The 71,584-nt window shown below is 43.2% G+C and overlaps 2 protein-coding genes and 1 pseudogene across 2 annotated transcripts in view; all 3 read left to right on the top strand.

Annotated features, from left to right (window-relative positions):
• The first annotated feature begins 5,272 nt into the window (after positions 1 to 5,272).
• Positions 5,273 to 21,588, top strand: LOC139310085 (zinc finger protein RFP-like; annotated as a pseudogene).
• Positions 21,589 to 31,495: 9,907 nt separating this feature from the next.
• LOC139312088 (E3 ubiquitin-protein ligase TRIM39-like) lies at positions 31,496 to 53,724 on the top strand. Its single transcript, XM_070936611.1, has 7 exons — positions 31,496 to 31,920; positions 34,173 to 34,268; positions 34,845 to 35,075; positions 37,457 to 37,479; positions 47,918 to 48,036; positions 49,185 to 49,217; positions 53,113 to 53,724. Exons 1-7 carry the CDS (start codon positions 31,507 to 31,509, stop codon positions 53,625 to 53,627), a joined length of 1,431 nt encoding a protein of 476 aa, XP_070792712.1. The 5' UTR covers positions 31,496 to 31,506; the 3' UTR covers positions 53,628 to 53,724.
• A 5,191-nt stretch (positions 53,725 to 58,915) lies between these two features.
• LOC139309331 (E3 ubiquitin-protein ligase TRIM39-like) overlaps positions 58,916 to 71,584 on the top strand; it is a 13,800-nt gene continuing 1,131 nt past the window's right edge. The window contains 7 exon segments of the mRNA XM_070933388.1: positions 58,916 to 59,186; positions 59,189 to 59,307; positions 61,332 to 61,427; positions 62,008 to 62,238; positions 63,767 to 63,789; positions 69,640 to 69,758; positions 70,572 to 70,604. Coding sequence (XP_070789489.1) covers positions 58,916 to 59,186; positions 59,189 to 59,307; positions 61,332 to 61,427; positions 62,008 to 62,238; positions 63,767 to 63,789; positions 69,640 to 69,758; positions 70,572 to 70,604 — 892 coding nt within the window.

The following is a 71,584-nucleotide window of genomic DNA, read 5'->3' as shown; positions in this document are numbered from 1 at the left end:
GGAAGGAAGGAAGGAAGGAAGGAAGGAAGGAAGGGCCGGTGGAGTCAGAGTTCTCCTTGCCCTCTTGATATGGCTGCTGGTCCACACTGGTTCCTCACTCAGGCACCTCTACTGGCCTGGATCATGTAGTATGGTGGTCAGTCTCTCAGCAGGCAAGTCAAGTGATGAGATGGTATTCATGTGGCTGGTAGGCCCCCCCTCTTCCCCTCCCTCCCTCCCCCCCTCCCCTCTCTTGAATTGCCTGCTGGCATCTCCTTCCACCCCCTCTGCTCCTTCATGGATTCCTCTGCCTGCCCCACAGAAGCCTCTCCTATCCTATCCCCCCTTTGCTCCCTCAGGCTTGCCCCACAGAAGCCTCTCCTCTCCTCCCTATTTCCATCACTCCCTCTCCTTTCCCTCCTTAAGCCTCCTTTCCTATCCTCTCAGGCCTCCTTTTCCCCAGGAATCCCTTCCTATCCTATCACAGGACTGTTGTGGGGAAAATAGGAGGAGGAAGATGTGTTGGATATGTTTGCCACCTTGAGTTATTAGTAGGAAAAATAAAGGCAGGATACAAAATTAACTTTGATATGGTGACCTTGAATGCTAACAGCAGCTCTCTGGAACATCTCAAAGCATCTAAACAGCTGAAGATTGAGAAGCTGCTGTTGGCAAAGGAGCAAATGAGTAATCCAAACATACCTAATACAGGTTGTCCTTGATTTACAACCAATGGAGCCCCAAATTTCTGCTGCCAAGTGAGACTGCTGTTAATTGAGCGTTGCCCCATTTTAAGTGCATCATGGCAGAAGAAAGGAATGAAAAGAGGTTTTGGCAGGAAAGAGGAGGAGAGCAGGGGATAGAGAGAGAGAGAGAGGGTGAGAGGGATAGATGAGTCTCTTTGGGGGGGGGAGAAGGAAAGTGGGGCCTCCAGGCTCATCTGGCCTCCACCCCACCAAGTGAGGGGGGGTGAAGCGACGCATGAATATAGGTTGAGCAAAGGGGGAGAAAAGTGAGGGAATGGAGAAATGAGTGTGGGGAAAGGTAGAGAAAAATGTGTATTGAAAGCCTGAGGAGGAAGGAGAAAGAGATGGAGAGAAAGGGAGGCAGGCAGGGGAATCAAGGGAGGAGCAGAGGCAGTGGCAGGAGAGAGAGAGAGAGAGAGAGAGCAGAGAGAGAAAGAAGGGCTGACCGACATCTGGCCACCATCCCACCGTGTGACTCGCCAGCTGAGAGGAGACTGCAGAAGAGACTACCTGGAAGGAGAAGACAGCAGAGTCCAGCTGAGCAGGGCAAGTGGAGGTGTTGTAGAGATGTTTTGTGGAGATGAGGAATTAAGAAAACATCCCAATTAGGGCAGACAGAATCAGTTTAATTATTTTATTGCAATAAAAGGATCAGATAGGTATTGATACCTCAAGATCTGAACCCAGTTATGATGATGAGACTCCAGTTTTATACAGTTTCAAACAAAGGATCCTTTGAAGTTAGCAGTTCATATGGTCCTATACATTTATCAATTTTAATTGACATTACAGAGTTTCTTTGCAAAACAGTCATAATTCTTTTTGTAGATTACTGAAGCATATCTGTTATCTTTTGTTGAAATAACAAAGTGGACATCCCTGTCACTTTAACCTCAAGGTGTAAATCACGTAGACTGTTCTTATCTGTGACAACTGAGAGGCCTTGAAGTAAGCATCCTGTGTTCTGAATATAATTACAAGCTATTTCTCTCTTACAATATTAAGAACAAAGAGGGGCCCTTCAGTGACTATCTAACTGGATTCGTGTTTTTATTTATTTTATTTTATTTTATTTGTTACCTGTCCCACCATAGAGGGGCCTGAGCAAAGGGACCAGAGTGGAGTGGCAGCCACAAGGAATGGAGGGTAGCAGGGGAAGGCGCCTGGATGGCTGGAAAAGAGGGCAAGGGGAACCCGGACTCCAGGGAAACGGGGGGTAGCGTTATATCACCATCTTTCCTGTCACAGTTGTTAAGTGAAGCACTGCAAATTTCCGTGGTCCGTGGAGAAACCTTCGTGCTTTTGCCGTTGCGCCCTGTTGGAGGAGCTGCTCCGGGAGGACCAATGGGCCAGTCCTGGGAGGGCGACTCCTACAGCTCTGCATACGGGAGCGGCCGTGGCGGGGCTGGGAATCTCTGCACCCACTTTGCAGGTGGGGCAATTGGCAAAAGGCGCGCAGCCTCTCCGTCCGGGAGGGAATCCTGGCGCTGGGGCCGCGGCGGGGGAGGGGGCGGCGCAAAGGGGCCGAAGCAGCGACGGCGATGGCTGGAAGCTGCGGGAGCGAAGCGCTACGTGCACCTGCGCGGCATCCGCCTTCCGCCTCGGGAGATTTGCGCCAGCCGGGGGGGCAACGCAGCCCTCGTCTCCTGCTGCTTGGGACGCGGAGCGGTAAACGGCGCCTGGTCCGGGGAGCAGCCGGATTTTGCTCTCCATTGCAGACGCCAGATCGGCCCCCCGCAAGCTCTCGTCTCTCGAGGAGCCCGGCCGAAGTTTCCCACACCGCTTCAGCGAGCGCTCCTCGAGAGAGAGAGAATGAGACAGAGAGAGAGAGAATGAGAGAGAATGAGAGAGAATGAGAGACAGAGAGAGAGAGATGTGTGTGTGTGTGAGAGAGAGAGAATCAGAGAGAGAGAGTCAGAATGAGAGAGTGTGTGGGGAAGAGGGAGAGAGAGAGAGATGTGAGAGAGAGAAAGAGAGAAGGGGGAGAGAGGATGAGAGAGAATCAGAATGAGAGAGAATGAGAGACAGAGAAAGAAACAGAGAACGAAAGAGAATTAAAGAGAATCAGAGAGAGAGACAGAAGAATCAGAGAGAGAAAATCAGAATGAGAGAATCAGAATGAGAGAGAGAGAGAGAATGAGAGCGAATCAGAATGAAAGAGAGAATCAAAGAGAATCAGAGAGAGAATGAAAGAGGGGGGGAGGGAGAGAAAGAGAGATGTGAGAGGGGGGGGAGAGAGAGAGAGTGAGAGAGAAAGAGAGAGGAGGGAGACTGCCTGCAGCTCCTCCAACAGGAGGCACCAGCAATAATACTAAGATTTCTCCAGGGACCACCAAAAGTTTCTGGTGGGCCACCACCTGATGTGCATTACAATGCCTTCTGCTTTGCCTTTCCACCTGTAAACAAGCTAGGGGTCTCCCAGTACAGGGGTGTTGATGTTGGGTGAATCTTGGAAAATTAAATTGTTTTCAGATTCAAAGGGGGGGGTGAATGATGGGCCGTCTGCTAAAATAAAGCCAGGTCTTGCACCCACTTGAAAGTAAATCAGGAACCCTGTAATTGTGGAGTCTGTCTGGCAAGAACAAAGACTGCTAATCCACAGGAAATATGCATGTGTAAACCTTGTAACAATTCTGGGTAGTTAGAAAGCTTATAAAAGTAACTAGAGTTAGGCAACTTGCAGACCTCAGCTAAAAGTTAGGAATAGAGATGGCCTGCAGCAAATCAAAGGGGTATTAGATAACTCCTGGGGCATTCATTAGCCAAGGTTTAGGAATAGGGACAGCTAGAGACCAATAGAACAAATTGTAGAATTATTACTAAAATGTTTATTAGATGATATTTCTTACTATCCCGCCTTGTCCTGCCTTCTTCTTTAGTGAAAATGTATAAAGCTTTCTTCATCCCTTGTTCTGGGCTCTCTTGGCATTTTGGCCAGGAGCCCTTTTCCTTGGGGTACCCCAATAAAAAGCAATCAAAACCTGCACCTCGTGTCTGGCATTCTTCATTGGCCTCAGCACCAGGCTCAGACCCCAATTGGGGACAACAATTAGTTAGGAACAGAATTGTTACCTAAGAGTGTCCATTAGTGTAAAAAAAAGGATGCTACAGCAAGATATAGAGAAATGTTTTCAGTGATTTTACTAGTAAGAATACGGACTTAAAAAATTAGATAGGATTTTGCTATACAGTACTTCCCTTTAATACACTAGATGATAAAATGTTAAACTTCCTAGGTTGAAGGTTATCCTGCAACATAAACATGGGATATCAAAAAGAGATTTAGATGTGAATGTTATGGAAATTAGGTCTCTATAGTTTCCAGCCCTAAGTCTGTTTAGTAGTACTATAGTAGCCTCAGTCATATTAGTGATCCCTCCCTCCCTCCCTCCCTCCCTCCCTTCCTTCCCCTCCCTCCCTCCCTCCCTCCCAACAGAGAAGGGTTTTCACCTGGTGCCAAAATGAGGCCACTGTGGGTGCCAACTGAGGGTCTCTGGGGAGGACATTCCATAAATGAGGTGCCACCTCTGAAATGGCAAGATAAAGGAAGGGGCTTGGGAGTGTCCATGTCCCCTTGGGGAGCCCATTGTGACTAAGGAAGCCTCCCCCAAAAGCCTTTGAACAAAGGGCCTATAACATGTTCTCCACCCACCAGATTCCCTCCCCCTTTAAGGTTGGCCTGAGACTCCTAATGGCTCTTTCTATCCATCTTTTGCCTTAAGGGAGCTCATTGGTCAAACTTGAAGATTTCCATCCAGCAAATGATCCCATTCCAAATTCTACATATTCCACATTCCACAAGGTAGTCTTTGCCCAATTTTAGAGCTTTTCCTCATCCATTTCCTGGTTGGCTGGCTGGGAAAGGGACAGTCCAGGCAGGTCTTCCTCTGCCAGATATTCATATTAGAAGTTAGGGAAAGGATTATAATTTCTACATTCTCCTTTATCTGTGAGACATCCTATCGATTGCAGCATTGGCTTTGGGGTTTTATCAAGGGTTTCTCCCAGTTTCTGCCATGCCAACTTTACTCCATTCCGTTTCTGTCCCATAAATAGTTTGTTCTTTCTATTTTTTAAAAAGCATTTCCCCCTTTAACAAGTGGCTGGCTGAATAATAATTGGTGGTGAATCAGCCCCATGGATGTTTCTTTCTCCCCAGGATTTTTCAATATCTTTCCCTCTAGCAGGATACTTGGATCAGTAACTGATTGGGGTCCGTCCCAAGAATATTTGCTCCTTCCCAGATTTTAAAAAAGATTTTATCCCAGGATTTTAAAAAGCAGCACTTTTTCGTGCGGCTGTTGATAAAAATAGGATCACCAATATGATCGCCAATGTCCGATGAGGCATATGAAGGAGGGCCAATAATAATTGATCGGGGGTCCGTCCTGTGAATGTTTGCTTCTCTCCAATGTGTTGTTTTTAAACACTTTTTTCCCTTTAAGAAGCCAGCGAGGCTGACCGCAAGAGCAACAACAATTCATTTCGGTTTCCCGTCTGGGCACAGCCCAAAGGCGGTCACCTGATTTGGAGGAAAAGAAACGAAACTTAACTTTCTTTTTCTTTGTCCTGGCGGAGGAAGTGGCGATGTCGGCCGAAGCGTCCTTTCCCGTTTTGCTGGAAGAACTCACCTGCTCCATCTGCCTGGACTTTTTCCAGGACCCCGTGCTCATCCCGGAGTGCGGCCACAACTTCTGCCGGGGCTGCCTGACCCGCAGTTGGGGGACGTCGGAATTGGAGGCTTCCTGCCCCCAATGCAGGCAGACCTTCACGCCCCGCAGCCTCCTCCCCATCAGGCACCTGGCGCGGATGGTGGAAGTGGCCAGGCAATGCGGCGGTCCTAGGGATGAGGAAGGAGGGAGCCTCTGCCCGAAGCACCGGGAGCCCCTCAAGTTCTTCTGTAAGGACCACCAGACCCTCATCTGCGTGGTCTGCGACCGATCCAAAGAGCACAGGGGCCACTCGGTTATCCCTGCGGAGGAGGCTTTCCCGGAATACCAGGTAGGAATCAGCCAGGAGGAATCGCTGCGGAGGGGCATCCAGATCCTTGGTCTTCCTGGCAATCCTTGGACCAATTTACTTTTTCTGTTGTCCACAAACTGGGTTTAGCCTGGCGCAGATGCGAATTAGAATCAGACTGGAGAGGCCTTTCAAGGGACTTTTAATGACCTACTTCAGCAAAAGGGTCTCAGCAGCTAAAGGAGCCAAGACCCCTGAACGATGTAAAAATTCAAAATATAGGGTTAAGATTAAGGTTCCTTGACAGGAGTTTTTTTTTATTTGATCCTGGCCTACTTTATTCACATTCCTCATACATTGCCTATTTGTGCTAATTAGCTTTCTTATCAAAAGAGCTGTTTGTTTTATTATTATAATAAGCAAGAAGTTTCCAAAGTTGATGTCTATGTGTTAACCCATTGGTTCCTGGTCTTATTACACTCCTCTGCAACTTTCTGCCTCGGCCATTCCTTCAACAAACTTCCCTAATTCCAACCTGAGACCTTCACCTCCTGCTTTATCCTCTGTGGCTGCAATTTTTTTGAAGACAGATTTACCATAGTCTTTGATTTACAACTATTCGTTTAGTGACCTCCTTACAAGCAAAGTCAATTGGGAAGCCAGAATCGCTTCACAACTGTGTTACTAAAAGTGAACAACTGCAGTGATTCACTTAACAACTCTAGCAAGACCTTGGAAATTTAAAAACAGAACAGGATTAAAAAAAACAAGGAATAAAAATTGACTGGTGGCCATATTTGCAAATTAGGACAAAATATAAAAAAGACAGGGAACAATATGGTATACACAGAGAACAATTGGAATTGGATAAGATATTATTAGGACCAGGAGAAAAAATGATCACAAAAATGTATAATTATCTGTTAAAATTTAAAATGGAAGAAGAAACCGTGAAGGAAACAATGATGAGCTGGGCAAGAAATTTTGGCTATAACATTCATTTGGCTCAATGGGATAAATTATGGGAGAGAAACTATAAACTAACAATGTCAGCTGCTTACAAGGAGAATCTTTATAAGATGTTTTACCGATGGCACCTGCCACAAGCGAGATTGGCAAGGATGTTCTCAAAACAGGTCCCCGGATTGTTGGAGGTACGGCCATAGCCAAGGGACCTTCTACCACATGTGGTGGACCTGCCCTAAGATTAGGAAATTTTGGTGGAAGATAAAAAAATGGCTGGAAGAGATAACTGGGTGGAGGATAGAAAAAAAACTATTCCTCCTCAGTATTTAAGAAAAGAAAATGGAAAAAAATTACAATATATCACATTATACATACTAACTGCGTGTAGACTTGCCATAGCACAAAATTGGAAACAACCGGATATCCCCCCAGACCAATTTATAATTTTAAAAAATTATGACTGCGCAGAAATGGACAGATTATCTATGGAAATTAAAAAAAGGGAAGACCCCAAGGACTATTTAATTTGGAATAGATGGTATTCCTGGCTGGAGAGTAAATCTAAAATATAAGCGATATTTTGTTACGAAACCGAATTGTGAATAGAAGATACTGTAACTTAGATAAGGATGTAAGTTAAGACAGATAGAAGTAGAATTTGTATATGGAAGTTAATTAGGATAGAGATACTGATATAGAAAAGCTGTTACTAGTGCTTAGGTTTTGATGTGTTTGTTTTTGTTGTATGTTATAGTTTTTTATTTTTTGTTCTTTTCTATTTTTTGTACTGTATATTTTAATGTTTGAAAATTTAATAAATATTATTTTTTTAAAAAAAACAACTGCAGCAAGAACATCACTTAACTGTCTTGCTTAGCAAGGGAAATTGCCTGTAGGGCAAAATAGGCTCCCTTTGCCAGCTCCCTTTCCACATTTGCTCTAGAACGAAATTATCATTCTTCCAAAGTCTTGAGTGCAGACCCCGAAAAACACTCCTGCTGGATCAGGCCAAACGTTCATTTCTCAGTGATGCTTCTGGATGACTGCAACCAGGAGACTCAGTTAGCTCACTTTAATGCCATTACAGGTAGTCCTCGACTTAAAACCATTCGTTTAGTGACTGTTCAAAGTTACGACGACAATAAAAAAAGTGACATAATGTTTTTCACCCTTATGATCATTGCAGCATTCTGTGGTCACATGATCAAAATTTGGACGCTTGCCAACTGCCCTGTATTTGACGCTTACATATATCTTCTAACTGGGTCTTCCCTCCGATGTAATTCTTTACGGAAAAGAAACTCAAAACTTGTATTTTTCAGATCAAGGTGGAGGATTGCCTGAAGGCTCAGAAGGAGGAGAAAGAAAAAATAGCTACATACAAAGGAGACACAGAGCAAACAGTGCAGGAGATGCTTGTAAGTATTGATCCAAGGATGAAGAGCTTCTGAGCTAATAGGAAGGAAAACACCGTCTGCCATCCTCGATATTAGGCAGCCTGTCTTTTAGTACAAATTCTGACTTAAATGAAATTCAAGTTAAAGATGGTGTTAGGGCACAGAACTTGGTCTTAACCTGGGGACTAAGGTGTCACCATTGGCTGAATGAGTCACAGTTGGGTTAAGTGCCCCTATCCCACGAGCCATCTTTTATACAATGGGTTTGTTTTGTTTAATAAATTAATGCAAACCGTATTTCATCCTATTGAAAAAATTGTGAACTCAAACATTTTTCTATCTCTTTTTTTGGAATCCCTGATTGCCAAGAAGATTTTCATGACAGGTCATTAAACTAGAGCTTTTTTTAAAAAAAAACCCGCTTTCCCCCCCTACTCTTTTTAATATCAAATGGGTTTTTTGTCTCCTTTGGATATTCTCCCACCTCACTTCTGGATTCTTCAAGGAATCTGTTTAATTATTATAACAATTAAAAGAAAAGAAAAAATAATTAAGTAAAACAATAAAAATAAAAATATGCCTTTTGCTTTTTCTCTTTCTTGTCCTAGGACCTCATCAAAGAAGTGAAAAAAAATGTAGTGGCTGAATTCAGAGAGCTACAACTCTGGTTAGAAGGACAGGAGAAGCTTCTGTTGACTCAAATGGAAGAAACGGAGAAGGATATTATGGCAAGAAAGGAGAAGGGTTTGGCCAAGCACATGGAGGAACTGGGCTCTCTTGACCATCTCATCCAGGAGATAGAAGAGAAGCTTCAGCAGCCAGCCAGCAAACTCTTACAGGTGAGGCAGGAAGTTGAGATCATAGAATCCTAGTGCTGGAAGGGTCCTTGGAGGTCTTCTGGTCCAATCTTCTACTCAAGGCAGGGGACCTTATAACCATCCCCCAAAATGGTTGTCCAAACTATTATTGGAATCCTCCAGTGATGGAGCACCCAAAACTCAGGGAGGCAGGCTGTTCCACTGATAAATATTTGTCACTGTCAGGAAATTCTTCCTTATTTTAGCTTGCATCTCCAGATGAGCTTCCACCCCTTTTCCCTATGAGAGCCCTTCAAGTGTTGGAAGATGGCGGTTGTGTCTCCCCTAAGCCTTTTCTTCCTTAGGCTAAGCATATCGAGTTCCCTTAGCCATTCATTGTATGGTTTGACTTCCTGGCCTCTTACCATCTTCATTGCTCCTCTCTGCATTCTTTAGCCCCTCCATAGAATACTCTTTCTGACTCTTTCCTTTTTTTTTCTTTCATAAATTTAATCAAAATTATAATAGTGAAAAGTACCAATGGAAATAAAGAAAATAGGGAAATGGAGAAGGAAAAGAGTGGGAAAGATGTGTAGGATAAAGGAAAAAGAAAAAAAAGTCTCTCAACTTTTTTTCTGCATAGTAAAATACAAAATAAAATTACAGCCTCAACGTTTTAATTTTGCATATTTAGTAATTATTAGCCATGTCTATAAAAACAGATTAGTCTAATAAGCAAAACCAAGCATCAAGAATTCATCTTTTTCTATGTCGAGCACAAAGTTTAGAAGCAGCTTCCAAGAAGCAGCAGTTCAGAAACAACAGGTTATATCGAATTAAAGCCGTCAATTTTTTCGTTTTTTCTAGCTCCACTTTTTCCATCCATTTTTCTCTTGTGGGGATTGATATATATGTTCATGTCTGCATGTAGGATTCTGGCTGCATTTGGTCAAGTTGAAAATCTTTTTTTCAACTCTTCATTTACTAAACTTTTTGACTCTTTCTATGGAAAGGAAACTGGAAGGTATGAAGACTACAGGTAGTCCTTGACATATCAGCACACTTGGGCTCGAAATTTCTGTTGCTGAGTGAAACAGTTGTTAAGTGAATTTTGCCCCATTTTACGACCTTTCTTGCCGCTGTTGTTAAGTGAATCTCTCCAGTGGTTAAGTTAATAACACGTTTGTTAAATGAATCCGGCTTCCGCATTGACTTTGCTTGTCAGAAGGTCACTAATGGTGATCACATGACCCCAGGACGCTGCAACTGTCATAAATATGAATCGGTTGCCAAGTGGCTGAATTTTGATCATGTGACCATGGGGATGCTGCAAGAGTCTTTTTAAAAAAAAAAAAAGTTTATAACACAGTGAAACAATACAAGACATACAACACTTATATACAAGACTCTTTTTACAGCTTTTTCATAGTGGTCCTTCCTTATTATTTACTATTTCCACAAATTTTACTTCATCTTATTCCAAATTACTATCTGTCCCCATCATTTCATTTACAATATATTTCTCTTTTTCATTTCAATCACTAAATTGTATTTTACCAATTTTCCCTATTATTTTTGGACATTTCTTTATCTCCCCCTTATTTTTCTTCTTCATTTTTCCTTTCCTCCAACCACTCATACCATCTATACCAAATTTTATAGTATTCTGTATCCTCTTTTTCTGCAAGAGCCTTAAGTGTGAAAAATGATCATAAAGAATTTTTTTCAGTGCCGTGGTAACTTTGAACGGTCACTAAATGAACTGTTTAGTCAAGGACTACCTGTAATGGCTAATATTAGGGATACATAATGTAATTCAGAAAAAGCAGGAATTCAAAGTTCTGGTCAATTGTCTATATATTCTTCACGATTTTAGGAATGCCTGCTTAGGGTTCCTATCCTATATTGGAGGATGTGTTGGTGGGTGTTCTTTGTAGGGTCTCCCCCTCCCCTTAATCTCCAGGCCAAGGAGAAACTCAACACTGATCACCTTCTCCAAAGTATTATAACCACCTGGATTTTCCAAAGTGCCTTCATTCTGGAAGCATAAATGCAGGGGATTTTTTTATCCTATTGATGCACTATTTTGTTTTTCAAATAGTCTTTTCTTTTTGCTATCATGTTTTACATATAAATATATATCTTCTGTAATTGTGTTGGATTTAACCGGGGTCTAATTTTTCTTAGACAAGAAAGTAAAAACAATACCACTCTAAAAGTTGGGGGGAAAGAGCAATGGATTTTTTTTAAAAAATGGAAGTATTTTGTATGTCTATTAGTGTCTGGCTGTACAGACATTTCACTTATGTATTTTGTGACTGTAAGAATTTAATTTTCTGCCTAGGAAATGGCTCCTTTCAGTGCTTCCTCTCTTTATTTTTCAGGACATTGGAAGCATCTTGAAGAAGTAAGTAAATCCACCCTTTTCTTTACAGATTCAGAGATCAGCAGCTCCTCCAGCAGTTTTCCTATTTTGGAAAGGTCTTTCTTTATTTCGCAGTATTTTATTGTAAAGACAACGTACTGTATTTCAGGGATTTTTAGGCATTTCCTCAGACAACCTCAACACAATATAATTAGCAATATTTGATCTGATCAATTATTATGTTCGGTTGCCAAGCACCCGAATTGTGAATACAGGGACACTGTGACAGATGTTAAGTGGGAAAATGGTTGTAAGTCAGTTTTTTGAGAGCTATTGTAACTGGTTGCTAACAAATAGTCATAAACTGAAGGTTACTTGTAACTGAATTTGTCTCTATTAAATTACATTGCATTAGTTAAATCCAGTGGTTCCCAAACTTTTTCAGTCCACCGCCCCCTTGGTGCTACAAACTCATCCTCAGTGCCCCCCACCCCCACCCCTTATAAATAGCATTGTTCGGAATAGCGGTTTGCACGACCCACTAAGGAAGATAGTAACAGTAAAATACAAAACTGTAACAATTAATTGCACATTTATTCAAAATCCAATTTAAAAATCATTTGTTAATTCAACAAAATTGTTGAACATGATCCAGTGATACCAGGTTTTCAAAGTCTGATAATCATTTATCAAGAACCTCAGCAACTACTAACTTAGTAAACTCAGTAAAATTTAGTAACTACTTCATTGTTCAGTAAATTCTTAATGTGATGGATGGGATTGATGAAGTGATACCAGTTTCCCAATGTCTGGTTTTAAGCCACTTAGCAGGAGTCTTAAATCACGATGTTCAGTAATCTGGAGTCGATTTCTCTGCTTGGAGAGAAGTTGGATGACCACACTGAAACCACGTTCCACCAAATATGATGTTGGAAATGAAACAAGGAGCTTCTTAACCACTGTCCATAGTGCAGGATAGCGATCAGAAATTTCCTTCTGTAATCAAAACTCTTGGTACGATTTCTTAAACTTTGGCTTCAGCTCAATGTCATTTTTCAACTCTATTAGTTGATCCTCCACTACCCCATCTTCCTCAGTATCTGAAAATGGATATATCACCCAATCTGGAATTTCCATCAAAAGAAGATCCTGATATTGCTCAGACGTATCTTTATGCAGAATGTCCAAATGGTCACAAAAAACTTGCAGATCATCATCTTGTATCCCACCTTTCTCTTCTAGCTCGGACAAGCTCGGAAATTGGTATAGCTCGCGATGGCCTATATTGCGCTTGAATAGAGTTAACTTTGAAATAAACGTAGAGATGAGATCAGATTTGGCCTTAATAAGATTGACCTCATTTCCTTGCAACTGCAAATTCACTTCATTGAACTTTGCAAACAGTTCTGATAAATAAGCAATGTCGTGCTTGATCTCTTTGAGTTCATCACTAAAGTAATGACTGATGGCCACCTAATGTCTTCACCTCTGCAGATTCTCAAAGATTTCTGAGACCAGTGTTGAATACTTAATTTCATGGGTCATGGGGTTCAGATGGGTTTGCTGATCACATACCTGGCTCCCTGCCACGTGGCAACAGCCCTGCCCGAGCTACTCAACGTCATCGCCGCGGTGGCGGTTGATACCCCTAGGCTTATGGTCATGGGGGATTTCAACCTGCTGTCCGTGGGTGAGACGTCGGAGATGGCTCGGGAGTTCATGGCTTCCATGACAGCTATGGACCTGACCCAGTTAATTCATGGCCCTACCCACACAGGGGGAAACACGCTGGATCTGGTTTTTGTCTCTGTACAGTGGTTGAGGGATCTTGAGATAGGGGACATAGTCACTGAACCCTTGTCATGGTCAGATCACTCTCTCCTTCGTCTCGACTTTCGAACCGCTGCACCCTGCCGCAGGGAGGCGGAGCCGGTAAGATGGTTCCGCCCCAGGCGCCTGATGGAACCTGACAGATTCCAGACGGAGCTTGGGCCATTTCCTGAGGTTCTGGCACATGCCTCGACTGGAGACCTGGTGGCCGCCTGGGATAGGGCGGCTGCTGGAGCTCTGGATCGGGTCGTGCCTTTGCGGCCTCTGACCCGGCGCCGACCTCAATTGGCTCCTTGGTTTACCGAGGAGCTGAGGGAGTTGAAGCGCCGGAAAAGACGCCTAGAGAGTAGTTGGAGGGCCAGTCTTTCCGAATCTGACCGGACACTAGTAAGATCCCACATTAGGAATTACTTAGTGGCGATAAAAGCAGTGAAATGTAGCTATTTTGCTGCTCTTATTGCGTCATCAGATAATCACCCGGCCGCCCTCTTTAGGGTGACCCGCTCCCTGCTCCATCAGGAAGCGCGGGAGGACCCCTTGGAGGGTAGAGCCGAGGATTTTGTTCAGTATCTGTATGACAAAATCACTCAGATTCGGGAAGATTTGGACTCCGACTGGGTAGTCTCAGGGGGAGAGACAGGGGCAGGTCTTGAGAATGTTATCTGGGATGAGTTTGATCCTGTGACCCCTGAGGACATGGACAGGATTCTGGGTAGACTGAACGTGACTACTTGTTTATTGGACCCGTGTCCTTCTTGGTTAGTACTGGCTTCCCGGGAAGTGACATGAGGCTGGCACCAGGGGATTATAAACGCTTCGCTGGGTGAGAGTGACTTTCCCCCCGCCTTGAAAGAGGTGGTCGTGAGGCCTCTCCTCAAGAAGCCTTCCCTGGACCTGGCAATGTTGGTAAATTATCGTCCGGTCTCCAACCTTCGCTTTCTGGCGAAGGTTGTTGAGACTGTGGTCGCGCAACAGCTCCCCCAGCACCTGGATGAAACGACGTATCTGGATCTGTTCCAGTCGGGCTTCAGGCCCGGGTACAGCACGGAAACGGCATTGGTCGCGTTGGTTGATGATCTCTGGAGGGCTCAGGACAGGGGGTACTCCTCTGTCCTGGTCCTGTTAGATCTCTCAGCGGCTTTTGATACCATCGACCATGGTATCATGCTGCACCGGTTGGAAGAGTTAAGGGTGGGAGGCACTGTGTTGCGGTGGTTCTCCTCCTTTCTCTCTGACCGGTCGCAGTCTGTGTTGACAAGGGGACAGAGGTCAACCCCAAGGCCCCTCATATGTGGGGTGCCGCAAGGGTCGGTCCTCTCGCCTCTCCTGTTCAACATTTATGTGAAGCCGCTGGGCGAGATCATCTGTGGTTTCGGGGTGGAGTACCATCAGTACGCTGACAACACCTAGCTGTACATCTCCACCCCGGATCACCCCAACGATGCCCTTGAAGTGATGTCCTGGTGCCTGGAGGCCGTACGGATCTGGATGGGGAGGAACAGGCTCAGGCTCAACCCATCCAAGACCGAGTGGCTGTGGTTTCCAACGTCCCGATATAGCCAGTTGACGCCATCACTGACTATTGGGGGCGAATCATTGGCCCCCACGGAGAGGGCTCGCAACTTGGGCGTCCTCCTGGATTCACGGCTGTCTTTAGAAGAGCACTTGACGGCCATGACCGGGAGGATTTTTCATCAGGTTCGCCTGATTCGCCAGTTGCCTCCCTTTCTGGATCGGGACTCGCTACACATGGTCACTCATGCCCTCGTCACCTCCCGCCTGGACTATTGCAACACTCTCTACATGGGGCTCCCCTTGAGGAGCATCCGGAGGCTCCAACTGGCGCAGAGTGCGGCCGCGTGGGTGGTAATGGGAGCGACATGGCGTTCCCATGTAACACCCCTCCTGCGCGAGCTGCACTGGCTCCCGGTGGTCTTCCGGGTGCGCTTCAAGGTTTTGGTTACCACCTTTAAAGCGCTCCATGGCTTAGGACCTGGGTACTTGCGGGACCGCCTACTACCGCCAATAGCCTCCCACTGGCCGGTACGCTCCCATAGAGAGGGGCTCCTCCGGGTGCCATCAGCCAAACAATGCCGACTGGCAGCCCCCAGGGGGAGAGCCTTCTCTGTGGGAGCACCTACTATCTGGAACGAGCTCCCCCCAGAGATACGGAGGATCCCGGATCTTCGCACCTTCCGCCGCGCTTTAAAGACCTTACTATTTCACCAGGCGGGCCTGGCCTAATTTTCTCCCTCTTTTATAAAAGATTTTTAATTTTTAAATATCTTTTAGTATTTTATACATTCAATTTTAAATTGGTTTTAAAAGTTTGGGGTTTTAAATTTGTCGGGGCCAAAATTATTTAATTTGATTTTATTCTACTTTTAAATTTTGTATGTATGTGTTTTATTGATTGGCTGTGCACCGCCCTGAGTCCTTCGGGAGTAGGGCGGTATAGAAATCAAATCAAATAAATAAATAAATAAATAAATTTCAGTAGTCACCAATCCCAGTCTTAAAATGAGTTTAGAATCAGTGGGAGTCACTGATAACAATGAACTCCTAGCTACTGATAATGAGTCCAGTCCTGCCTTCCTTTTCCTTCTGTTCACGTTTTGCAAGTACCTTTTCCAGGCATATGTTTTATTCTACCGGATACAAACCATTATTGTTAGGGAAAAAATTGCTCTTCCAAGCAATTTTAAAAGACACTGTCAGAATGACTCTGCTCTCAGCCCCACTTGTGGCTCCTTGAAAAGCACCCCCCCCCCAACGCTCCAACACCTGAGGAGACAGGGGTGTCTAGAATTAAAACGTGGTTCAAATCCCTAGTATAGTCCTTCTGCGTGAGAAGGGGGTTGCTAGATGACCTCCAAGGTCCCTTCCAACTCTTACTGATACTGGCCCTGGCTTTCCTGGTGGAACCCCGGCAGTGGCAATGACAGCGGCAACAGCCCCCCCACACACAGCAGCCCACCTGGATCCTCGGCAGGGGGGTGGCAGGCATGGCTGGCCACATACTAGCCATCCCGGGAAGGCCTCTGGTGATATCGGGGTCTGCGGCAAAGCTCCCGATTTCTCCAAATGCCTCTTTCTTACCGTTGTACAGGGACGGGCTGCGGTGCGCAAATTTCAAAAGTTCTTGCGCCATCACCTGCAGCGCTTGCTTGGAGCTGGTTTGGAAAGGGGAAAAACGCAGCCGAATTAGGCAAGACACCCCCCCCCCCGAAGGGCTACCGAAGGGTGACCAGTTTGGAGGGATCTGGGTTGGGGGGTGTCCCGCCTAATTTGGCTGTGTTTTTTGTCTTCCCAAACCAGCTTCAAGCAAGTGCTGCAGGTGGCCCATCCCCTTACCACAGTAAGAAAGAGGCATTTGGTGAAATCGGGAGCTTTGCTGCCAACCCTGATGTCACCAGAGGCCTTCCCAGAATGGCTAGTATGCAGCCAGCCAGTCAGGCAGGCCTGCCCACCCCCACCCCGCGTGGCAGCTTACCTTGATCCTGGGCAGCATGGCACTGGCGGCGGCCAGCCAGGCCTGCTGTCCTCCCTAGGCCTCCCTCCACCCCCACAGCCCTCCTCCTTCCTGGGCAGCACGTCACTGGTGGCCGCAGCCAGCCAGGCATGCTGCTCCCCAGCCCCTCCCGCCCATCTGCGGCAGCCCACCTGCAACTTACCAAAAGTTAGGAAGGCAACGGCAGTCAAGTGGGCGAGGAGTGGAGTAGCTGGGCCTGGGCCGAGTGGTTCGGGCAACCAGTGACCGATAGCAAGCAAGGAGAGCAATAAGAGAGCATCCAAGAGTTCAGCCTCACACGCATGGTAAGAGGAGCTGCCCAGTGGCATGCGCGCCCCGGGAAACACACTTTCAGTTTCTGATGCACACATGTGCAATGGCCAGTCTGATGATCTGAGCTTTGGGTTGTGAACCCCCGTTGCCTCTTAGCGCCCCCTAATTCATCCCGTCCACTTTGGGAACCACTGGTTTAATCTATGAATATCAGTTTGACTGTTATATCCATCTTCTAATTGTTTATCTACCTCACCCATATTAGTCATCAGTCATTTGGTCAGATACAATCCTGTCAGTGTATAAGAAATTATGAGCTGGAATAGCCATAACAACAAGACAGCCAATGGGAACTGTTTGGTGACTAACAAACAGGATCTATTGTGAGCCACGGGAGATGGCTCGGAGCCTGGGCGGGGCTTAGCTTGACTGATCTGTATATATCTATAAAAGTTACTTTGTCCTTGCAATATAGCTTCTGTGTTTCTGAGTTCTGGTTATTCTGGTTCTGGCTTCTACTGCATGGGTATTGTATACATGCATCATGCTCTATATTATTGTATATAAAGAAGTTTCTTCTATAAATGAATCCTGCTGAATTATTTACTTGTGTGCTGGTTGGATTGCTGCAAACTCTGACAAATCCATTGTTTTGGCCAAGAGATTCACAAGAATTTTGAAGAGTAGGGAGCCCAAAATTGGAACTTAGTTGCCTCTACTAGATCTCTTGTTTAAGTTGATGAAGGTGGATGAGTGCAGTTCTGGATCAGGATCCACTGAGTCGCACATGGTGCCTATATTTGAATAGCTAGCCAGAGAAATGACTGAAGCCTGGGAAACAGGGCCCTTGTCAGTCAACAGGAGTGCTGATTTCCCACCATCTTACCAGGTACTTAGGATCTGAGGACAGGGCAACACAAGAAAACGACAATCAATGACTTCATAGCTGTCCATCAACACCCCACTTAACAATTAAAAGCCATACACAACCAGGCACCACATAAATACAAGGCATGGAACAGCCCAATGCACACATTCTGGAGAGAGTGTTCCAATATCTGAGGGTCTGTCAGAGAGAGAAGGGGGTCAATCTGTTTTCCAAAGCACCTGAAGGCCAGGCAAGGAATAATGGATGGAAACTGATCAAGGAGAGATTCAATTTAGAAATGAGGAGAAATTTTCTGACTGAGGACAATCAAGCAATGAAACAGCTTCCCTCCAGAAGTAGTGGGAGCTTCATCACTGGAAGTTTTCAAGAAGAGGCTGGACTGCCACCTGTCAGAAACAATGTGGGGTCTCCTGCTTGGGTGGTTGGGGGGGATGCTGGACTAGATGACCTACAAGGTCCCTTCCAACTCTGTTATTCTGTTATTTTGTCTTGCCAGGTACCAGGCTAAGGAAACATATGAGAATCCGGTGGATTTACTTCTAGAGCCAAAGTGGACAATCTGGGATTACAGGGATATGACTGTGCTTCTGAAAAGTGCCATGAAAAAACTGAGAGGTAAAAAACAGCCGCTGAGGTTTTACACTGGATGACATTTTGAGCATCCAAGAGAGATTCTGGGTCAATGTCACATGGATCAAAGAGGGATCGATTTCAGGATCAGTGTCTCAGTTAGGATTGTAAATGGAGACTACCTGTAGTCTTCGTAGCCCAAATCAGTGATGGGTTCCTACCGGTTCGCTCTGGATCTTGCAAACTGGTAGTAGCGGTGGCGGGAGGCTCCGCCCATCCACCTGGACATCATCACAGACACTCTGCACACGCACGCACATTGTGAACCGGTAGCGAAGGTAAGTGGAACCCACCCCTGGCCCAAATCCATATGCCCTGATCACTGGGGAAGCAGAATAAGTTTCCACAAAGTATAATGGAATACATACAGGTAGTTCTTGACTTACGACCTCCGTTGAGCTGAAAATTTCTGTGGCTAAGCAAGGCAGTTGTTAAGTGAGCAGTGCCCCATTTTACGAACTTTTTTGCCACAGTTATTCAGAAAATGACGGCACTTAAGTGAATCGTGGTTGATAAATGAATCTGGATTCATGCATTGATTTTGCGTGTCAGAAGCTCCCCAGGAAGGTTGAAGAGGACAATCCCAGAATCATGGGATGCTGCAACCATCGTAAATACAAGCTGGTTCCCAAGTGCCCAAATTTTGATCACGGGACTGGGGAGGCTGCAACCGTCATAAGTGTGAGAACTGATCATAAAGCTCCTTTGTCAGTGCTGCTATAACGTCACTAAAAAAATAGTTGTAACTTGAGGACTACCTGTATATGGAATTTATTTATTTATTTTTATTATTTATTAGTCCAATTTATATGCCACCCTTCTCCGTAGACTCAGGGCGGCTTCCAATGCATTATAGCAATAGCCTGCATACTTTTTTCTATATACCTGCTTATTAGGGCTTTGCCCCCCCCCAAGCGGTGTTGTTCTATACAAAGTTGGCTTATTGGCCCCACAATCCGGGTCCTCAATTTACCTACCTCGAAAGGATGGAAGGCTGAGTCAACCTTGAGCCTGGTGAGATTTGAACTTGCACTAATTGCAGGCAGCTGGCAGCTAAGTGCTAGCACTTAATAGCACTTTAGTCCACTGCACCACTGAGGTGCATATATAGTAGTATATATTTATACCGGATGGAATATATATATAGCCACCAATGACATTCTGGCTTGTAGCTTTCCCTATTCCTTATTTCCTGATCTGAGGCCAAGGAAAGCAAACCAGGGAATCTGAGGGAGGCCCTTCTGTTGCTCCAATTCCAGGGATGAGATGCTGAATTCCTCCCTTTTCTTCCCCAGATACTCTGGAAAGTGGACTTCAACTACAGGAAGGTAAATATGAGTTATAGGAATTGGATTTCCTTGCTATTTTAAGCTCTGATGCCAGTAACGTGAAGAGAAACATAATAGATCAAAAAGAAAAATATAGGATTAATTACTATATAAGACTATGATGATCCAGTAAACTTTAATGATTATATGATTTATGAACTATTACTTGCCAATATGTACAATATTAGTTAATGCAGTGGAGAAAAATTCCTTGTGTGACTGATCACATTTGGCCAAATCAAGCGGTTGTTCTGTTCTGTTCTGTTCTGTTCTGTTCTGTTCTGCCTCTTGCTCTGCCTGATCTTCTGGAAGAGGTGGAGCGCTATGAAGGGTTGATGAAGTTTTTTTTTCCTCTAGCCATCGGAGGCAGCAATAGATGGGGAGTGGGCGGGGTAAGCGAACTGCCGGTGATCCAACAGAGCAGAGAGTGAGGGTGAGTGAAGGCTGGAAGCTGCTTTCTCCATCCGGAGCCGGTGGGGAACCACGTGGCAGCCCACGTGGATCCCAGGCAGCGGAACTCAGGCTAGCTTTGCCTGCTCCCCCAACTCCCCACGAGTGAAGCGGTCTCCCTGCTTTGCTCTGACTCTCAGCTGTTCTTTAGAAGCTTTTTCCAGCCCTAACCAGGTACCAGCCGAGTGAAGCTTTGCCTGCTTTTCTCATTGCTGCTTCCTCTCAGCTGTGCCTTAGAAGCTGTTTTTTATCTCCAAGCAGGGGATAAAAAACCAGCAAACTAATGTGCTGAAGCTGACCAGACTAAGGACGATAGCCAGATGAATACCTGGTAGGCAGATTTTTTTCCCCCTATTTTATCCCCCCAAAAGTATAAGCTGTGTCTTATACTCTGGTGCATCTTATACTCTGAAAAATACGGTAATCTAAAAAACTGAAGCCAATCTTGGTGTAGAATGAAATACCTGGACAAATGGGAAAATATGACCTGGGAGTGAAAGGAATCTTGAATCCCTACCAAGCTAATAACATCCTCTTGATTTTACTGCCTGACTATAAGTTGGTGAGAGACCAGGTCTTTGGGAGCAGAAATTAGGTCCTTTGGGTCAAAGCAAATAGCAAAGTTGGAGCATCAGGGTTGCCTCCACTCTGTGGCCGGCAGTTAAAAGAGGATGGGACTAAGACAGTGGGAGAGCCTGAGTGCTTGGAGAAAAGGGAGCAGAGGGACCTGGACAATAGCAGTCAGATCAGCCATTGGAATTCTGTTAGTTGAAGTCTACAAGTCTTACAGTTGACAAAGTTGAGGACTCTTGACCAGGCAATGCTTAGGTGTTGTTTAAAAGAACAATGTGTCTTCCAATCCTGGGAGGGGGCGGTGTTTGGAAGCTGAACTCCATTCACACAAGAGGGTTAAGCTCTTGGGGGTGAAGACACAAACCAGGCCCTGCAGCTGAAGCTCTTGTTTTTCTCCTTCCTTCTCTTCCTCCTTGCAGAGAATGTAACTCTGGATCCAGATAGAGGCGATTCTGACCTCCTTGAATTCTCTGAAGATCGGAAAAGTGTCAAAAGAGTTAAGAGATTTGTAGATCCTGCTGATGTCTTTGGCTATGAGGAGTTCTCCACAGGAAGACATTTCTGGGAAGTTATTGTAGGAGGTAAAGGAGGATGGAGTGTTGGGGTTGCCAATGATGATGAGGATACCAAGCACTGGCAAGTTGGGAAATGGGGAGGGAGATACAGGGCCGCATCTCGATCAAAACGCTCTAAACTGGTTCTGACTGAGGAGCCCAGGAGGATCCGTGTCTCTCTCAACTGCGAAGGGGGACAAGTGAGCCTTTTTGATGCCAGCACAGCAACTCTGCTCCATACATTCTCAGACGCTTCCTTGGTTGGAGAGACCCTTCTGCCCTATTTCTCTTTGTTCGAAGGCGCCTGCATGACACTCCCCTAAAAGAAGGGACATCCATAAACAAATCTCCCTATTTGCCAAGCAGGGATCTCCGAAAGCCTTTAAAGCAGAGATTCCTTAGCTTTTTGCTACTTCAGCTTCCTTTATTGTTCTATGCCACCCTGGTCAGTCAATCAGTCCTTATAAAGGAATAACCTGATCATCGTTTCTATTTGTCTGGATGAAAAAAAAAATGAAGTGTCCTAGGATCTTTATAGGCTTTAGCATCATGTGTTCAGGTGTATCAGTATTAAAGATACCTTACAGCTAAGCCTGTCAATCATTATTTAATATGTCTGTCACAGCTCTTCATCCCATTTATGGATCATGCTTGTTTGTTTCATGTTAGTTGCAATCAATGATTGTGTAGGTGTCCATAACTCCATATATTCTATAATCATCCCCTTCTTTTTTTCTTTCCTTCCCCCTTTTATTTTCCTCCAGTTTCCTGTTAACACATACTTGTCATAATCCAAGGAACCCTAGCAGGGCTTCAGCAAGTATTACACTCGATATAAGCTTTATAGCCTCACAGGTATAGGAGGAGGAAGATGGGTTGGATATGTTTGCCACCTTGAGTTATTTGTAAAAATAATAAAGGCGAGATAAAAATAAATAAGGGGAGTGAAACTTAATTGATATGGTGACTTTGAATGCTGACAGCAGATCTCTGGAACCCCTCAAAGCATCTAAAGAACTGAAGATTGACAAGCTGCTGTTGGCAAAGGAGCAAATGAGGAATCCTAATGAACATACCTAATACAGGTAGTCCTGGACTTACAATTGAGCCCCAAATTTCTGCTCCCAAGTGAGTCAGCTGTTAAGTGAGCTTTACCCCATTTTAACTATCACGGGGGAAGAAGGGAATGAAAAGGAGGAGGTTTAGGCAGGAAAAATGAGGGGAGCAGTGGATAGAGAGAGAGGGCGAGAGGGATAGGTGGGTCTCTTTGGGGGCAAACCTGAGGGAGAAGGGAGAGAAGGGAAGTGGGGCCTCCTGGCTCACCTGGCCTCCACCCCACCAAGTGAGGTGGGGGGAGGCGACACATGAGGATGGGTTGAGGAAAGGGAGAGAAAGGAGTGGGGGGAAAAGGAGGGAAAAGTGTGTGAGGAAAGGTTGAGAAAGGAGGAGGAGGAAGGAGATGGAGAGAAAGGGAGGCAGGCAGGGGAATCACGGGAGGAGCAGAGGCAGTGGCAGGAGAGACCAGCAAGCAGGAGAAGGGCGGGGGAGAGAGGAGAGAGAGCAAGAACTGGCTGAATAGCCATCTGACCCCCACCCAACCATGTGAGGGAGCTGAGTGGAGTGGCAGCCACAAGGAATGGACTGTACCAGGGGAAGGCGCCTGGATGGTTGGAAAAGAAGGCAAGGGGAATCTATCACACGACTCGGGGACCCTTCAACCGTCATAAATATGAGTCAATAGCCAAGCGACTGAATTTTGATCAAGTAATCATGAGGATGCTGCAATGGTCATAAGTGTGAAACACTCTCATAAATCACTTTTTAATGTCTATATACATTAAAAATGAGAAATGTTAAAATGCTTATTATTTGACTTCACATATGTCAAATTGGGAGCCACTGATCTAGCCCAACAGACTATCAAAAGGGATGGGGATTACGGCCAAGGTATCCCAAGGCATGTCAACAAACTCAAGATGGCAGCCAGCTCCGCCTTTTCCCTATATGTAAATAAGGGGTGGGGCTTCCCTCCCTTAGGTCTTTGTTGACTCCCTCTAGGGTTGTTTCTGCGTTGCATCTCCCCACTTTTGGGGAATATTTAAAAGAGATTTAGATGTGAATGTTCTGTAAATTAGGTCCCAGCCCTAAACCTGTTTAGTAGTAGTACTGTAGTTGCAGTCATATTCATGGTTCCTTCCTTCCTTCCTTCCTTCCTTCCTTGCTTCCTTGCTTCCTTCCTTCCTTCCTTCCTTCCTTCCTTCCTTCCTTCCTTCCTTCCTTCCTTCCTTCCTTCGAAAGGTCTTCACCTGGTGCCAAACTGAGGCCACTGTGGGTGCCAATTAAGGGACTCTGGGGAGGTCATTCCATAAACGAGGTGCCACCAACAGAAAGGCAAGATCAAGGAGGGGGCTTGGGACTCTGTATGTCCCCTCAGAGACCCTTTTGTGATTAAAGAAGCCTCCCCAAAAAGCCCTTGAACAAAGGGCAAAGGTGTATAAGATGTTCTCCGCCCACCAGATCCCCCCACCTCTCCCCATGGGTCCCCCTGTCCTAAGTTGGCCTGAGACTCCTAATGCCTCTTTCTATCCACCTTTTGCTTTAAGAGGCATTTCATTGGTCAAACGTGAAGATTTCCATTCACCAAATGATCCTATTCCACATTCTACATATTCCATATTCTACATCTACAAGATAGTCTTCAGTGTCTTCCTTCCAATGAGTGATCTAGGCTGCCTCTTTATGTTGACTTTTGCCCAGTTTTAGAGCTTTTCCTGATCCGTTTCCTGATTGGATGGCTGGGAAGGGGGCAGTCCAGGCAGTTCTTTCTCTGCAGGATATTCCAATTAAAAGTGACTGAAAAGAGTTTAATGTCCCCTTTATCTCTGAGACAACCCATCAATTGCAGGATTAGTTTTGGGCTTTTATCAAGGGCTTCTTACTGTCTCTTTCAATCCAAGTTAACTCCCTCTGGTCCCATAAATGTTTCCTTCTTCCTATTTTTTAAAAAAACATTTTCCCCTTTAACAAGCTGGTTGGATCAATAATAATTGTTTGGCAATCTGTACAATGGATGTTTCTTTCTCCCCGGGAGTTTTCAAAATCTTTCCCTATGGCCTTTTTATAATTTGCAGACTTCAGCTCCAAAAACTCCTGAGCCAGCTGGCTCACAAATTCTGGAAGTCAATCAATCAATCAATCAGAATAGAACTGGAAGGGGCCTTGGAGGTCTTCTAGTCTAGCCCCCTGCTCAAGTGCTTCTCCTCTTCTCCTCCTGCACATTCTTGTATCCCGGTTGCCACGGTCTCAGGCCAGCCGCCATGGCCGCCATTCCACCGCCACCGGTGCAGAGGGCAATACTCCGGCCCCAGGAACCTGCCCATTCCTCTCGGCCGTCCGAGGGGTCCCTCTCTATCCCCCTGTCCCTACAGGACAGGGTAGGTCCAAAGACCTACCGGCGGGGGCTTGGCAGACGGGTAGTCTTGTGATCAGTCGATCCCAAATGCTGACTGTGAATGCTGGTAGCTTTATGGTAGAAGGCCAGAGAAAGGCAGGAAATGCAGTGGTGACAGCATGGGAAGTTGGAGAAGTCAACCCATTACCAGTAAACATTTCTGCCCAACTGGCTGAACTGGTCACTCTAAATAGAGCCTTACAGCTGGCTGTGGGACAAACATTAATAGCAAATATACCTTTGGAGCCTTGGGTGCCCATGGAGCCTTATGGAAGGAAAGAGGATTATTAAATGCAAGAGAATCAACCGTTAAATATAGCCCACAAATTTTAAAATTATTGGAGGCTGCTTGGCAAACAAAACAAGTAGGAGTCTTACATGTCAAGGGACATTCTAAGATTCCCCTTTACACAAAAGGAAATTGGGCTGCAGATGGAGCTGCTAAGGAAGCCTCCCTACCACACTTAGAATGAACAGCCTACCTCATTCCTATTTCTCCCTACCCACTTCTCCACTCTCTTGTACTCCCAAGGGTAGGACATGGGCCACATCAGTTGGAGGCAGGGAGAGGAAGGATGGGTGGTGGAAGGTAGAGGGCAGACCTATTCTACCAAATACACCTCAGAGGACTCATTTATAACAAATACATGCCAGCACACAATGGGGGGTCAAAGGGACTGGTAGACTAAGTGACATGCTGTGTAGTAGACAAGGGTCTCTATTCCACAGCCTCCCAAGCTGTAGCAGTTTGTCTGATCTATGCCAGAAATAATCCAAAAGTAGCCAGGCACCCACCCCTTAGGAGTCCAACTTAAAGGCAACTACCCAGGGACAATTTGGGAAATAGACTTCACTGAATTACCTAGAAAGCAAGCTTTTAAGTATGTTTTGGGACTAGCATGGACCTTCACAGGATGGCCTGAGGCTTTTGCTTGCAGGACTAATAGAGAGCATGAAGGAGTAAACGTCCTACTGGAAGAAATCATTCCTGGGTTTGGGCTGCCAAATAGTACATCCTTTGATTGTGACCCATATTTCACAGCTAAGGTTTCTGTGAACAGTTAAAGATCACTTGGAAGCTTTATTCAGTCTACCACCTGGCAACTAGTCCTATGGCAGAAAAAGGTAATGATTTAAAAAAAAAAAACAACAGCTAGCTCAACTTATGCCAGGAGGCTCACCTGTCCTCACTGCAAACTTTGCCACTCATGTTGTTAGGGCTTCACATTGCACCTCGACAGCGAATGGGCTTGAGCCTCTTTTGAGGCCCTTTTTGGGCGACCACATCCCTCCCTAAAGGCAGAGGAGAGGTCCATCCCACTGGTGGGCGAAGTGACCTTGTACCAATATGTAAGTCAACTCGCTGGGGTTATGAGTTTTCTTTCCCGTTATCTGCACGAAAATCAATACTTTGGACTAGATCATCCAGTACATCCGTTTCAGCCTGCAGACTGGGTGCTTGTAAAGACATGGGGATTAACAACCTCCTTGGATCAGAAGTGGAAGGGACCGTTTCAAGTGCTTCTGACCACCCATGTGGCACTAAAAGTGGAAGGCCTGGCATCTTGGACAGATCACTTCCAGAGTGACGAAATACCCACCATCTGATTCTTGGACTGCGCAGCCTGTGACTTCCTCAGTAGAAGAACTGGGACTTAAGTTATTGTTCTGGAAACAAAAGCCTCCGGAACCATCGTTGCGTGAGAGGAGAACTACCATCTCCCATAGGTCTTCTCTCAACTAGGAAATTTCCCCAAAAGGTATTTGTAGCTCCCCACACTAGAATTAGGAGAGTTAGCCAATTATTACCACTAGCTGATTGGGGTGTGTGTATGTGAAGGCTAAGATATTAAGCCAAGTAGACTTAACTACTGTCAGGATGAGACCATATGATTTGTTATGTAACTGAAGGGAAACAATAATAAGGATATAATAAATAATACTAGGATATGATATACTGGTATACTAGATTCTGTAACCATTAGGTTCCTGTAATACATATATGCCTTTGTATTTGTATCACATATATTATGCCTTTATATTTGTATCTCCTGTAACAAACATATTCTGTTATTAGGCCTGTAATGTATCTGGTATTTGTCAAACATATGTCCCTGCCATTTGACCTGAACCCATATCAATCTTCTCCCTGTTTTTTCTTGTGCCATCTAAGAGCATGGTACGTATCTCCAAGGCATAATTTCCACCTCAGTCTTGTTTGTTTGTTTTATGTTTTATTTGATTTGTATACCGCCCTACTCCCGAAGGACTCAGGGCGGTGAACAGCCAAGCAATAAGATACATAAATACAAAAATTTAAAAACCAGTTAAAATCGAATTAAATCATTTTTTGGCTCAGACAAATTAAAACACCGCAATAATTTAAGAACAGATTTAAAATTTATATATTAAAAGAGGGAGGAGATTAGGCCAAGCCTGCTTGATGGAATAAAAGAGTTTTCACAGCGCGGCGGAAGGTGCGCAGATCCGGGATCCTCCGTATCTCTGGGGGGAGCTCATTCCAGACGGTAGGTGCCCCCACAGAGAAGGCTCTCCCCCTAGGGGTCGCCAGCCGACATTGTTTGGCTGACGGCACCCGGAGGAGTCCCTCTCTATGAGAGCGTACTGGCCGGTGGGAGGCTATTGGTGGTAGTAGGCGGTCCCGTAAATAACCAGGTCCTAAGCCATGGAGCGCTTTAAAGGTGGTAACCAAAACCTTGAAGCGCACCCGGAAGACCACCGGGAGCCAGTGCAGCTCGCGCAGGAGAGGTGTCACATGGGAGCGCCATGACGTCTTAAGTCTTAATTTATGTTGATCTGGATAGACTCCTACTTTCCAGGGCCAGGGGGCCTAAGTGGCCAATTGAGTAAACAAAGAAATGCTCAAGATTACTAATTGGGAAGTTTCTATTCCCCCTTGCAGGGCACCAAGGAATGCACGGGCCTGGATTGGGAGGCCCAAGTTGGGTACTAAGCTGACTAAGTCTCTGAGGGTATAAAAGGACGCCATACCTTCCCCAAGGTGTGGCTATCTCTTCGCATGCATTGTATCTGTATGTTCTGGATATAGTTCCACCCAGTATTTTGTTTTTGGCCATAAATAAAATCTGTTTTTTTTGCAAGTCTCTCTCTTTGGCATTCTGGTGACTCAAGTGTATTTTGGGACCTTACATAACTGTGCTCCTCCCACCCACCTATATTATACCCACTTTACCTGAAAGGAAGATTAGAAACCAGAGGGACCTTGAACAATCCAGAAAGTACCTGAAGAACTATCAACCCTTTACTTTGTTCAGTGGGCTCTGGACTCTCAATAATGCCAGCTACAGGAGCCTTGGTGGCGCAGTGGACTAAAGTGCTGTTAAATAGCACTTAGCTGCTAGCTGCCTGCAATTACTGCAAGTTTAAATCTCACCAGGCTCAAGGTTGACTCAGCCTTCCATCCTTCCGAGGTAGGTAAAATGAGGACCCGGATTGTGGGGGCAATAAGCTGACTTTGTATAAAAAAGAAAACCGCTTGGGGGGGGCCAAAAGCCCTACTAAGCAGGTATATACAAAAGTATGAAGGCTATTGCTTAACGCATTGTAAGCCGCCCTGAGTCTCCGGAGAAGGGTGGCATATAAATCGAACCAATAAATAAATAAATAAATAAATAAATAAATAAATAAATAAATAAATAAATAAATAAATAAATAAATAAATTGTATATAGGCAGTGGAGGAAATCCTAGCTAATGAGACTGGGGAGTTTCTTTATTGCTGCAGCAGAAGATCAAGAAGCCATTCGGAGAATGACAGTTCAGTTCAGAATAGGATGGCTCTAGATATATGGCATCCTAAGGACGTTTGTCTCACTTACTTGGACAACAATGCTGTGTGCAGATTCTGGACAAATCAGAGGAATTCCACAGCCGAACTGCACACATCACAAAGATAGCTACAACTCCTCCCAACCCCCCCCCCCCCCATGGACGAATGGAAAGGCTGGTGGCATTGACTGACAGGATGGTTGCCTGATTCCAACTGGTTAAGAACTGAATAATGACCCTGGCAGGCATAGTCATTGTTCTCTAAATCACCTGTTGTGCATTACAATGCCTTCTGCTTTGCCTTTCCACCTGTAAGCAAGCTATGGGGTCTTCCAGTACAGGGATATTGATGTTGGGTAAATATGGAAAATGAAATCGTTTTCAGATTCAAAGGGGGGGGATGATGGGCTGTCTGTAAAATAAAACCAGGTCATGGCACACACTTGAAAGTAAGTCAGGAAGCCTGTAATTGTGGAGTCTGTCTGGCAAGAACAAAGACTGCTTATCCACAGGAAATATGCATGTGTAAAGTTTGTAACAATTCTGGGTAGTTAGAAAGCTTATACAAGTAACAGTTAGGCAACTTGCAGACTTCAGCTAAAAGTTAGGAATAGAGATGGCCGGCAGCAAATGAAAGGTGCATTAGATAACTCCTGGGGCATTCATTAGCCAAGGCTTAGGAATAGGGACAGCTAGAGAGTCCAATAGAACAAATTGTAGAATTATTACTAAAATGTTTATTAGATGATATTTCTTACTATCCCGCCTTTTCCCGTGTTCTTATTTAGTGAAAATGTATAAAGCTTTCTTAATTTTTTGTTATTGGCTCTCTTGGCATTTTGGCCAGGAGCCCTTTTCCTTGGGGTACCCCAATAAAAAGCAATCAAAACCTGCATCTCGTGTCTGACGTCCTTCATTGGCCTCAGCACCAGATTCAGACCCGAATTGGGGACAACAATTAGTTAGGAACAGAATTGTTACCTAAGAGTGTCCATTAGTGTAAAAAAAAGGTTGCTACAGCAATATATAAGTGTTTTCAGTGATTTTACTAGTAAGAATACGGACTTAAAAAATTAGATAGGATTTTGCTATACAGTACTTCCCTTTAACACACTAGATAATAAAATGTTAAACTTCCTAGGTTGAAGGTTTTCCTACAACATAAATATGGGATATCAAAAAGAGATTTAGATGTGAATGTTATGGAAATTAGGTCTCTATAGTTTCCAGGCCCTAAATTTGTTTAGTAGTACTATAGCAGCCTCAGTCATATTAGTGATTCCTTCCTTCCTTCCTTCCTTCCTTCCTTCCTTCCTTCCTTCCTTCCTTCCTTCCTTCCTTCCTTCCTTCCTTCTTTCCATTGGAAGAATTTTGTGGTTCGTTCCAGCTGGCAGAAGCCGACAAAGAAAGATTTGAAGACAGCAAGCTACCAAAATGCAGGTTTTATTACAGGAAGGCAGTACAGTGACAGCAAAAGTGACTTCAGAGTTCCTGCCTTGCAAGGTGGCCTTTGGGGTCCTGAGTTGTGGTTTTGTATGTTTTTCTACCCTGAGGCAATGCGAGGTGAGGGTTCCTTCTTTTGTTTCCCATGTCTGTCCGGTTCTTTCCTTCCTGCCTCAAGAGCTACTTCCTTTGCCCAGTTTCTCTTTTTGGGAAATAACCTGATCAAGGGGCAGGGCAGAGAGTTCCTGTGACCAGGTGATTTGTATTTGGGGGGGGGGGGGGTTATAATCCCTTCAGGGGCAAAGGAGAGATTATTCCTATGGCTATCTGAGTTTTCTCAATGGTTTCCTCCAGGCAAACTCCAGGCATCTAGGGAAAGGAAAAAGCAGCAAAAAGTGTCATTTTATTATACTGTTGTGTCCATGTCCCCTTGGGGAGCCCATTGTGACTAAGGAAGCCTCCCCCAAAGGCCCTTGAACAAAGGGGCTATAAGATGTTCTCCACCCACTAGATTCCCTTCCCGCCCCCCATGGGTCCCCCTGTCCTAGGTTGGCCTGAGACTCCTAATGGCTCTTTCTATCCATCTTTTGCCTTAAGGGAGCTCATTGGTCAAACTTGAAGATTTCCATCCAGCAAATGATCCCATTCCACATTCTACATATTCCACATTCCACAAGGTAGTCTTTGCCCAATTGTAGAGCTTTTCCTGATCCATTTCCTGATTGGCTGGCTGGGAAAGGGACAGTCCAGGGAAGTCTTCCTCTGCCAGATATTCATATTAGAAGTTATGTAAAGGATTATAATTTCTCCTTTATCTATGAGACATCCCATTGATAGCAGCATTGGCTTTGAGGTTTTATTAAGGGTTTCTTCCATGCCAACTTTACTCCATTTCATCCCATAAACGTTTCATTCTTCCCATTTTTTAAAAAAAGCATTTTCCCCTTTAACAAGTGGCTGGCTGAATAATAATTGATGGTGAATCAGCCCCATGGATGTTTCTTTCTCCCCAGGATTTTTCAATATCTTTCCCTCTAGCAGGATACTTGGATCAGTAATTGATTGGGGGGTCCGTCCCAAAAATATTTGCTTCTCCCCAGATTTTAAAAAGCAGCACTTTTTCGTGCTGCTGTTGATAAAAATAGGATCGCCAACATGATCGGCAACGTCCAATGAGGGATATGAAGGAGAAGGAAGAGGAGGGGAAGGAAGGAAGGAAGGAAGGAAGGAAGGAAGAAGAAGAAGAAGAAGAAGAAGAAGAAGAAGAAGAAGAAGAAGAAGAAGAAGAAGAAGATGATTTTGAAAACTCCCCCCCCCTTTGACGAGCTGATTGGGCCAATCATAATTGATCCATCCTGCGAATGTTTGCTTCTCTCCAGTTTGTTGTTTATAAACCACTTTTTTCCCCTTTAAGAAGCCAGCGAGGCTGACCGCAAGAATAACAACAATTCATTTCGGTTTCCCGTCTGGGCAGAACCCAAAGGCGGTCACCTGATTTGGAGGAAAAGAAACGAAACTTATCTTTCTCTTTCTTTGTCCCGGCGGAGGAGGCGGCGATGGCGGCCGAAGCACCCTTGCAAGGTTTCCTGGAAGAACTTACCTGCTCCATCTGCCTGGACTATTTCCAGGACCCCGTGCTCATCCCGGAGTGCGGCCACAACTTCTGCCGCAGCTGCCTGACCCGCAGTTGGGGAACGTCGGAATCGGAGGCTTCCTGCCTCCGATGCAAACAGACCTTCGGGATCCTCAGTCTCCTCCCCAACCAGCAGCTGGCACGGCTGGTGGAAGAGGCCAGGCGATGCGGCGGTCCTAGGGACGAGGAAGGAGGGAGCCTCTGCCCGAAGCACCGGGAGCCCCTCAAGTTCTTTTGTAAGGACCACCAGACCCTCATCTGCGTGGTCTGCGACCGATCCAAAGAGCACGAGGGCCACTCGGTGATCCCTGCGGAGGAGGCTTTCCCGGAATACCAGGTAGGAGTCAGCCAGGAGGAATCGCTGCGGAGGGGCATCCAGATCCTTGGTCTTCCTGGCAATCCTTGGACCAATTTACTTTTTCTGTTGTCCACAAACTGGGTTTAGCCTGGCGCAGATGCGAATTAGAACCAGACTGGAGAGGAGGCTCAAGGGACTTTTAATGAGGTACTTCAGCAAAAGGGTCTCAGCAGCTAAAGGAGCCAAGACCCCTGAACGATGTAAACATTCAAAATATAGGGTTAAGATTAAGGTTCCTTGACAGGAGTTTCTTTTGATTTCTTGTCCTGGCCTACTTTACTCACACTCCTCATACATTGTGTATTTGTGGTAATAAGCTTTCTTATCAAAAGAGCTGTTTGTTTTATTATTATAATAAGCAAGAAGTTTCCAGAGTTGATGTCTATGTGTCCCCCCATTGGTTCCTGGTCTTATTACACTCCTCTGCAACTTTCTGCCTCGGCCATTCCTTTAACAAACTTCTCTAATTCCAACCTGAGACCTTCACCTCCTGCTTTATCCTCTGTGGCTGAAATTTTTTTGAAGACAGATTTACCATAGTCTTTGAATTACAACCATTCGTTTAGTGACCTTCTCATAAGCAAAGTCAATTGGGAAGCCAGAATCACTTCACAACTGTGTTACGAAGTGAACAACTGCAGTGATTCACTTAACAACCGCAGCAAGACCTTGGAAATTTTTAAAAAACAGAACAGGATTAAAAAAAACAAGGAATAAAAATTGACTAATATTTGCAAATTAGGACAAATTATAAAAAAGACAGGGAACAATATGGTATCCACAGAAAACAATTGGAATTGGATAAGATATTATTAGGACCAGGAGAAAAAATGATCACAAAAATATATAATTATCTGTTAAAATTTAAAATGGAAGAAGAAACCGTGAAGGAAACAATGATGAGCTGGGCAAGAAATTTTGGCTATAACATTCATTTGGCTCAATGGGATAAATTATGGGAGAGAAACTATAAACTAACAATGTCAGCTGCTTACAAGGAGAATCTTTATAAGATGTTTTACCGATGGCACCTGCCACAAGAGAGATTGGCAAGGATGTTCTCAAAACAGGTCCCCGGATTGTTGGAGGTACGGCCATAGCCAAGGGACCTTCTACCACATGTGGTGGACCTGCCCTAAGATTAGGAAATTTTGGTGGAAGATAAAAAAATGGCTGGAAGAGATAACTGGGTGGAGGACAGAAAAAAAACCAGAACTATTCCTCCTTTGTATTTAAGAAAGGAAAATGGAAAAAAAATTACAATATATCACTTTACACATACTAACTGCGTGTAGACTTGCCATAGCACAAAATTGGAAACAACCGGATATCCCCCCAGACCAATTTATAATTTTAAAAAATTATGGCTGCGCAGAAATGGACAGATTATCTATGGAAAGTAAGAAAAGGGTAGACACCAAATACTATTTAATTTGGAATAGATGGTATTCCTGGCTGGAGAGTAAATCTAAAATATAAGCGATATTTTGTTACGAAACCGAATTGTGAATAGAAGATACTGTAACTTAGATAAGGATGTAAGTTAAGACAGACAGAAGTAGAATTTGTATATGGAAGTTAATTAGGATAGAGATACTGATATAGAAAAGCTGTTACTAGTGCTTAGGTTTTGATGTGTTTATTTTTGTTGTATGTTATAGTTTTTTATTTTTTGTTCTTTTCTATTTTTTGTACTGTATATTTTAATGTTTGAAAATTTAATAAATATTATTTTTTTAAAAAAAACAACTGCAGTAAGAACATCACTTAACTGTCTTGCTTAGCAACGGAAATTGCCTGTAGGGCAAAATAGGCTCCCTTTGGCAGCTCCCTTTCCACGTTTGCTCTAGAACGAAATTGTCATTCCTCCAAAGTCTTGAGTGCAGACCCCGAAAAACACTCCTGCTGGATCAGGCCAAAAGTTCATTTCTCAGTGATGCTTCTGGATGACTGCAACCAGGAGACTCAGTTAGCTCACTTTAATGCCATTACAGGTAGTCCTTGACTTAAAACCATTCATTTAGTGACTGTTCAAAGTTACGACGACAATGAAAAAAGTGACATAATGTTTTTCACCCTTATGATCATTGCAGCATTCTGTGGTCACATGATCAAAATTTGGACGCTTGCCAACTGCCATGTATTTATGACGATTGCATATATCTTCTAACTGGGTCTTCCCTCCGATGTAATTCTTTACGGAAAAGAAACTCAAAACTTGTATTTTTCAGATCAAGGTGGAGGATTGCCTGAAGGCTCAGAAGGAGGAGAAAGAAAAAATAGCTACATACAAAGGAGACACAGAGCAAAGAGTGCAGGAGATGCTTGTAAGTATTGATCCAATGGTGAGGATCTTCTGAACTAATAGGAAGGAAAACACCATCTGCCATCTTTGATAATAGGCAGCCTGTGTTTTAGTACAAATTCTGACTTAAATGAAATTCAAGTTAAAGACGGTGTTAGGGCACAGAAATTGTTCTTAACCTGGGGACTAAGGTGTCACCATTGGCTGAATGAGTCACAGTTGGGTTAAGTGTCCCTATCCCATGAGCCGTGTTTTATACAATGGATTTGTTTTGTTTAATAAATTAATGCAAACCATATTTCATCTTATTGAAAAAAGTGTGAACGCAAACATTTTTCTATCTCTTTTTTTGGAATCCCTGATTGCCAAGAAGATTTTCATGAGAGGTCATTAAACTAGAGCCTTTAAAAAAAAAACCACTTCCCCCCCTACACTTTTTAATATCAATGGGTTTTTTGTCTCCTTCGGATATTCTCCCACCTCACTTCTGGATTCTTCAAAGAATCTGTTTAATTATTATAACAATTAAAATAAAAGAAAAAATAATTAAGTAAAAAAATAAAAATATGCCTTTTGCTTTTTCTCTTTCTTGTTCTAGGACCTCATCAAAGAAGTGAAGAAAAATGGAGTGGCTGAATTCAGAGAGCTACAACTCTGGTTAGAAGGACAGGAGAAGCTTCTGTTGACTAAAATGGAAGAAACGGAGAAGGATATTAGGGCAAGAAAGGAGAAGGGTTTGGCCAAGCACATGGAGGAACTGGGCTCTCTTGACCATCTCATCCAGGAGATAGAAGAGAAGCTTCAGCAGCCAGCCAGCAAACTCTTACAGGTGAGGCAGGAAGTTGAGATCATAGAATCCTAGGGCTGGAAGGGACCTTGGAGGTCTTCTGGTCCAATCTTCTACCCAAGGCAGGGGACCTTATAACCATCCCCCAAAAATGGTTGTCCAAACTATTATTGGAATTTTTCAGTGATGGAGCACCCAAAACTCAGGGAGGCAGGCTGTTCCACTGATAAATATTTCTCACTGTCAGGAAATTCTTCCTTATTTTAGCTTGCAACTCCAGATGAGCTTCCACCCCATTTCCCTATGAGAGCTCTTCAAGTGTTGGAAGATGGCGGTTGTGTCTCCCCTAAGCCTTTTCTTCCTTAGGCTAAGCATACCGAGTTCCCTTAGCCATTCATTATATGGTTTGACTTCTTGGCCTCTTACCATCTTCATTGCTCCTCTCTGCATTCTTTAGCCTCTCCATAGAATACTCTTTTTGACTCTTTCCTTTTTTTTCTTTCATAAATTTAATCAAAATTATAATAGTGAAAAGTACCAATGGAAATAAAGAAAATAGGGAAATGGAGAAGGAAAAGAATGGGAAAGATGTGTAGGATAAAGGAAAAAGAAAAAAAATGTCTTTCAACTTTTTTTCTGCACAGTGAAATACAAAATAAAATTACAGCCTCAACGTTTTAATTTTGCATATTTAGTAATTATTAGCCATGTCTATAAAAAAGATTAGTCTAATAAGCAAAACCAAGCATCAAGAATTCATCTTTTTCTATGTCGAGCACAAAGTTTAGAAGCAGCTTCCAAGAAGCAGCAGTTTAGAAACAACAGGTTATATCGAATTAAAGCAGTCAATTTTTTCATTTTTTCTAGCTCCACTTTTTCCATCCATTTTTCTCTTGTGGGGATTGATATATATGTCCATGTCTGCATGTAGGATTCTGGCTGCATTCGGTCAAGTTGAAAAACTTTTTTTCAACTCTTCATTTAGTAAACTTTTTGATTCTTTCTATGGAAAGGAAACTGGAAGGTATGAAAACTATATAGTCCTTGACATATGAGCACACTTGGACTCGAAATTTCTGTTGCTGAGGGAAACAGTTGTTAAGTTAATTTTGCCCCATTTTACGACCTTTCTTGCCGCTCTTGTTAAGTGAATCTCTCCAGTGGTTAAGTTAGTAACACGGTTGTTAAATGAATCCGGCTTCCGCATTGACTTTGCTTGTCAGAAGGTCACTAATGGTGATCACATGACCCCAGGACGCTGCAACCATCATAAATATGAATCGGTTTCCAAGTGGCTGAATTTTGATCATGTGACCATGGGGATGCTGCAAGAGTCTTTTTTTTTAAGTTTATTTATTTATAACAGTAAAACAACACAAGACATACAACACTTATATACCAGACTCTTTTTACAGCTTTTTCATAGTGGTCCTTCCTTATTATTTACTATTTCCACCAATTTTACTTCATCTCATTCCAAATTACTATCTGTCCCCATCATTTCATTTACAATATATTTCTCTTTTTCATTTCAATCACTAAATTGTATTTTACCAATTTTCCCCATTATTTTTGGACATTTCTTGATCTCCCCCTTATTTTTCTTCTTCAGTTTTCCTTTCCTCCAACCACTCATACCATCTATACCAAATTTTATAGTATTCTGTATCCTCTTTTTCTGCAAGAGTCTTAAGTGTGAAAAATGATCATAAATAATTTTTTTCAGTGCCGTGGTAACTTTGAACGGTCACTAAATGAATTGTTTAGTCAAGGACTACCTGTAATGGCTAATATTACAGATACATAATGTAATTCAGAAAAAGCAGGAATTCAAAGTTCTGATCAATTGCCTATATATATTCTTCACAATTTTAAGAATGCCTGCTTAGGGTTCCTATCCCATATTGGGGGATGTAGTGCTGGGTATTCTTTGTAGGGTCTTCCCCTCCCCTTAATCTCCAGGCCAAGGAAAAACCCAACACTGATCACCTTCTCCAAAGTGTTAAAACCACCTGGATTTTCCAAAGTGCCTTCATTCATTCATTCATTCATTCATTCATTCATTCATTCATTCATTCATTCATAAATGCAGGGGATTTTTTTATCCTATTGATGCACTATTTTGTTTTTCAAATAGTCTTTTCTTTTTGCTATCATGTTTTATATATAAATATATATCTTCTGTAATTGTGTTGGATTCAACTGGGGTCTAATTTTTCTTAGACAAGAAAGTAAAAACAATACCACTCTAAAAAAAAGGGGGGGGGGAAGAGCAATGGATTTATTTAAAAAATGGAAGTATTTTGTATGTCTGTTGGTGTCTGGTTGTCCAGACGTTTCACTCATGTATTTTGTGACTCTAAGAATTTAATTTTCTGCCTAGGAAATGGCTCCTTTCAGTGCTTCCTCTCTTTATTTTTTAGGACATTGGAAGCATCTTGAAGAAGTAAGTAAATCCACCCTTTTCTTTACAGTCTCAGAGATCAGCAGCTCTGCCAGCAGTTTTCCTATTTTGGAAAGGTCTTTCTTTATTTCGCAGTATTTTATTGTAAAGACAACGTACTGTATTTCAGGGCTTTTTATATCATCAATTATTAAGTTGGTTGCACACTCAGCCAGAGGTTTAGACTGAATTTGCCTTTTTATCCATTTATTGAGTCCTTCCCAAGAAGAGACAGATGTTTGATGGTTTTAAAAGTATCATTGTAGTATGTAAGCTGTTCCAAGTAATGCAACTATCATAAATACACACTGGTTGCCAAGCACCCAAATTGTGATTACAGGGACACTGTGACAGATGTTAAGTGGGAAAATGATTGTAAGTCAGTTTTTTGAGAGCTATTGTAACTGGTTGCTAACAAATAGTCATAAACTGAAGGTTACTTGTAACTGAATTTGTCTCTATTAAATGACATTGCATTAGTTTAATCCAGTGGTTCCCAAACTTTTTCAGTCCCCCCCCCCTGGTGCTACAAACTCATCCTCAGTGCCCCCCACCCCCACCCCGTATAAATAGCATTGTTCGGAATAGCGGTTTGCACGACCCACTAAGGAAGATACTAACAGTAAAATACAAAACTGTAACAATTAATTGCACGTTTATTCAAAATCCAATTTAAAAATCTTTTGTTAATTCAACAAAATTGTTGAACATGATCCAGTGATACCAGGTTTTCAAAGTCTGATAATCATTTATCAAGAACCTTAGCAACTACTTACTTAGTAAACTCAGTAAAATTTAGTAACTACTTTGCTGTTCAGTAAATTCTTAATGTGATGGATGGGCTTGATGAAGTGATTCCAGTTTCCCAATGTCTGGTTTTAAGTCACTTAGCAGGAGTCTTAAACCACCACATTCAGTAATCTGGACTCAATTTCTCTGCTTGGAGCTTCTTTTTTTTTTTTTTTTTTTTTTTATTGCAAAAGTTTTACAATTACATTTTCACCCCTTTTTTCACCCCCCCACCTCCCTCCCCAAACTTCCCATCCACCCTAACCCTCCCTAACCCTCCCCCCCCAGACTTCCCTATTACATACTCATAACTAATAACACTAATATATAAACCTGAACCCATCCCTCCCCCTATATAATTTTTCCTCTTTGTCTCTTTACATAAAAATATTTCTAATACATTATTTTCAAATAAAAGCTATTTGATACTTTCTGGTTTGGTATTTGTTCTGAACATATTCTATCCACCTTTTCCATTCCCATTCGTAAGTCTCTTGTGAACAATCTTTTAGATACGCTGAAATCTTCGCCATCTCTGCAAAGCTGGCCATCTTCAAAGTCCATTCCTCGATAGTAGGCAAAGCTTCATTCTTCCAATATTTACCTATCAACAATCTAGCTGCTGTTATCATATACAATATTAGTTTTATTTCACCCCGTGTAAAACCCTTAACTATACCCAATAAAAACAATTGTGGAGAAAATTGAATTTTTTTCTTCAAAACATTCTGCATGACCCACCAAATTTTTATCCAAAAAGCCTTAACTTTCCTACAGGTCCACCAAACATGATAATATGTAGCATCTACACAATCACATCTCCAACATTTTGGCTGAACATTAGGGTACATACATGACAACTTTTTAGGATCTAAATGCCATCTATAAAACATTTTATAAAAATTTTCTCTCAGGTTTTGCGACTGTGTAAATTTAACATTCTGAACCCAAATTTTTTCCCAAGTTTCCAGCATCACTGGTTCTTCAAAATTCTGTGCCCACTTAATCATACAATCTTTAACTAATTCCGTTTCTGCATCTCTTTCTAACAAAACATTATACAGCCTTTTAATATGCATTGGACCTTTCTCTCTTATATGTCTAACCAATTCTTCCTCATGCAACATAATACCAGTTTTTTGGTCCTCTTTCCATCTCATTTGTAATTGATTATATTGTAACCAGGTTAAATTAATCCCTTCGTCCAACAGTGTCTGCAATGTCTTCAGCTGCCATCTGCCCGCATCTGTAAAAAGAACCTCTTTGTATAAAAACCCCCCGAGTGACATTATATTTGTATTCCACAAGGTATGACCAAGATCCAGCCATAGCGGTATTTTATAATCCCATTTGAGTCGGTGCTTCTTCCAAACTCTCATCAAAGAATCTCTGAGTATATGACTTTTAAATACTTTATCAACTTTATCATCATAAAATAAATAAGCATGCCATCCAAATTCAAGATCAAAACTTTCTGCATTCAATATTCCAGCCTTTTTATTTCCAAACCAGTCACTTGTTAAAGTTAAAGCTGCTGCATCATAATATAACTGTAGGTTTGGGAGTTTAAGGCCTCCTCTTTCTGGAACATCTTGCATAATTTTCAATTTCACTCTCGGCTTTTTCTCGTTCCAGACAAACTTATTCACACCAGACTGCCAGACTTTCAGTTGTTTATCACTTTTAAGCACCGGAATCATTTGAAACAAAAACAGAAATCTTGGCAAAATATTCATCTTAACTGCTGCTATTCTTCCAAGTAAAGACAGTTGCAGCTTTTTCCAGGTCTCCATGTCTTTCTGAACCTCTCGCCACAACACCTCGTAATTATTTTGAAACAATTTCATATTTGATTCTGCAACCTGAATTCCAAGATATTTTACCTTAGGTACAATTTCAAAACCTGCCCTCCTTTCAAGCTCATGTTTACGATCTTGTGTCATATTCTTAACTATCATTTTAGTCTTTTTTGAGTTCAGTTTAAAACCTGAAACTCTACCATAGTCTTGTATAATGTCGTTCATCAGGATTATTGATTCCATTGGTTGTGATAGGGTAACAACCAGATCATCTGCAAATGCCTTTATTCTATAATCCTCTTGCCTTATCACTATACCTTTCAAGATTTTTGAGTCCCGTATTATATTTAGCAAGACTTCCAATGTTAATATAAATAAAAGTGGGGACAACGGACATCCCTGTCTTGTTCCTTTTTCAATTTTAAACTCTGTCGTCAAACTTCCATTAATAATAATCTGTGCTTTTTGCTCTTGATAAATTGCTGAAATCGCCTGTATAAATTGGTCCCCAAAGCCCATCTTTTTTAAAGTCTTTAGTAGAAAGTTCCAATCCACTCTATCAAAGGCTTTCTCCGCATCCAAGAAAACCAGCACTGCAGAAATCTGTTTATTCTTATCAAGATATTCCAATAAGTCTATTACTTGCCTTACATTATCCTTCATATATCTGCCCTCAATAAATCCCGCTTGGTCCTCATGAATCACTTTTTGAATTACTGGCATCAACCTGTTGGCTAATACCTTCGCATAAATTTTATAGTCTGTATTCAAAAGAGATATTGGTCTGTAGTTCTCTGGTTTTTTAGGACCAACTTGTTCCTTTGGTATCAAAGATATATAAGCAGTTGTCCAAGATGGGGGTATTTTACCCCCTTGTTGAATATTACAAAATAAATCTCTAAGTTGTTCCACCATTTCAGCTTGTAAAGTTTTGTAATACACTGCTGTCAAACCATCCGTGCCAGGCGCTTTAGCTGTTTTTAGCTGCTTAATTGCTGCTATTATCTCCTCCACTGTTATAGGGTAATTCATTCTTTCCTTTTGTTGATCAGTAATTTTTGTAATTCTCTTATCCTTTAAATATTTTTCTATAAGTCCATTCTGCACCTCTTCTTTGGCATATAATTTAGTATAATAATCCACAAAAGCTTCTTTAATTAATTTTTGTTGAAAAATTTCTTTCCCTCCAATGTCAATACTATCAATAGTCCGTATACTTTGTTTTTTCCTCAGTGTGTAAGCCAACCATCTGCCCGGTTTATTAGCATTGCAAAATGTATTATGCTTTGCGTATTGTAAACTTGTTGCAACTTGTTCCGCCATAAGCATTTGAAATTGGTCTTTCAAAAGTTTTATAGCACTTCTTATTCTTTCATCTGTTGGGTTTTTAATAAGTAACTGTTCCTTATTCTTTATTTCCATTTCCAACTCAGATCTTTTCTTTTGTCGGAACAGTCTGTGTTTAGAATTCATGTAGATAAGTACCCCTCTCATATAAGCTTTACTAGCGTCCCAAACAATTTCAATTGGGGTACCTTTATTCAAATTTATTTCAAAAAATTCTTTCAAATGCTTTTTAAGTTCTATTGTATTTTTTTCATATCTAAACAAGTTCTCATTTAATCTCCAAGAACGTCTCTCAACCTTATCCATCTCAATTTCTATCCATACAGGGCTATGGTCAGTCAAAGTTCTTGGAAAAATCTTTGTTCTTTTTGTCTTAATAAGTAAATCATTTGACAACAGAATAAAATCAATCCTAGAAAAGGATCTATGTCTATCGGAAAAAAAAGTGTAATCCAATTCATTCGGATTATGTATTCTCCAAACATCTTTTAGTTCCATATCTTCTTTCATATCAAAAAAAGTCTGCGGTAGTCTAATTCTAGACTTTGCCAAGCTCTTTTTATCTAATTTAGAATCAATTACTCCATTCCAGTCTCCCATAAATAAAATAGATCTATAGTCCCATTGCAATATTTTAGTATGTAACATCTTGTAAAAACAATCCTGTTGTTGGTTAGGAGCATAAATTCCAATCAAAAGAATTTGACCATTTGCTGTAAGCAATTCAATTGCTACAAACCTACCATCTTGATCTACTTCTATAATTTTTGCTGTTAATTTTTTATTTACATAAATAACCACACCATTCTTTTTCTGCGAAGTTGAAGATATATAATGCACTCCTAATTTTGAATTTATCAAATATTTCTGATCTTGAGTTGTAATATGTGTTTCTTGTAAGCAAATTATATCATTATTAAATTGTTTCAAATATGTAAATATTTTCTTCCTTTTCTGTGCTGAATTCAACCCATTAACATTCCAAGATAGACACTTAAGGGTCATCGGCCTGTTTCTGGAGCGCAGAGCAAAATATTTGAAGTTCATCCAAAAGCTTCGATCTTGCTCTTCCCATAGCTCCACTCTCTTGTGGGGTACTCTTAGCTGCCATCTTGTCTTGTCTTTCCTGTTGTTGTTGTTGCTTTTGTTTAAGTAGCTTGGATTGAGCTCTAGTTATACGTTGATCTTTAACTTCAGTCAGCTGAATCAAATCCAAAATTGGAGAAGAATCCAGCAAGGGCTCACTCAGAAAACCTCCTTCTGCACCTTGCACATTTTCTAATTCTTGCTTGGGCTGTTCTTCCGACTGCCTCTCTTCACTCTCCTTAATCTCCAAAACTGTAGATGTACGTGGAGATGGTGTTCTTTCCTTAAGAATAGTACTATAAAAATGTTGTGCCTTCTCCACGGTATTCAATCGATATCCTTCTCCCTTATATCTAAAAATTATCCCAGCTGGTGCATCCCACCGGAAGGGTATCTGTAAGTCTTTCAGTTCCTTAACAAGAAAACCAAACTCTTTTCTAGCTTTCAGCATTTTAGGAGGTAATTCTTTAAAAATTACAAGTCGTGAGCCCCCCACTTCTACAGAGGTGTGAAAAGATTTTTGGAGGATTTCATTTCTAATTTCTCTCTCAGTAAAGTATATGACCACATCTCTAGGCAATTGTCTTTGTCTGGCCACCCAAGAGTTGACTCTGTAAATTTTATCTATTTTGTGAAATACCAAATCAGGGTTAACTTGTAAGATCTTAGCCAGGGCTTCAGAGCAAACTTGTCTCAAATCCTGTCTCTCCTCCTCTCGAATTCCCCGAAGCCGTATGGCAAATTCCATCGCCCGGAATTGTATCATGACAATCTCATCTTCAATTCTCTGCATTTTATTATCAGCTTCTTCAATTTTATAGTCATTATCTTTCATCCTAACATTAACTTCTAATTTGAGTTCTTCAACTTTAAAATCAACTTTCCCAATAAAATTTGCCAGGCCAGACGCCACTTCTGATATTTTTTTGGTCACCATATTTTGATTCTGCTTCACCATATCTTTAACTTCATTAATTTCCTGCAGAAATTCCTCATGTGATTTTTGAAGTTTATGATCTATTTCCTGTTGAGATTCTTGAAATTTTTCATCCAAAGTTTTAGCAATAAAGTCTTTTAAATCTCCCACATCAAGTTCTTTTTTCTGAGTTTGTAGTTGTTGAGCAGGGGGAAGTTGCGTTTGATGTTTGTGTGTGGGGGATCCCCCCCCTGATGCCTTCCCTTCCTGCTTCTTTGAAGCCATTGTGCCACGTAGGCTAATTTTTCTAGAGAGGGAAGTTCTTTTTCCTTTCCCTCTTCCACAAAAGCTTCTAAAAAAGTCCCCCAAATTTAGTCAAATAAAACTGAAGTAAAGCAAAGTCAAATTTTAGCAAAAAGAAATGTTTTCCTTTAGGTAAGACAACTTTGTAGCAACTTTTCAACTTTGTAGCAAAGCAGAGAGGCTTCACAAATTCACTTTCACTAGCTCGTTAACTCAAGCGCTGGACGCCATATTTTTTCCAAATCACTTTCACTCGCTCACTTTCTCTTGATTTAAAAAGTCAATAAAGCACTAATACTTGCAATTTTCAGGTTTCTGGATTCAAGTTGGTATTTCCGCTATTTGTTAGAATTAGTTCCTCTCACTTTAAGAGTTTGCTGCTGTCGGCTTGTTCTGCTGAAGGCAGAATCGTCCCACGCCGCCCGGAGTCTCCGCAGGTTGGAAGGGAGCCGCTCCTGTTTTCACCCCCAGAAACAATTCCCTGGGGGGGTTACAGGGGCTCAACCTGTACCCTGCTGTCTCTGCTCCTGCAATCTTCAAGATTTCGGAGTTTTCGAGCCGCTCCTCGTTCGCGGGGCGGCTCTACAGGCGGCGGGGCTGGCGGTCTTAGAAAATCACCGCCGTCGCCGAAGCTCGCAAACCGGAAGTCCTCTGCTTGGAGCTTCTTAACCACTGTCCATAGTGCAGGATAGCGATCAGAAATTTCCTTCTGTAATCAAAACTCTTGGTACGATTTCTTAAACTTTGGCTTCAGCTCAATGTCATTTTGCAACTCTATTAGTTGATCCTCCACTACCCCATCTTCCTCAGTATCTGAAAATGGATTTATCTGGGATTTCCATCAAAAGAAGATCCTGATATTGCTCAGACGTATCTTTATGCAGCATGTCCAAATGGTCACAAAAAACTTGCAGATCATCATCTGGTATCCCACCTTTCTCTTCTAGCTCAGACAAGCTCGGAAATTGGTATAGCTCGCGATGGCCTATATTGCGCTTGAATAGAGTTAACTTTGAAATAAACGTAGAGATGACAGATTTGGCCTTAATAAGATTGACCTCATTTCCTTGCAACTGCAAATTAACTTCATTGAACTTTGCAAACAGTTCTGATAAATAAGCAATGTCATGCTTGATCTCTTTGAGTTCATCACTAAAGTAATGACTGATGGCCACCTAATGTCTTCACCTCTGCAGATTCTCAAAGATTTCTGAGACCAGTGTTGAATACTTAATTTCAGTAGTGACCAATCCCAGTCTTAAAATGAGTTTAGAATCAGTGGGAGTCACTGCTAACAATGAACTCCTAGCTACTGATAATGAGTCCAGTCCTGCCTTTCTTTTCCTTCTGTCCACGTTTTGCAAGTACTTTTTCCAGGCATATGTTTTATTCTACCGGATACAAACCATTATTGTTAGGGAAAAAAATTGCTCTTCCAAGCAATTTTAAAAGACACTGTCAGAATGACTCTGCTCTCAGCCCCACTTGTGGCTCCTTGAAAAGCACCCCCCCCCCACGCTCCAATACTTGAGGAGACAGGGGTGGGCTGCAGGTGTCTAGAATTAAAACGTGGTTCAAATCCCTAGTATAGTCCTTCTGCGTGAGAAGAGGGTTGCTAGATGACCTCCAAGGTCCCTTCCAACTCTTACGGATACTGGCCCTGGCTTTCCTGGTGGAACAGCGGCAGTGGCAACAACAGCGGCAAAAGCCTCCCCCCACAGCAGCTCACCTGGATCCTCGGCAGGGGGGTGGCAGGCCTGGCTGGCCGCATACTAGCCACTCCAGGAAGGCCTCTGGTGATATCGGGGTCTGCAGCAAAGCTCCCGATTTCTCCAAATGCCTCTTTCTTACCGTTGTACAGGGACGGGCTGCGGTGGGCAAACTTCAAAAGTTCTTGCGCCGCCACCTGCAGCGCTTGCTTGGAGCTGGTTTGGAAAGGGGAAAAACGCAGCCGAATTAGGCAAGACACCCCCCCCCAGATCCCTCCAAACGGGTCTCCCTTCGGTAGCCTCCCTGCTGAAAAGCTTTCCTGCTTCTCTTCTACCTGCATTCTGTTACCGGCTCTGCATCCAGGTAGCGGCCGGTGGCCCCGGGTAGCAGCGTCTTGTTGGTCTTGGGGGGGGGGAGGGGGGGAGAGCCAGTAACAGTGTGCAGGTAGAGAAGCGGGAAATGCTTTTCACGCCCCCAGCACATTCGCTGCAAGAAAGAGCGGGCGCTCGGAAGAGCGGGCTCCGTTTGGGTGGGTGATCACTGTTGGGTTGCGTAGTTCAGTGGGGAGGTTACCGAAGGGTGAACAGTTTGGAGGGATCTGGGTGGGGGGGGTGTCCCGCCTAATTTGGCTGCGTTTTTTCTCTTCCCAAACCAGCTCCAAGCAAGTGCTGCAGGTGGCAGCGCAAAAGCTGCTGACGTTTTGCACCACAGCCAATCCCCTTCCCACGGTAAGAAAGAGGCATTCAGTGAAATCGGGAGCTTTGCTGCCAACCCTGATGTCACCAGAGGCCTTCCAAGAATGGTTAGTATGCAGCCAGCCAGTCAGGCAGGCCTGCCCCCCACCCCACCCCGCGCGGCAGCTTACCTCGATCCTGGGCAACACGTCACTGGCGGCAGCAGCCAGCCAGGCATGCTGCCCCCCAGCCCCTCCCCCCATCCGCAGATGCCCACCTGCAACTTACCAAAAGTTAGGAAGGCAACGGCAGTCAAGCGGGCGAGGAGCAGAGCAGCTGGGCCTGGGTCGAGTGGTTCGGGCAACCAGTGACCGATAGCAAGCAAGGAGAGCAATAAGAGAGCATCCAAGAGTTCAGCCTCACACACGTGGTAAGAGGAGCTGCCCAGTGGCATGCGCGCCCCGGGAAACACACTTTCAGTTTCTGATGCACACACGTGCACTGGCCAGCTAGTCTGATGATCTGAGCTTTGGGTTGTGAACCCCCGTTGCCTCTTAGCACCCCCCTGCTGCCCCCATTGCCTCTTAGCGCCCCCTAATTCATCCCACCCACTTTGGGAACCACTGGTTTAATCTATGAATATCAGTTTGAGTGTTATATCCATCTTCTAATTGTTTATCCATAAGTCACCCATATTAGTCATCAGTCATTTGGTCAGATACAATCCTGTCAGTGTATAAGAAATTATGAGCTGGGATAGCCATAACAAGAAGTCAGCCAATGGGAACTGTTTGGTGACTAACAAACAGGATCTATTGTGAGCCATGGGAGATGGCTCGGAGCCTGGGCGGGGCTTAGCTTGACTGATCTGTATATATATAAGTGTTACTTTGTCCTTGCAATATAGCTTCTGTGTTTCTGAGTTCTGGTTATTCTGGTCCTGGCTTCTACTGCATGGGTATTGTATACATGCATCATGCTCTATATTATTGTATATAAAGAAGTTTCTTCTATAAATGAATCCTGCTGAATTATTTACTTGTGTGCTGGTTGGATTGCTGCAAACTCTGACAAATCCATTGTTTTGGCCAAGAGATTCACAAGTATTTTGAAGAGTAGGGAGCCCAAAACTGGAACTTAGTTGCCTCTACTAGATCTCTTGTTTAAGTTGATGAAGGTAGATGAGTGCAGTTCTGGATCAGGATTCACTGAGTCGCACATGGTGCCTATATTTGAATAGCTAGCCAGAGAAATGACTGAAGCCTGGGAAACAGGGCCCTTGTCAGTCAACAGGAGTGCTGATTTCCCACCATCTTACCAGGTACTTAGGATCTGAGGACAGGGCAACACAAGACAATGACATTCAATGACTTCATAGCTGTCCATCAACACCCCACTTAACAACTAAAAGCCATACACAACCAGGCACCACATAAATACAAGGCGTCGAACAGCCCAATGCACACATTCTGGAGAGAGTGTTCCAATATTTGAGGGTCTGTCACAGAGAGAAGGGGGTCAATCTGTTTTCCAGAGCACCTGAAGGCCAGGCAAGGAATAATGGATGGAAACTGATCAAGGAGAGATTCAACTTAGAAATAAGGAGAAATTTTCTGACTGAGGACAATCAAGCAATGAAACAGCTTCCCTCCAGAAGTAGTGGGAGCTTCATCACTGGAAGTTTTCAAGAAGAGGCCGGACTGCCATCTGTCAGAAACAATGTGGGGTCTCCTGCTTGGGTTGTTGGGGGGGATGCTGGAGTAGATGACCTCCAAGGTCCCTTCCAACTCTGTTATTCTGTTATTTTGTCTTGCCAGGTACCAGGCTAAGGAAACATATGAGAATCCGGTGGATTTACTTCTAGAGCCAAAGTGGACAATCTGGGATTACAGTGATATGACTGTGCTTCTGAAAAGGGCCATGAAAAAACTGAGAGGTAAAAAACAGCCGCTGGGGTTTTACACTGGATGACATTTTGAGCATCCAAGAGAGATTCTGGGTCAGTGTCACATGGATCAAAGAGGAATCTATTTCAGGATCAGTGTCTCAGTTAGGATTGTAAATGGAGACTACCTGTATTCTTCGTAGTCCAAACCCAAATGCACTAATCACTGGGGAAGCAGAATAAGTTTCCACTAAGTATAATGGAATATATGCAGGTAGTTCTTGACTTACGACCTCAGTTGAGCAGAAAATTTCTGTTGCTAAGCAAGGCAGTTGTTAAGTGAGCAGTGCCCCATTTTACGAACTTTTTTGCCATATTTATTCAGAAAATGACGGCACTTAAGTGAATCGTGGTTGATAAATGAATTTGGATTCCCCCATTGATTTTGCGTGTCAGAAGCTCCCCAGGAAGGTTGAAGAGGACAATCCCAGAATCACGGAATGCTGCAACCATCGTAAATACAAGCTGGTTCCCAAGTGCCCAAATTTTGATCACGGGACTGGGGAGGCTGCAACAGTCATAAGTGTGAGAACCGATCATAAAGCTCTTTTGTCAGTGCTGCTATAACGTCACTAAAAAAATAGTTGTAAATTGAGGACTACCTGTATATGGAATTTATTCATTTATTTTTATTATTTATTAGTCCAATTTATATGCCGCCCTTCTCCGTAGACTCAGGGTGGCTTACAATGCATTATAGCAATAGCCTGCATACTTTTTTGTATATACCTGCTTATTAGGGCTTTCGCCCCCCCCCCAAGCGGTGTTGTTCTATACAAAGTTGGCTTATTGGCCCCACAATCCGGGTCCTCAATTTACCTACCTCGAAAGGATGGAAGGCTGAGTTAACCTTGAGCCTGGTGAGATTCGAACTTGCACTAATTGTAGGTAGCTGGCAGCTAAGTGCTAGCACTTAATAGCACTTTAGTCCGCTGCATCACGGAGGTGCATATATAGTAGAATATATTTATACCGGATGGAATATATATAGCCACCAATGACATTCTGGCTTGTAGCTTTCCCTATTCCTTATTTCCTGATCTGAGGCCAAGGAAAGCAAACCAGGGAATCTGAGGGAGGCCCTTCTGTTGCTCCAATTCCAGGGATGAGATGCTGAATTCCTCCCTTTTCTTCCCCAGATACTCTGGAAAGTGGACTTCAACTACAGGAAGGTAAATATGAGTTACAGGAATTGGATTTCCTTGCTATTTTAAGCAGGGCCGGATTTAGATGAAAAGAGGCCCTAGGCTATTCCACTTATGAGGCCCTTTCACCAGTGGTGGGATTCAATTTTTTTAACAACAGGTTCTGTGGGCGTGGCTTAGTTGGGTGGGGTGGCTTGGCAATCATGTGACTGGGTGGGCGTGGCTAGCTGGTCACATGACTGTGTAGGCGTGGGTAGCTCGTCATGTGACCGGGTGGGTGTGGCTATGTGCATAGGGACTACTCAGAGGGCTGAAAAAAGTCATTTCTGACTGGGCCTCGCACTTTTGACCAGTCCTCACACTTATGACCATCCTCACATTTATGCCCGTGCAGCTTTCTTAACAACCATGTCACTCATTTCACAACTGCTTCTCTTCACCATGGTGACAAGATAGGGCAAAAACGTAAAATGTGAGGACAGTCGTAAGTTCGAGGACTGGTCAAAAGTGCGAGGACCAGTCAGAAATAACTTTTTCAGCCCTCTGAGTAGTCCATATGCATAAAAAGATACAGCAATAGAGAGGGATGAAGGAAGGGAAGGGAAATTAGAGTAGGAGTGAGGGTAAGAGAGGGAGGAAGAGAGGAGGAGAAGGAGAAAGGAAGAGGAAGTAGGGAGGAGAAGAAGAGGGGGAGGAAGAGAAAGTAAGAAGGAAAGAAAAGAGAGAGGTGGTAGGTTTGAGGAGAAAGATTGCTGTACAATAAAAAAGATGAAAGGGAAGAAAGCCAACCCCAAACAAATATAAAGATATTAAGATAAAGAATGAATGGTTAAACTTTAAAGAATAAAAGAGAACAAATATGAATAAATAACAATAATTAGAAACACACATACAAACATACAATGTATTTTCTTTGAACAGAGTATTTGGCCGGTTCACAAATTTAAACAGTGTTTAGTCATTTCAATTAAATTTACAATTTCTATATTTCCTTTTTGCCATATTTATTCCTCATCTATTTTTGTAAAAAACCAATATTACCCTTCATCCTCATCTCTAATCTTAATCAAATTCAATTTTCCCCTTCTATTCTATATTATACCCCTTCCCATTGTCATCTATTTTTATATCCATCCTCACATTGGTTAATTATGTAATATTAGTTGTTTAATATAAATTCAACATTTTAATATAAATCAATTAGTTATATAACTACCTTTTTTGTATATTAATCAATATGAACATGAATATTCCAATTATTTCCATGCAATCCAATTTCTTACAAATCAATTAATTATATTTACCAATAATAATAAACCAAATAATTTCCCCCATATATTCCTCCAAACCACAACTTAACCATTTCTGCTTTCAGAAATATACAATTAATAGTATCTCAATTATTACAATTCCCTAGTTAAATAGAGCTTTTTTTCTTTTGTGTTTTAAAATCCTGAACTCTCCTCTTTTTCCCTAAATTTCCCATTGTTTCCACCTACCTTTTTTGGTGAGGAAAAAGAAAAGAATTCTGCCTGCCTAATTTTCCAACCTTGCAGCAAGAGCAAAGCAGTTTCAGTTTCGTTTCTTTGCAAGGAATATGCAAGAATTTGCAAGGAAGAGCCCTGAGCAAAACAGCCGAGACAAATCAGCTGAGAGCCGGGAGGCCAATTAGCCTATGCTGAAGCTCCGGGGGCCAATAAAATTACAAAAAAAAAAAAACACCGAACCCTTTGTTAAATTGCTGGCTCCCCCGCCCCTCGCCCACCACTATTTATTGGCAATAAATAGTGATGCGGAGGGGCGGGACAAGCCAGCAATTTAACAAAGGGTTCGGCTGCACCACTGGCTCTAGGGCGGCCCTTTGAAGCCCCGCGGCAAGAATTTGAAGTTTTTTTTCCCTCTAGCCATCGGAGGCAGCAATAGATGGGGAGTGGGCGGGGTAAGCGAACGGCCGGCGATCCAACAGAGCAGAGAGAGAATCCCACCACTGTGTAGGCCCCTCTTGATCTTGAGGCCCTAGGCTGAAGCCTAGTTAGCCTATAGGAAAATCCGGCCCTGATTTTAAGCTCTGATGCCAGTAACGTGAAGAGAAACATAATAGATCAAAAAGAAAAATAAAGGATTAATTACTATATAAGACTATGATGATCCAGTAAACTTTAATGATTATATGATTTATGAACTATTACTTGCCATTTATATGTACAATATTAGCTAATGCAGTGGAGAAAAATTCCTTGTGTGTCTGATCACATTTGGCCAAATCAAGCGGTTGTTCTGTTCTGTTCTGTTCTGTTCTCTACTCCTACTCTGCTCTGTTCCGTTCTATAGATAGCATATTTTTTGGAGTGTAAGACGAACCTTTCCCCTCCCTAAAAGAAGCTGAAAATTTGGGTGCAACTTATACTTTGTATGTAGCTTTTTGGAAGCTTTTTTCAGCCCTACCGAGGCACTAATGAAGCACTAGCAAGCAATCTTCCCAGCTTTGCCTGCTCCCTCAACTCCCTGAGTGAAGCAGTCTCCCTGCTTTGCTCCGACTCTCAGCTGTTCTTTAGAAGCTTTTTTCTGCCCTAACCAGGTACCAGCCGAGTGAAGCTTTGCCTGCTTTTCTCATTGCTGCTTCCTCTCAGCTGTGCCCGAGAAGCTGTTTTTTATCCCAAAGCAGAGGATAAAAAACCAGCAAACTAATGTGCTGAAGCTGACCAGACTAAGGACGATAGCCAGATGAATACCTGGTAGGCAGATTTTTTCCCCTATTTTCCTCCCCAAAAACTAAGCTGTGTCTTATAGTCCGGTGTGTCTTATACTCTGAAAAATACGGTAATCTAAAAAACTGAAGTCAATCTTGGTGTAGAATGAAATACCTGGACAAATGGGAAAATATGACCTGGGATTGAAAAGAATATTGAATTCCTACCAAGCTAATAACATCCTCTTGATTTTACTGCCTGACTATAAGCTGGTGAGAGATCAGGTCTTTGGGAGCAGAAATTAGGTCCTTTGGGTCAAAGCAAATAGCAAAGTTGGAGCATCAGGGTTGCCTCCACTCTGTGGGCCATCAGTCTGGTGAAAGCAGAGGTTTCCTGTATAAGATCCTCCCCTTTTGTACATCCCTGTGATACCCTGATGCTCGTAGAGAAAAAGACGGAGCCTCCTCCCATCCCATCATGTGTCCTAAGTTACCTGTGGGGGATCCTTCTGACTTTTCCCAGTTCAGAATTGAAACATGGCAGCCTCTTGCTCTGCCTGATCCTCTGGAAGAGGTGGAGCGCTATGAAGGGTTTGAAGGACTTGGCCATTGTGAGACTTGTGGACTTCATTTCCCAGAATTTCCCATCCAGGATGGCAAAGCTGGAAGGTAATCAGCAGAGTGGCGGCCACATGGGAGACTAGAGACTAGACGAATTGACCAGTGGAGCCAAGAGACGAAGAGCTGAGGGGAGGAGCCAAAAGCTGTACAGGTAGTCAACATATCCTGAAGGCGTGCAGCTTAGTGGCAGCTGAAGGGGAGGCAGATGGACTGGAAGATGGCGAAGGCAACCTAAGTGAATGGAAGGAGAAGGCCAGAGGAGCGCTGAACAAGCCGGCAGTTAACAGAGGATGGGACTAAGACAGTGGGAGAGCCCGAGTGCTTGGAGAAAAGGGAGCAGAGGGACCTGGACAATATCAGCCCCATCAGCCATTGGAATTCTGTTAGTTGAAGTCTACAAGTCTTACAGTTGCCAAAGTTGGAGGACTCTTGACCAGGCAATGCTTAGGTGTTGTTTAAAAAAACAATGAGTCTTCCAGTCCTGGGGGGGGGGCGGTGTTTGGAAGCTGAACTCCATTCACACAAGAGGGTTAAACTCTTGGGGGTGAAGACACAAACCAGGCCTGCAGCTGAAGCTCTTGTTCTTTTCCTTCCTTCCCTTCCCCCTTACAGTGAATGTAACTCTGGATCCAGACACAGCCCATCTTGACCGCCTTGAAGTCTCTGAAGATCGGAAAAGTGTCAAAGGAGTTGAGCCAGTTAAAGGACAATGTTTTCTCCCAGACCCTGTGAGATTTGTATTTGTGCCTTGTGTCCTTGGCTGTCAGAAGTTCTCCACAGGAAGACATTTCTGGGAAGTTATGGTAGGAGATAGAGAAGATTGGGGTGTAGGGGTTGCCAGTAAGCCAATGAACTTAACAGATGTTGATGCGCAGACCATGTTCTGGGAGTTTCGGAAATGGGGAGGGAAATACTCAGCCATGTCTCTGTCAAAACGCTCTGACCTGGTCCTGACTGAGGAGCCCACGAGGATCCGCATCTCTCTCAACTGCGAAGGTGGACAAGTGAGCTTTTTTGATGCCAGCACAGCAGCTCTGCTCCATACATTCTCAGACGCTTCCTTGGTTGGAGAGACCCTTCTGCCCTCTTTCTGTTTGTTCGAAGGTGCCTGCATGACACTCCCCTAAAAGAGAGGACATCCATAGACAACTGTTTGGAAAAATCCCTATTTACTAAGCAGGGATCTCCAAAAGCCTTTAAAGCAGAGATTCCTTAGCTTTTTGCTACTTCAGCTTTTTTTATTGTTCTATGCCATCTTGGTCAGTCAATCAGTCCTTATAAAGGAATAACCTGATCAGCATTTCTATTTGTCTGGATAAAAAAAAATGAAGTGTCCTAGGATCTTTATCGGCTTTAGCATCATGTGTTCAGGTGTATCAGTATTAAAGATACCTTACAGCTAAGCCTGTCAATCATGATTTTATATGTAAGTCACAGCTCTTCATCCCATTTATGGATCATGCTTGTTTGTTTCATGTTAGTTGCGATCAATGATTGTGTAGCTCAGTATACTTAACTCAGTATATTCTATAATCTTCCCCTTCTTTTTTTCTTTCCTTCCCCCTTTTATTTTCCTCCGGTTTCCTTTTAAGACAGCGGTTCTCAACCTGGGGGTCGCGACCCCTTTGGGTGTCGAACGGCCATTTCACAGGGGTCGCCAAAGCGCTCTCTCGCCCCCCCCCCCCCACACCTTCACTCACCCTCACCCTCTGCCTCTGCTGGATCGCCCGGTCGCCATTCGCTTACCCCGCCCACTCCCAATCTATTGCTGTCTCCGGAGTCCCAGCTGATGGCTAGAGGGAAAAAAACTTTAAATTCTTGCCACGGGGCTTCAAAGAGCTAGCTGCAAAGAGGTAAATTCCTAGAGCAAAGTTTTTTCCCCCTAGCTATGCTGAAAAAGCAAAATTGAAAGTAAAGAAGGGTCTTTGTTGCAACGTGACAAAATGAGGCAGAGAGATTTCTTTTTCTTTTTCCTCACCAAAAAAGGTAGGTGCAAAACTGCAAACAATGCGAAATTTAGGGCAAAAGAGGAGGTTCAAGATTTTAAAACACAAAAGAAAAAAAGCTCTATTTAACTAGGGAATTGTAATAATTGAGATACTATTAATTGTATATTGTGTTGAAAGCAGAAATGGTTAAGTTGTGGTTTTGTTGCAGGAAATGAAACGAGACTAGGCCCAGCTCTCCAATGCAGGAAAAAGTTTATTGTGCATGGTTCAAACAGCCCAAAGGCAAACAAAAAGTCTGAACGCCAATGGCTTCTTCTGGCCATGTATTTATACAGTTTAAAGGCAAAATTATTACAGAGAGTGATGCATTTCACACGTAGAAGTTACCCTTTAATCTATCTCTAGGAAAGACATAACAGCCCTGTTCCCACAGGCTCAGGTTTCCAGCTCCGAAGCTCAAGACATAATAAAAGGAGATAAGGAGCTCAAAGGCACCTCACAAGCAGTAAAGAGGACAGTAAGGAAAGCAGTATTTCTTCTCTAGAATCTACATGACATTTGGGGTGCAATAAACATTAAACAACAGGATGTATCTGTTTAGGGTCAGTTTGCCCTTTTACAATTCTGTACCTACGTCAAATACCGTTTGTCATCTCAGCACTTGGCACGGAAGAGGCACTTCTGTCTTGACCAAAGATTTGGATTTCTAATATTTGAGTTTTATCCCAATATCGAATCTTAGCCTGGCTCAGTTTGGGGGAATATATGGGGGAAATTATTTGGTTTATTATTATTGGTAAATATAATTAATTGATTTGTAAGACATTGGATTACATGGAAATAATTGGAATATTCATGTTCATATTGATTAATATACAAAAAAGATAGTTATATAACTAATTGATTTATATTAAAATGTTGAATTTGTATTAAACAACTGTATTACATTGAAGGGAAACAATAATAAGGATATAATAAATAATACTAGAATATGATATCCTGGTATACTAGACTCTGTAACCATTAGGTTTCTGTAATACATATATGCCTTTATATTTGTATCTCCTGTAACAAACATATTCTGTTATTAGGCCTGTAATGTATCTGGTATTTGTCAAACATATGTCCCTGCCATTTGACCTGAACCCATATTAATCTTCTCCCTGTTTTTTTCTTGTGCCATCTAAGAGCATGGTACTATCTCAGTCTTAATTTATGTTGATCTGGATAGACTCCTACTTTCCAGGGCCAGGGGGCCTAAGTGGCCAATTGAGTAAACAAAGAAATGCTCAAGATGACTAATTGGGAAGTTTCTATTCCCCCTTGCAGGGCAACAAGGAATGCACGGGCCTGGATTGGGAGGCCAGAGTTGGGTACTAAACTGACGTCTCTGAGGGTATAAAAGGACGCCATACCTTCCCCAAGGTGTGGCTATCTCCTCGCATGCATTGTATCTGTATGTTCTGGATATAGTTCCACCCAGTATTTTGTTTTTGGCCATAAACAAAATCTGTTTTTTTTTGCAAGCCTCGTCTTGAGTCTCTCTCTTTGGCATTCTGGTGACTCAAGTGTATTTTGGGACCTTACATTATATAGTTTTATAGCGGAAGGTTGCTTTGAAATGTTATATTAATATACATAAAAGATTTGATTTAAGAGATATATGTATGGGAGGGTAGAAAAAGGGTAGATTATGAGTAGAAATCGCTAAACTGGGAGATATAATAATATTATTATGCTAAATTAGGAGTTATTATATAATGTTATAGTAGAATGTCATTTTGAAATGTATAGTATAAGGGGGGTATGATAATATTATTAGAAAGAAAGGGTCAGCATATGGGGATGGAGTAAGGGAATGGTAAAGTATTATATAATCTGTTATGAATTTGGGTTTTATTATGAAGAAGCCACAGGGGGAGGGGAGGGGGAGGGGGGGTTAGGGAGGAGGGGGGGGAAAGGGGGAAAAATTGTATTTGAAAAACTTTTTCAATAAAAAAAAATGTAAAAAAAAAAAAGAACCCTGTAATTCTGAGGTAGTGATATGTCAAATTGAGAGTCACTGATCTAGCCCAACAGAACCTCAAAAGGGATGGGGATTACAGCCAGGGTGTCCCAAGGGATGTCAACAAACTCAAGGTGTCAGCCAGCTCTGCCTTCCTCACAAATAAGGGGTGGGGCTTCCCTCCCTTAGGCCTTTGTTGACTCCCTCTAGGGTTGTTCCTGCTTTGCAGCATCTTCTCACTTCTGGGGGACCAGACCGCCTGCTGCTACCGACGACCTCCCATCGACCCGTGCGCTCCCACAGAGAGGGCCTCCTCGGGGTGCCATCAGTCAAACAGTGCAGGCTGGTGACCCCCAGGGGGAGGGCCTTCTCTGTGGGGGTGCCTACCCTCTGGAATCAGCTGCCCCCAGAGATAAGGAGAATCCAAGACCTCAGTGCCTTCCGTCGTGCCCTTAAAACCCATTTTTTCAAGCAAGCCGGGCTGGCTTAAGAAGAAATTTTTAAATGTTTTTAAATGTTTTAAATGTTTTAATTGGTAGTGAGTTTTAATTGGGCCAAATTTATATATCTTTTAATTGTTTTTAATATTTGTACTGCATGTTTTTTAATTCTGGCTGTACACCGCCCTGAGTCCTCAGGGAGAAGGGCAGTATAGAAATTCAATAATAAATAAATAAATAAAAAATAAATAAATAAATATTTAAAAGAGATTTAGATGTGAATTCTATAAATTAGGTCTCTAAAGTTTCCAGGCCCTAAACCTGTTTAGTAGTAGTACTGTAGTTGCAATCATATTCGTGTTCTTCCTTCCTTCCTTCCTTCCTTCCTTCCTTCCTTCCTTCCTTCCTTCCTTTCTTCCTTCCATAGAAATGCCTTCACCTGGTGCCAAAATGATGCCACTGTGGGTGCCAATTAAAAGGACTCTGGGGAGGTCATCCAGAAATTATGCGCCACCACCAAAAAGGCAAGATAAAGGATCCACCCACCAGATTTCCCCCCCTCCTCCCTCCTAAATTGGCCTGAGACTACTACTAACTCTTTCTATCCATATTTTGCCTTAAGGCACCTCAAACTTGAAGATTTCTATTCAGCAAATGATCTTATTCCACATTTTATATATTCCATATTCTACATCTACAAGATAAGTCTTCTGCATCTCCCTTGTACGGTCTGCCCCAGGCTGCCTCTTCACCTTGACTTTTGGCCAGTTTTAGAGCTTTTCCTGGTCCATTTCCTGATTGGCTGGCTGGGAAGGGGGCATTCCAGGCAGTTCTTCCTCTGCTGGATATTTGTATTAAAAGTGACCAAAGAAAAGAGATTAATTTCTACCTGTCCTTCTCCTTTATCTCTGAGACGTCCCATTATTTGCAGCATTAGATTTGGGCTTTTATCAAGGGCTTCTTACTGTCTGTTTCATTCCAGGTTTACTCCCTCTGGTCACATGTTTCCTTCTTCCTAGATTTTAAAAAGATTTCCCCTTTAACAAGCTGGTTGGATCAATAATATTTTTAAAAAGTTTTTTTATTTTAAGTACATTAAAAGAAAACATAGACACACAACATTTATACAGATATCACTTTTTCCTTCAGCTACTTTGAAGTGGTCCTTTCCTTCTATATTCAGCTATTTACAGATATTTTAATATCTTATTCAACATTTATTTTCCATCTTTCTTTATTCCATCTACCCTGTGTCTTGATCTACAACATTTCTTTTGCCCCTCTTTCCTTTATTCCTCTTTCTCATTTATCCTATGCTTCTTTCTCATTTTTCCTATGCCTCTTTCTCATTTTTCCTATGCCCCTATAATAATTGATTGGGAATCCGTCCTATGGATGTTTCTTTCTCCCCAGGATTTTTCAAAATCTTTGCCTTTAGCAAGTGGGGGCGGCGGGGGGGGGGGGGGAGGGGACGATGGCCCTTTTATAACTTGCAGACTTCAACTCCCAAAATTCCTGAGCCAGCTGGGTCACGAATAAGTCAATCAGTCAATCAATCAATCAGAATAGAGCTGGAAGGGTCCTTGGGGGTCTTCTAGTCTAGCCCCCTGCTCGAAGAGGAGACCCTGTATATACCATTTGAAATCCACAAGTCATAAAGGGGCCATGGTTCCCCACCTCTCCTTTAGCAGAATGTTTGGATCAATAATTGATCTGGGGAGGGGGGGCATCCCATGAATGTTGGTTTCTCCCTAGTTTTTTAAAACTTTTTTTTTCTCTTTAACAGGATGCTGGGCTAATAATAATTGATCGGGGGTCCGTCCCGCGACTGATTACTCCTCCCCAATTTGTTCCTTTTAACATACTGCAGTTCTTTAAGAAGCCAGCAAAGCTGACCAGAAGAGCAACAACAATTCATTTCGGTTTCCCGCCTGAGCAGAGCCCAAAGGCAGTCAGCTGATTCGCAGGGAAAGGCGCGAAACTTAACTTTTTCTTTCTTTGTCCCGGCAGAGGAGGCGGCGATGGCGGCTGAAACACCCTTGCAGGGTTTGCTGGAAGAAGCCGCCTGCTCCATCTGCCTGGACTTTTTCCAGGACCCCGTGCTCATCCCGGAGTGCGGCCACAACTTCTGCCGGGGCTGCCTGACCCGCAGTTGGGGGACGTCGGAATCGGAGGCTTCCTGCCCCCAGTGCAGGCAGACCTTCGCGCCCCGCAGCCTCCTCCCCAACAGGCAGCTGGCGCGGGTGGCTGAAGTGGCCAGGCGATGCGGAGGTCCTTGGGGCGAGGAAGGAGGGAGCCCCTCAAGCTCTTCTGTAAGGAGCACGAGACCCTCATCTGCGTGGTCTGCTACCTATCCAAAGAGCACAAGGGCCACTCGGTGATCCCTGCGGAGGAGGCTTTCCCGGAATACCAGGTAGGAATCAGCCAGGAGGAATCGCTGGGGAGGGGAATCCAGTGCCAGCCCTCGCAGTCTTTTTACTAGTTTACTTGCTTCCTCCTGCTTTATCCCACCCCTTATCTCCCTGCCTGCATTTTTTTTCCCCAATTTTTTTTTATTTTTCAAAACACAAAACGTAAAATACATCTCTTTAGAGCAGGTACTTGTTCCGTCATATAATAAGTACAATTATTAAGATTCCCACAATCCATTTTGTTCCTATTTTTATCCAATTACATCTTCTTTTAAAGAAAAAGAAAAAAGAAAGAAAAAAAATCTTATTCTAAACATTTCTCATTCAATTATTTCGCCCAACATTCTAGACTATAAACACCATTCTAAACCTCTCATTTTAACAATATTTCATATACATTTCTCAATTTAAGACCCATTACACCAAATCTATATTTCACCTCTTCTTGATCACAACTAATATCCAAATCTTATCAAAAATTTATTTCCCTTTTCTCTTAGTAGTTTATATAACTCCAATCTGATTATTTAACTGGTTCACAGTTATATTATTATTCTCCTGTAAAGTTTCTTCCACTTCCTCCTAATTTTATTTTTTAGCTGGTTCACATCTTGATCTGCTGCTTTCCAGCAACGCTTACCTCCACTCCTAATCTTAAATTATTTTGGCTGGTTCACAGTATGATTTTAACTACACACCAACCTTATCTCCTTTACTCCTCCTATATTTATTTTATAACTAGTTTGCAACTTAAATAGTTGCTTTCCAGCAGTGCTTTCCTCCGCTCCCACCTTTATTTTTAACTGGTTCACAATTATATTTCAATTGATCCCCAGGTATAGTCTCCTACCTTTTTATTTTTAACTGGTTCACAGTTCATATAAACTGTTATCCAGCGTATGCTTTCCTCCACTCCTAACTCTGTTTATTGGCTGGTCCACAGCATTGCTTTAACTGTTTTCCAGCTCATGCTTTCCTCCACTCCTAACTCTTATTTTAATTTTTAACTAATTCCAAGCTTTGTTTCAACTGTTTTCTAATATAATACCTTCCTCCACTCCTACCATATTTATTAACCTGGAGCAAAACTCTACTTTAGCTAATTTCCAAAATCATATTTCACATTACTCCTAGTTTCACATTTTTAATTGATTGATAACATTTTGTTTTAATTATTATCTTGCTTGCATTTTCCTCCCTTCCAATTTCTCTTATTCAATCTGTTAGCTTCAAATTACTTCACAATATATTACCCATATTGTTTTTCCATTTATTCTCCTCCGCCTAAGGGAGGGAAGCCCCACCCCTTATTTGTGTAAAAAGGCATAGCTGGCTGACACCTTGACTTTGTTGACATCCCTTGGGACACCTTTTTTTTTTAAATTTGATTTATATGCCGCCCTTCTCCGGAGACTCAGGGCGGCTTACAATGCGCTAAGCAATAGCCTTCATACTTTTGTATATTTATACAAAGTCATCTTATTGCCCCCATAATCTGGGTCCTCATTTTACCTACCTTAGAAAGGATGGAAGGCTGAGTCAACCTTGAGCCTGGTGAGATTTGAACTTGCAGTAATTGCAGGCAGCAGATGTAAGTGGATGTTAATTAGTCTGCTGAGCCACCAGAGCTCAGCAGACGGCCAGAGCCCCTGGCCATAATCCCCATCCCTTTTGAGGTTCTGTTGGGCTAGATCAGTGACACTCAATTTGACATATCACTACCTCAGAATTACAGGATTCTATTGTTGTAAATCAGAGGTCCAGGCTTTTGCTCTGTTCCCAGATGTCTCCCAGATGTCTCCCCAAGAGCTTTATTTTTATCCCACCCCTTGTCTCCCTGAAAAAAGTGACATAATGTTTTTTACCCTTGTGATCATTGCAGGCATTCCATGGTCACAGGATCAAAATTTGGACGTTTGCCAACTGTCATGTATTTATGATGATTGAATATACTGGGTCTTCTAACTGGGTCTTCCCTCCGATGTAATTCTTTACGGAAAAGAAACTCAAAACTTATATTTTTCAGATCAAGGTGGAGGATTGCCTGAAGGCTCAGAAGGAGCAGAAAGAAAAAATAGCGACATACAAAGGAGAGACAGAGCAAACAGTGCAGGAGATGCTTGTAAGTATTGATCCAACCGTTAGGAGCTTCTGAGCTAATAGGAAGGAGAAGCCCATCCGCCATCTTTGATAATAGGCAGCCTGTTTGTAAGTACAAGTTCTGACTGAAATTAATTCAAAGTTAAAGACTGTGTAGGGCACAGAACTTGTTCTTAACCTGGGGACTGAGATGTCACCATTGGCTGAATGAGTCACAGTTGGGTTAAGTGCCCCTATTCCATGAGCTGTGTTTTATGCAATAGGTTTGGCTTGCTTAATAAATTAAGGCAAATCGTATTTCATCACTGAAAAAATTATGAACACAAACATTTTTCTGTCTACTTTTTTGAAATCCCTGATTGCTAAGAAAATTTTCATGAGAGATCATTTAAACTGGAGCCTTTTTTTTTCTTTTTAGAAACTTTTCCGCCTTGCGTTTTTTAATGTCAAAACGGTTTTTTTCTCCCTAGGAAATTCTCCCACCTCACTTTTGGATTCTTCAAGGAATCCATTTAATTATCATGACAAAATTAAAATTATTAAATAAAATAATTAGAATAAAATAAAATTATGCCATTTGCTTTTTCCCTTTCTTGTTCTAGGATCGCATCGACAAAGTGAAAAAAAGTGTAATGGCTGAATTCAAAGAGCTACACCTCTGGTTAGAAGCACAGGAGAAGCTTCTATTGACTAAAATGGAAGAAACGGAGAAGGATATTATGGCAAGAAAGGAGGAGGGTTTGGCCAAGCACATGGAGGAACTGGGCTCTCTTGACCATCTCATCCAGGAGATAGAAGAGAAGCTTCAGCAGCCAGCCAGCAAACTCTTACAGGTCAGGCGGGAAGTTGAGAGCATAGAATCCTAGGGCTGGAAGGGACCTTGGAGGTCTTCTCTGCAGAAGGCAGAGTCTTTATTCCATCCGGAACAAATCTATTATTGGAAGCCTCCAGTGATGGATCACCCAGAACTCTGGGAGGGAAGCTGTTCCACTGATAAATACTTCTCACTGTCAGGAAATTCTGTATTTTAGGTTGGATCTCTTTGTGATGAGTTTTCACCCCGTGCCTCTTGTCCTGCCTTCAGGTGCTACGGAGACTAAATCGATGCCCTTTTCTCTATGACAGCCTTCCAAGTATTGGAAGATGGCTGTAGGGTCTCCCCTAAGCCTTCTCTTTGTTAGGCTGAGACTACCATGTTCCCTTTGCCATTCATTGTACAGTTTGGCCTCCAGAGCCCTTATCACCTTTATTGCTCCTCTCTGTCTCAGCATTTTTTTGGTATCATGGTGTACCAATGATGAAATGGAATAGCCTGCTTTAGCCCCTCCACAGAATACTCTTTTTGACTCTTTCCTTACCCTTCCCCAGAAATTTAATTGAAATTATAATAGTGAAAAGTACAAATGGAAATAAAGAAAATAGGGAAACCGAGAAAGATAAGAATGGGAAAGAAGTGTCAGATAAAGGGAAAACAAAACATTTTCAGCACAGTAAAATACAAAATAAAATTACTGCCTCAAGTTTTTATTTTTTATATTTTCTCATTATTATCCATGTGTATAAAAACAGATTAGTCTAATAAGAAAAATCAAGTATCAAGAGTTCTTTTTTTTTTTCCTATCTCAAGTTTAGAAGCAGCTTCCAAGTAGAAGCAATGGGTCAGATCTAATTAAAGCAGTCAATTTTGTCATTTTTTCTAGCTTCATCACTTTTTCCGTCCATTCTTCTGCTGTAGAGATTGATATATTTTCCCATGTCTGCATGTAGGATTCTGGCTGCATTCGACCAAGTTCAAAATCTTTTTTTCAACTCTATTTAGTCAAGGACTAACTGTAATGGCTTATATTAGGGATACATAATTTGATACAGAAAAAGCAGGCCATGCAAAAAGCAGGAATTCAAAGTACTGGTCACTTTCTCTATATTGTTCACAATTTGAGGTTCCTATCCCCCATTGGAGGATATGGTGGTGGGTGTTCTTTGTAGGGTCTCCCCCTCCCCTTAATCTCCAGGCAAGGAGAAACCCAACACTGATGACTTTCTAGAAAGTATTATAACCACCTGGATTTTCCAAAGTGCCTTCATTCTGGAAGCATAAATGCAGGGCATTTTTTTGTTGAATTCAACCGGGGTATAATTTTTCTTAGGTAAAAAAGTAAAAACAATACCTCTTCAAAAGAGATTGAATAGCTGAGGAAAAAAGAGGAATGGGATTTTTTTCTTTTAAAAAATGGAAGTACTTTATATGTCTGTTAGTGTCTAGTTGTCCAGAGGATTGACTCATTTATTTTGTAAATGTAAGAATTTTATTTTCTGCCTAGGAAATGGCTCCTTTCAATGCTTTGTCTCTCTTTTTTTTAGGACATTGGAAGCATCTTGAAGAAGTAAGTAAATCCTCCCTTTTCTTTACAGTCTCAGAGATCAGCAGCTCCTCCAAAAGTTTTCCTATTTTGGAAAGTTCTGTTTGTACTTAGCAGTATTTTAATGTAAAGATTGCGTACTGTATTTCAGGGCTTTTTAGAAATTTCCTCAGATAACACAATATAATTAGCAATATTTGATATGATCAATTATTGTTGGTGCATAGTCAGCCAGACATTTAGATTTAATTTGGCATTTTTCCCTATTGAGTCCTTTCTAAGAAGAGACAGATGTTTGATGGTTTTAAAGGTATTGTATGATGTAAGCTGTTCCAAGTAATGTATCATAAACACATGCCAAGCACCTGAATTGTGATTACTGGGACATTGTGACAGATGTTATCTGTGATTTCATTGCATTACCTTTAAGTTTAAGGTTAAGTTTACTTTGTGACATTGCACCTTGTACATTGAAATTAAATGCCATCTTCAGTGTACATCATACATAAGAAAACTATAAATAATAATAAAACAAAAACAAAAACACATATCCTTCACATTCTACACAATTAAATTGAAAACCTGTGATACTGCATTAGTATACAGTAGAATTCAACATAGTTACCTCTCTGGGATAGAAGCTGTTTTTCAGCCTATTTGTCCTTGTTTTTATTTACCGTCTGCCAGATGGTAATAGTTCAAAAAAAGGGGTGCCCAGGATGAGATGGATCTTTAAGAACAGTTTGAACTCTCTTAAGGCAGCGGGAGCTATAAAGCTCTTCCAAGGAGGGGAGGGGGCAACCAATGATACTCTGGGCAATGATGTTAACCCTCTGGAGCACTGTCCTATCTGCCACGGTGCAATTGGCAAACCATACACAGGTGCAGTAAGTTAAGATACTCTCTATAGTGCAGCCGTAGAAGGTCACCTGCAGTTTTTCATTCGGTTGTTTTTTCCTGAGTAGTCTCAAGTAGTATAATCTCTGCTGGGCCCTTTTGACCAGTGCTCCAATGTGAGCACCCCAGGTCAGATCCTCTTTTATGATAACACCCAAAAAACTAAACCTGGCCACTTGCTCCACCTGGTCTCCATTGATAAGTGAGGGCTGGATATCTGATCTATTCCTTCTGTAGTCCACTATAAACTCCTTGGTCTTATTGGTGGTAAGGACCAGATTATTGTCTCCACACCATGAAAGCAACTGGTCCACCTCCTCTCGACAGGCAGACTCATCCCACCCCCTGGAGATGAGTCCTACCACTGTTGTATCATCTGCAAATTTAATAATAGTATTACTGGCATGAGTGAGAATGCAGTCATGTACATAAAGAGTATACAGTAAGGGACTCAACATACAACCCTGTGGTGTACCAGTGTTAAGAATAAGGGCCGAGGAGGTGTGAGTACCTAATCTGACCCTCTTGAGAGCGGCCAAACAGGAAATGGCATGTGAAAACCAGGGGGTTGAGGGGTTTTTTATCAAATTTTTTAATTAAACTTTTAAGGGGTCCCAGGGAGGGGGAGGGTCGAATTAGAACTCGGGTTGTGGGTTTGGGGGAAAACCCACAAGGGGGAGGGTTGGGTCTGGCCTCGAAGTGCGGCGAGGGGGGTGGGGGACCTGGGGTCGAGGGGGGTGTCAGAGCTCATCCGGATAGTGTTTCAAACATCAATACTGTGGGTGGGAGGGGTAGATATGGCGGGAGCAGAGGGCCATATCGTGTTAGGGGAGCGCGCACCCACTGTTTACGAGCGATGGCGTGCTCTGGCCCCCAAGGCTCCACCCGTTCTCCAGGTTGCATAGACCCTCAGGGCCCAGGCCTTCGGCTGATGCTATGTAATGCCAGGTCCGTAGTAAATAAAGCCCCCCTCATTTGTGATCTTATTCAGGAGGGGGGTGCGGACCTGGCAGGTATTACAGAGACCTGGTTGGGCCAGGAGGGGGGGGGTTCCCCTCATTGAAATGTGCCCACCAGGTTTCCACGCATTCCATCAGCCAAGGTCACAGGGGAGGGGCGGGGGGGTAGTGGTTATCATTAAAGATGGTCTGAGACCGAGGGAGGCCACTGTTCCTCAGACGGCCGGCTGTGAATCCCTCCTTGTGAAATGGGGTCACGGGGTTCAGAGGGGTTTGCTGATCACGTACCTGGCTCCCTGCCACGTGGCAGCAGCCCTGCCTGAGCTACTCAACATCATCGCCGCGGTGGCGGTTGATACCCCTAGGCTTATGGTCAAGGGGGATTTCAACCTGCCGTCCGTGGGTGAGGCGTCGGAGGTGGCTCAGGAGTTCATGGCTTCCATGACAGCCATGGACCTGACCCAGATAATTCATGGCCCTACCCACACGGGGGGAAACACGCTGGATCTGGTTTTTGTCTCTGGACAGTGGTTCAGTGATCTCGAGATAGGGGATATAGTCACCGAGCCCTTGTCATGGTCTGATCACTCTCTCCTTCATCTCGACCTTCGAACCGCTACACCCCGCCACAGGGAGGCAGAGCCGGTAAGATGGTTCCGCCCCAGGCGCCTGATGGAACCTGATAGGTTCCAGATGGAGCTTGGGCCATTCCCTGAGGCTCTGGCACACGCCTCGACTGGAGACCTAGTGGCCACCTGGGATAGGGTCGTGCCTTTGCGGCCTCTGACCCGGCGCCGATCTCATTTAGCTCCTTGGTTCACTGAGGAGCTAAGGGAGTTGAAGCGCCGGAAAAGATGCCTAGAGAGTAGTTGGAGGGCCAGTCTTTCTGAATCTGACCGGACACTGGTAAGATCTCATATTAGGAATTACCTAGTGGCGATAAAAGCAGCGAAATGTAGCTATTTTGCTGCTCTTATTGCGTCATCAGATAATCGCCTGGCCGCCCTGTATAGGGTGACCCGCTCCCTGCTCCACCAGGAAGCGTGGGAGGACCCCTTGGAGGGTAGAGCCGAGGATTTTGTTCAATATCTGTATGACAAAATCACTCAGATTCGGGAAGATCTGGACTCCGACTGGGTAGTCTCAGGGGGAGGGACTGGGGCAGGTCTTGAGAATGTTATCTGGGATGAGTTTGATCCTGTGACCCCTGAGGATGTGGACAGGATTCTGGGTAGACTGAACGCGACCACTTGTTTATTGGACCCGTGTCCCTCCTGGTTAGTGCTGGCTTCTCGGGAGGTGACACGAGGCTGGTTCCAGGGGATTATAAATGCCTCGTTGGGTGAGGGTGTCTTTCCTGCCGCCTTGAAAGAGGCGGTGGTGAGGCCTCTCCTCAAGAAGCCTTCCCTGGACCCGGCAATGTTGGTAAATTATCGTCCGGTCTCCAACCTTCATTTTGTGGCGAAGATTGTTGAGAGTGTGGTTGCGCAACAGCTCCCCCAGCACCTGGATGAAACGACATATCTGGATCCGTTCCAGTCGGGCTTCAGGCCCGGGTACAGCACGGAAACGGCATTGGTCATGTTGGTTGATGATCTCTGGAGGGCTCGGGACAGGGGGTGCTCCTCTGTCCTGGTCCTGTTAGATCTCTCAGCGGCTTTTGATACCATCGACCATGGTATCATGCTGCACCGATTGGAAGAGTTAGGGGTGGGAGGCACTGTGTTGCGGTGGTTCTCCTCCTTTCTCTCTGACCGGTCGCAGTCTGTGTTGACAGGGGGACAGAGGTCCATCCCGAGGCCCCTCATATGTGGGGTGCCGCAAGGGTCGGTCCTCTCGCCTCTCCTGTTCAACATTTATGTGAAGCCACTGGGCGAGATCATCCGTGATTTCGGGGTGGAGTACCATCAGTACGCTGATGACACCCAGCTGTACATCTCCACCCTGGATCACCCCAACGATGCCCTTGAAGTGATGTCCTGGTGCCTGGAGGCCGTACGGATCTGGATGGGGAGGAACAGGCTCAGGCTCAACCCATCCAAGACCGAGTGGCTGTGGTTTCCGACGTCCCGATATAGTCAGTTGACGCCATCACTGACTATTGGGGGCGAATCATTGACCCCCACGGAGAGGGCTCGCAACTTGGGCGTCCTCCTGGATTCACGGCTATCTTTAGAAGAGCACTTGACGGCCGTGACCGGGAGGATTTTTCATCAGGTTTGCCTGATTTGCCAGTTGCGTCCCTTTCTGGATCGGGACTCGTTATGCACGGTCACTCATGCCCTCATCACCTCCCGCCTGGACTATTGCAATGCTCTCTACATGGGGCTCCCCTTGAGGAGCACCCGGAGGCTCCAACTGGCGCAGAGTGCGGCCGCGCGGGTGGTAATGGGAGCGACATGGCGCTCCCATGTAACACCTCTCCTGCGCGAGCTGCACTGGCTCCTGGTGGTCTTCCGGGTGCGTTTCAAGGTTTTGGTTACCACCTTTAAAGCGCTCCATGGCTTAGGACCTGGTTATCTACGGGACCGCCTACTACCACCAATAGCCTCCCACCGGCCAGTACGCTCTCATAGAGAGGGACTCCTCCGGGTGCCGTCAGCCAAACAGTGCCGACTGGCGGCCCCTATTGGGAGAGCCTTCTCTGTGGGGGCACCTACCATCTGGAATGAGCTCCCCCCGGAGATACGGAGGATCCCGGATCTGCGCACCTTCCGCCGCGCTGTGAAGACCTTCTTATTCCATCAGGCGGGCTTGGCCTAATCTCTTCCCTTTTTTAAATATGTAAATTTTAATCTGTTTTTAAATTATTGGGGTGTTTTAATCTGTCTGGGCCAAAATGATTTAATTTGATTTTATCTGGTTTTTAAATATTTTGTATCTATGTATTTTACTGTTTGGCTGTTCACCGCCCTGAGTCCTTCGGGAGTAGGGCGGTATACAAATCAAATAAACTAAACTAAACTAAATAAACTAAATCCATAATCCAAAGGTAGATTGAATGAGAAAGTCCAAGGTCCTTAAGTTTAGATAGACACTCGTCTATATGGAAGAATTGTGTTAAATGCAGAACTAAAATCCATCAAGATCAGTTTGAATGTTATATCCATCGTCTAATTACCTACGTCACCCATAGTAGTCATCTGTCATCAGTCATTTGGTAAGATACAATCCATTGATTTGGCCAAGAGATTCACAAGAATTTTCAAGAGTAGGGAGCCCAAAAACTGAAACTTAGTGGCCTTTACTAGATCTCTCCTTGAACTTGATGAAGGTGGATGAGTGCAGTTCTGGATCAGGATCCACTGAGTCGCTCATGGTGCCCATATTTGAATAGCTAGCCAGAGAAATGACTGAAGCCTGGGAAACAGGGGCCCTTCTCAGTCAACAGGAGTGCTGATTTCTCACCAGCTTACCAGGTACTTAGGATCCGAGGATGGGGCAACACAAGAAAACGACAATCAATGACTTAATAACTGTCCATCAACACCCCACTTAAAGGAGAGAGAGAGAGGGAGAGAGAGAGAAAGAGAGAGAGAGAGATTGGATCCTGTAGCTAGCCAATCCTCAATCTGATGGTTTAGAAAGCTTCTTCTATTGGCAGGTTAATAACAGGTGCAGGAACTGGGCATGGCTAGTCTAGTGAAGAGAAGGACCAGGGGAGACATGATAGCAACAGTGTTCCAATATTTGAGGGGCTGCCACAGAGAGGAGGGGGTCAACCTGATTTCCAAAGCACCTGAAGGCCAGACAAGGAATAATGGATGGAAACTGATCAAGGAGGGATTCAACCTGGAAATAAGAGAAAAATTCTGACTGAGGAGAATGAACCACTGGAAGAGCTTTGCCTTCAGACGTTGTAGGAGCTTCATCACTGGAAGCTTTCAAGAAGAGGCCCGACTGCCATCTGTCAGAAATGGTGTGGGGTCTCCTGCTTGGGCGCTGGGTTGTGTGTGTTGGACTAGATGACCTACAAGGTCCCTTCTAACTCTGTTGTTCTGCTATTTTGTCTTGCCAGATATCAGGCAAAGGAAACATATGAAAATCCGGTGGATTTATTTCTAGCACTGAAGTGGACAATCTGGGATTACAGTGATATGACTGAGCTTCAGAAAGGTGCCATGAAAAAACTGAGAGGTAAAAAACAGCCGCTGGGGTTTTACGCTGGATGACATTTTGAGCATCCAAGAGAGATTCTGGGTCAGTGTCACATGGATCAAAGAGGGATCGATTTCAGGATCAGTGTCTCAGTTATAATTGTAAGACAAGGCTATGTGTATTCTTCGTAGCCCAAACCCAAATGCACTGATCACTGGCGAAGCAGAATAAGTTTCCACTAAGTATAATGGAATATATGCAGGTAGTTCTTGACTTACGACCTCAGTTGAGCTGTAAATTTCTGTTGCTAAGCAAGGCAGTTGTTAAGTGATCTGTGCCCCATTTTACGAATGCTTTTGCCACAGTTATTCAGAAAATCAGGACAGTTAAGTGAATCACGGTTGATAAATGAATCTGGCTTCCCCCATTGACTTTGCTTGTCAGAAGCTCCCCAGGAAGGTTGCAGAGGACAATCTCAAAATCATGGGATGCTGCAACCATCGTAAATACAAGGTGGTTCCCAGTGTCCGAATTTTGATCACATGACTGGGGAGGCTGCAACAGTCATAAGTGTGAGAACCGGTCATAAAGCACTTTTGTCAGTGCTGCTATAATTTCACTAAAGAAATAGTTGTAAATTGAGGACTACCTGTACATGGAATATATAGTAGAATATATTGATACCTGATGGAATATATATATAGCCACCAATGACATTCTGGCTTGTAGCTTTCCCTATTCCTTATTTCCTGATCTGAGGCCAAGGAAAGCAAACCAGGGAATCTGAGGGAGGCTCTTCTGTTGCTCCAATTCCAGGGATGAGATGCTGAATTCCTCCCTTTTCTTCCCCAGATACTCTGGAAAGTGGACTTCAGGTACAGGAAGGTAAATATGAGTTACAGGAATTGGAATTGTTTGCTATTTTAAACTCTGATGCCAATAACTTTAAGAGAAACATAATAGAGTAACAAAAAAGAAAACTATAGGATTAAATACCTTAAAGACTATGATGATCCAGTAAACTTTAATGATTATATGATTTATGAACTTTTACTTGCCATTTATATGTTCAATATTTGCTAATGCAGCAGAGACAAATTCCTTGTGTGTCTGATCACACTTGGTCAAATAAAGCTTTTGTTCTGTTCTGCTCTACTCCTACTCCGCCCCGCTGTGTTCTGTTCTATACATAATCTGGAAATATTGAATTCCTACCAAACTAATAACTTCCTGTTGATTTTACTGCCTGATTATAAATTGGTGACCAGGTCTTCGTTAGCAGAGAAATTAGATCCTTTGGGTCAAAGCACATTGCAAAGTTGGAGCATCTGGCTGGTCTCCACCAAGTGGGCCATCAGACTGATGAAAGCAGAGGTTTCCTGTGCAAGATCCTCCCCTTTTGTACATGCCTGTGATATCCTGATGTTCCCAGAGAAAAGGAGGGATGTTCCTCACATTCCATCCTGTGTCCCAAGTTACCTCTGGGGTGTCCTTCTGACTCTTACCAGTTCAGAATTGAAACACGTCAGCCTCTTGCTCTGCCTGACCTTCTGGATTAATGCTCCAGACAGAGTCCCTGTTCAACCTGGGCCCTCCCAGCAACTCTCTGAAGGCAAAGCCAAAAACTTTCCTGCCAATTCCATTAATCTCATCTGCAAGATGGAAGCTAAAGAGAATTGTGCACGGAGGCTGAAAGAGGTGGAGCACTGTGAAGGGTTTGAAGGACTTGGCCACTGCAAGACTTATGGACTTCAGTTCCCAGAATTCTCCAGCCAGCATGGCGGAGCTGGAGGGCAATCAGCATAGTGGTGGCCACATTAGAGACTAGGGGAATTGACCAGTGGAGCCAGGAGACAAAGAGCTGA

This window comes from Pituophis catenifer, unplaced genomic scaffold, assembly GCF_029215685.1.
Source record: "Pituophis catenifer annectens isolate HBS135680 unplaced genomic scaffold, rPitCat1.0.hap2 SCAF_2, whole genome shotgun sequence".
Classification (NCBI taxonomy): Eukaryota; Metazoa; Chordata; class Lepidosauria; order Squamata; family Colubridae; genus Pituophis; species Pituophis catenifer.
The sequence above is the reverse complement of the archived record's forward strand: the minus strand, read 5'-3'. Positions and strand labels throughout refer to the sequence as shown.

Coding starts and splice junctions, on each gene's coding strand:
- LOC139312088 (XM_070936611.1), top strand. CDS start 31,507: ATGGCGGCCGAAGCACCCTTGCAAGGTTTCCTGGAAGAACTTACCTGC. Junction 35,076..37,456: donor CAGCCAGCAAACTCTTACAG/GTGAGGCAGGAA, acceptor TTTATTTTTTAG/GACATTGGAAGCATCTTGAA. Junction 37,480..47,917: donor ATTGGAAGCATCTTGAAGAA/GTAAGTAAATCC, acceptor TTGTCTTGCCAG/GTACCAGGCTAAGGAAACAT.